The sequence below is a fragment of the Watersipora subatra genome, chromosome 11 (genome assembly GCF_963576615.1).
Source record: "Watersipora subatra chromosome 11, tzWatSuba1.1, whole genome shotgun sequence".
Taxonomy (NCBI): domain Eukaryota; kingdom Metazoa; phylum Bryozoa; class Gymnolaemata; order Cheilostomatida; family Watersiporidae; genus Watersipora; species Watersipora subatra.
The window spans coordinates 40,025,146-40,097,234 of NC_088718.1; the positions used below are offsets into that span (position 1 = coordinate 40,025,146).

At 35.8% G+C, this 72,089-nt stretch overlaps 4 protein-coding genes across 5 annotated transcripts in view; 3 read left to right on the forward strand and 1 right to left on the reverse strand.

Annotated features, from left to right (window-relative positions):
* Window positions 1–14,263, forward strand: part of LOC137408557 (retinol dehydrogenase 12-like) — a 16,694-nt gene extending 2,431 nt beyond the window's left edge. The window contains exons 3-8 of the mRNA XM_068095128.1: window positions 665–820; window positions 1,340–1,444; window positions 3,800–3,936; window positions 6,197–6,281; window positions 9,025–9,235; window positions 13,825–14,263. Coding sequence (XP_067951229.1) covers window positions 665–820; window positions 1,340–1,444; window positions 3,800–3,936; window positions 6,197–6,281; window positions 9,025–9,235; window positions 13,825–13,930 — 800 coding nt within the window. The 3' untranslated portion in view covers window positions 13,931–14,263. The remainder of the gene's footprint in view (window positions 1–664; window positions 821–1,339; window positions 1,445–3,799; window positions 3,937–6,196; window positions 6,282–9,024; window positions 9,236–13,824) is intronic.
* Window positions 14,264–33,726: 19,463 nt separating this feature from the next.
* Window positions 33,727–49,749, forward strand: LOC137408511 (uncharacterized). Of its 2 annotated transcripts, none has more exons than XM_068095065.1 (3): window positions 33,727–33,844; window positions 34,039–34,125; window positions 34,573–35,089. In XM_068095065.1, exons 1-3 carry the CDS (start codon window positions 33,823–33,825, stop codon window positions 34,689–34,691), a joined length of 228 nt encoding a protein of 75 aa, XP_067951166.1. In that variant the 5' UTR covers window positions 33,727–33,822; the 3' UTR covers window positions 34,692–35,089. The 2 variants fall into 2 exon arrangements, with proteins under 2 accessions (XP_067951166.1, XP_067951164.1); XM_068095063.1 differs by lacking the exons at window positions 34,039–34,125; window positions 34,573–35,089 and adding exons at window positions 48,437–48,523; window positions 48,962–49,749 and having other exon boundaries at window positions 33,796–33,844.
* Window positions 49,750–58,126: 8,377 nt separating this feature from the next.
* On the reverse strand, window positions 58,127–60,865 carry LOC137408606 (probable ATP-dependent RNA helicase ddx17). The gene is made up of 3 exons (XM_068095189.1): window positions 60,740–60,865; window positions 59,795–60,247; window positions 58,127–59,137 (listed from the first exon to the last, which is right to left on the reverse strand). Exons 1-3 carry the CDS (start codon window positions 60,777–60,779, stop codon window positions 58,962–58,964), a joined length of 669 nt encoding a protein of 222 aa, XP_067951290.1. The 5' UTR covers window positions 60,780–60,865; the 3' UTR covers window positions 58,127–58,961.
* A 4,362-nt stretch (window positions 60,866–65,227) lies between these two features.
* On the forward strand, window positions 65,228–66,292 carry LOC137408853 (intermediate filament protein ON3-like). The gene is made up of 3 exons (XM_068095437.1): window positions 65,228–65,273; window positions 65,468–65,554; window positions 66,006–66,292. The coding sequence occupies exons 1-3, from the start codon at window positions 65,252–65,254 to the stop codon at window positions 66,173–66,175; spliced, it is 279 nt and encodes a 92-aa protein (XP_067951538.1). The 5' UTR covers window positions 65,228–65,251; the 3' UTR covers window positions 66,176–66,292.
* The last annotated feature ends 5,797 nt before the right edge of the window (window positions 66,293–72,089 follow it).

The following is a 72,089-nucleotide window of genomic DNA, read 5'->3' on the forward strand; positions in this document are numbered from 1 at the left end:
AAGGCAAAATTACAGCTTGCATGATTTTTATACAGAACTAGTACCCTGGCATTCTAGTGTGCCGCGAGTGATTGTCAGGTGTAATAATGATACGGACAATTCAGACAATTATTCTGAAATGCTGAAAGGCGGTTGATTTGCGCAGGTGTTAGAGTGCCGATGTGTCAAGCAGAATTTTGCAAGTTTAAATACTGTACGGTGCAATCTTTTTTTTGTAGTGCTCTTAGCATGGCTTCAGACAGACACGACTATCATTACAAGAAAAGCTTTTGTTTACTAGGGTGTGTTTCACTGTTTAGTTTTAACATCTGAGTTGTCAGGTTATCAACTCTTTCATGAGAGAAACTCTTCAGCTTGCTATAGGCAGTTCAACCTTATAAATGTATTGTTTTATATCAACATACATACATAAAGTTTGGATTCATAATTTTCTAAGCATTACGGCTATTTGATGAAGCAGTCTTGAATTGTATACAGTATATCTACTGTCTGATTTTTGGATGTGCTGATTGAGACGGTTTCTTTTTGCCGACGGTTTTAAAATATGCTTTTGATATTGTAGTACTATGTTGTAGTACTAGTAGACTAGTACCACCAACAAGTTTAACTAATATTTAGTTGATTGTGATAAGACTACTATTTTTATTGAGACAAGTGGTTGCAGGTGCTTTGGTATACATGGCATGCAGAAATATGGACAAAGCATCTCAGGCACGTGAAGATATTTTGAAAGAAAACCCACGTGCCAATCTGAAGCTCGTCAGACTTGATTTAGCATCCCTCAAGTCTGTGAGAGAATGTGCAGATAGCTTTCTGAAAGGTTGGTGGCAGATCATCTTGGCATATTTGTGTATTGCTAATTCACAAGTTCTAGCTGATAGTTCAAGCTAGTTGGTTACTAAGGAATAGGTGTACACGTTTCTGAGTAGCAGTTATTTTTGTGTTAGGAAGTAGTAGTTGTTTACATGTTGCTAAGGTGTACGTCGCTTAGCAGTAGTTGTCTGTTGCTAAGGAATTGAGGTTGTTTGTTGCTAGATAATAATAGGTATACACGTTTTTGAGTAATAGTTGTTTTTGTGATAAGTAGTAGTGATATACGTGTTGCTAAGGAGTTTAAGCAGAAGTTGTCTGTTGCTAAGCAACTGCAGTTGTTGAGTGTTGCTAGGGTAATACATTGTTATAAGTTCTTAGCTGTAGTTCGACCTTTAGTTGCTTAGGCACATACTTTGAATTAGTTGATTACCACTTAAAACTGTATAAACTATAAATGTGAAAAGATAAACTTTTGACATGAAACAGCCTCCATGTTTGAGAACTTCATTTCCTGATGATGTTACAGAGGAGAGCAAACTTGATATTCTTATTGAGAACGCAGGCTTTGGATCACTTTCGCATCATTTATCTGAGGATGATGTTGAGTTACACATGGCGTGCAATCACTTAGGTGAGTTGGTTTGATTCTCTGTTTTTATACGGTGGTTGAATCTTTAATAAATGTTTTTTCTGCACTAGTAGTGGCTTTGTGTTGTCATGTCGGGTAGTTTTGCCTGATTCTGTACTAACAAATTATGCTATAAAACTTGTCTTTCACTACCAAATTAATTTTTTTTACGGTGACTATCAAATATTTGACAAAGGCGCATATAAGCTGTCGTAACTTTTAAACCACAAGGTCTATGAAAAAGATTTAGATACCAAATTGATCAGTATAAAATTTTCATCAGTTAATGCGACAAAATAGATGACAAATTTGTTGCAGAAGGAGCTTGGAATTTTTTTCGATGCCTTCCACTACTACCATGAGTAACAATTTGAGCTTGTTCCAAGCCAGAAGAGTTATCACTATTACTATAGCTTGTGGCATTATTATTATTACTGCTAAAAATAGATATTCACTGTCACTACTGCTACTGCCCAATAGATAATCATCAGAAGTTCATTGATGTACAATTTGTGGCACCCCCCCTTCCCGACCCCCCTTTCCCCTTCCCGACCCCCCTTTCCCCTTCCCGACCCCCCTTATAGTAATGCGTCTGACACGGCTCGTGATTGGGAAGAAGAAATTGCGATCAAAAATAAAGTTTTCACAAAGCAAAACTAAGCTCAGTGTGTAATGTAAACATGTTTTCTATTGGCTCAATGCTGATAGATTATAGTTTCCTTTTGTTCAAGTACAGATATGATACGCTAACTAATTAACTACTCACCAATATGAAACATTTTGTGTGAAGCCTACTAAAGCATCACCGCGGCCCACCATGGCTACTCAAACACCATGCCTAGCCGCTCTCCATGGCTTATGGTACGCAATGAGTTAAATATCTACATCGGTAATTATTTATGTAAGAAAATAAAACATTAGCACATTGTGGTGAAAAAATTTATTTCTATTTGTCAGAAAGGATATAAATAAATCTAGCGCTGGCTGCTGAAGCAAAGGCCATAAACAATTGGCTAAAACATGATTTACTGAAGCTAAAAACAGGATGAATGACATCGAATCCGTTTTCTTTTTTCGGTTCATCACTGTCCACAATATCAAACCTACCCCAGCTCCTAACTCACTTAGTAAAACTTTTATTTTCAAAATCTTGTTCCTAATAGTGTTCTACTGTCAATTGTATATCAAATACAACTGTTTACTTCTTTTATAACTGGTGATAATCTTTATTGTAAATATTAAGAACTATTATTCCATTTAACTTTTATGAGTGGAGTATTGTTATCTACAGATATAATGGAATATAATTAGATATTTTTAATTCTGCTACATGTCTTCTTGTATCTCCGGCATTACCTTATCATTTACTGATAATCTCTGAGGTGAGATTCTGAGCTTAATTGAATCACAAGCTATAATAAAATTGAGACTAATGAATAAATACTGACTGCCGGCATTCTTAGTTTTTATTTTATTCTTATTGATTTCTACAAGCATTATTTTATTATTTAGTTAGAATTATTTATTTTTAGTTCAAATAACAGTTTTTTATTGTTAGTATGGTTTATATTTAAGGTTAAATGTCTTATGTCATAATAACATGCAAATCTGTGGCCTATCAGTAACTTTTTATGGTAAAAACTTTGCTTTGATAGCGGCTTTCTCTAAGAAGCGCTCTTTATTTTAGTGGGTAACAAGATTTACAAAACATGTTGCTTCAACGCTGACTCCTTTTTTATTAAACTAAAAATTTTATCATAAAACAATTCAAGTTGCTCACAATCCAAAATGCATTCCTGTGATCTAATCATGAAAGACACATGCATGTGTTTACTCATCAGTTGACTTTGACTCAATTGAAAGATGAATGATTGTATGGGTTTGCCAATCCAGGTTTATGGAATTCTGACGCGCTTACAGATTAATTATTTGAAAGCATAAATATTTGGCTAATGCACCTTACACTTGAAAGGAAAAATGTACTCATTGCAAACGCTAAACTCTGTACTTCATCTTTCGACCATCCATTAGTGTGAGTTTCAAGAAGTCGCAAGTTCAGTAGAGCAAAATTAAACCTCAATTTATTAATCTTTGAGCACGCTTTGGGTGTCAAATCAATTTTAAATATTGTGTACGCAAACATATAGTTTTTATTTAGATTTGCTTGATAGATTTAAGCAAAAAACCAGGACAATAGAAATTGGACATGAATATAAAGATATATAATAGATGAGTAAAAACAAAGGTCGTCCTAGGTTGTCAAACTTATTATATTATATATTATATTATTATAACAAACATACTAGTAATGAGGCAAAAGGTTTCTTGTTGAGAGATAAACTAACTTGTTTTATGTAGGGCACTTTTATTTGACGAGACTGTTACTTCCTGCCCTGGAGACTTCTGGGACAAGCGACTGTAAGGCTAGAATCGTAGTTGTCTCCTCTCGAGCTCACCAGTTTTCTCCCCCTCTTATTGATTATGACAAGCTTCAGGTATTTATCTCATACAAACCAGCTGGATAATTATTGGTTTCATATATTTTTTATTTTTCCTAATTAATATTTAAATATTGATTAGGTTGGCACAGCGGAACTTCATACGGAACTCAACACAATACAGTGAGCAGTTTTGATGTGTGTCAATATAAGAAAGTGAATATATACAAGATTTGTTTTGGCGGTCCAAATAATGTTATTCAGTCTAATGAAATATTACAGTTTCTTTGCTTATTTCACGACGAATTACACCAAAGTTGCTTGTAATTTTGCTGACATCAGTATACAATTTTATGATCAAAACCTTGAGCAAATTACAAAGTTGAACAAAATGTGAAAGTATTTAGGAAGGAAAACAATAACAGTGATTGTAAATCGATGAGATACAACTGACAATTTATTTTTGGAATAGAAAATATAGCGAAGTGCTTACCACAAGGAGACAAATGTTACATACAGCTGAAACATTCGGGGTTAATTGAGTAAATGGTAGAACACAACACGCAAGAATACAGTCAAAAAGCATACCAAATCTTTAAAGACATCTCTACATGTCATGACATACTAATATCACTGTTTTACCAATTACTATGAGGTATGATAAATGCGTAATACATGAAAATTTGTCATGTCTGACTGGCAGCGGAGGCAGCCGAAGCCGGATAATGCTTATGAGCCAGCCTTTAGTGATGAAACTCTTAATCGTTTTTTGGATTTGTCTCCTCCTGGCTCCTGTGGATGTCATGAACTTATACTAACAGCTGAGGGTTCATCCTTTACAATGCTGTCATAGCATTTACTTTCCTAAAGGTCACATTGCACGGCCTAATGCAACACGACACAAGACAAAACAGATAGCGTTTTCCTAAGAGCACTTGTTTAACAGTTGGGCAGCAAGGAATACGTTTATCGATCTCGTGAAATGCTAGTTTTTGAATGTGGCTGTGAAACTTGAATGGATGTTGAATGAAAGGAATTTCGTAAACGCAGTATTCATATGAGAAAACAGTTGGTGTATATTGCTGAATTCTCAAACATGACAGGTGGGGGCGTTGAATTCCCATGCATGACAGGAGAAGGTGCGGAATTCCCATACACGACAGAGGAGTTTACTGAGTTCCCAAAAGCGGTCGAGGATGGTGCAGAATCTCTGCACCATCCTCGACCGCCATCCTCGACCACCACCATCTACAGTTAGGGCGGGGTGCTGAAAGGTTGGAGTGAGCTCAGTGTTCTGATGGTTACTTCAGCCCTCAGCCTCAATCGCTTTCTATTGTCGAAAGTTCCTGAGTTGTTTGCAAAATATGAGTAGGCTCCCGAATCATTTGATTAGGTTTTTGGTAGATTTCTGATTTAAGATTATGAAAATTTGTTTCTACAAAGTGAATGCAAAAACAGTAGAGCCGCTATAGGCGAAATTTTCAAGTTATGAAAAACCTTTTTAGAAATTATGCTTTGACGTACAAAAGATGTTTTTAGATACGAAATGCTAAATACCCTTTTGTATTTTGGCCCGTTTGCTTCCTTTGGGTACGACATGCAATACCCCTCACTCAGTGTTGTTTTCGTTAATTCATTGTATAATTTCGAGTTTTCATCTATGATATATAGAGTAGGAACAACTTTTTATCACCTCTTCAAGTTCTATGTTTTCTATATGGTTATGTATTTTTCAGTTCGTTCCAATGCAAATATATCTTTCTACTTCGTTCTTAAAAAAACAGTTATTCTGAGCACGACAAAACTGAGACAACAATACAACACTCACCTCTTCTGACCGCCCCGACATCCTACCCTTCGCTGTCATTGCTTAACATCGTCTAGTCAGCCAACGCCAAAAATAAACAAACAAACTACTCATAGTTTTTATTTCTTATTTCTCTGTTCTTTCTTCGTTCCATGTTTACTTTGTTATTTATTATCTAGTAATATAGTTCTAACATGCATTTTTACAGGTTTCATTCCATTTACAGGTTTCAACAATTACATGTATTTATAAAATATACAGAAGTTATTTCTGGGTTTTATGGGGGGATGGTACGGGTTAGTGCATCTATCTGCTGTAATAGGTTTCTACTTGTAAAAATCTCAAGCTATGAATTTTCTACTTATGATATGGCTTCAGGAACGAATTATTTTGTACTAAGACTTCACTACTAAGTCACAAATCAAGCTACGATAGATGAGTGCATGTATATCCTATTATTTTGATTTCAATACCATTCTAAATGATTAGCTGACAATCTTTATGTTTTAGACTGGCAAATACTGGTGCTATGGATATCAGCAAAGCAAGCTAGCCAACCTACTGTTTGTAGGGCATTTAAATACTCTACTAGGTGGTGAGTATTTCACAATGATTTGATAATACAGTGCACTGCTGGGTTATGGCGTTCCTGTTTTACGGTTTTTCCACCTTGGAGAACGCGATATTTTTCCAGTCCATTCATACGGCTTTTCTCCTATCTGACATCAACAAAGACGTCTTTCGAAAATCAAATTTGGTGGTCAGTGTGCTGAATAGGTCAGAATAAAAAAATGCCAATGTTCCATTCACCGAAATCCCTCCCACAACGCCTGAAAGTGATACGATGCTCGCTTTCTCTCAGTTCGGCTTTCTTCTTTATAAATTATAGTGAAAACGAAACCGGGAAAAAAGGTAATAACGATTAAGACGAAGACAAAGTTAAAGTTTTGTTTAGTAAAATATTTACTAAAACGTAGCTTCAAGCCTATGTTTAATAAGCTAAATTCATTTAAATTCCAAGTTTTTTATACGTCTGTTTCGAAGGTGAGAGCTCTCTATGGTGTGTACTGCACATAGTACATCGTAATGTTACATTTTATTACGGATCATAACCACTAAATATATGGAAGTTGCTGTAGGTAACTATAGTTACTAGGGTTGGCATACTATTCTGTTACTAATTTTTAATATGTACAGTATGTGTATGAAATTTTGATGTTTTTACCAGTGGGTGTATGCATTAGATAATTACTATGGGTTTCTACACCTCTCTATACGACATTTTCATCTTAAAGAAAACCAACGCCAGAATGAATTAATATCGTATGGCAGGGTCTACGTTAGCCATCTTATGCTCTTTCTTCTAAGCACCTGCCTTTCCTGTCAGATGATTTTATCAGACATGTTTGCTGTTATTCTCCATAGCCAGTTGCCTGAGGCACAGACACTTGCCTCAGCCAGTCAAGATTCTGTGAATCACAAGCTTGTTGGATATTTACTATAGCAACGGGCAGTGTGGTGGTTTCTTTTTGACCGACTGGTCCCATGATTCGACACGCTGATGAAATTCATAACTGTTGCATAGACGTCTGGTGTGGCTAAACCCACCAATGCCTCTGAAGAACGTGCTGTGTTAACAGGAAGGTTGAATAAAAATCGTGAAGGCCATTAACTCCTTGCTGGATTCTCCTTTGTCGTCAATGACGCATCGTCACCGTATTAATTCTATATATTTATTATGGATAAATACCTGTTTGTGGTAGCAATGTTAATTATTTGTGGTAGTTATGTTAAATATTTGTTATAGTTATGTTACCTATTTGTGGAGTTATGTTACCTATTGGTGGTAGCAATGTTTACTATTTGTGGTAGTTATGTTTCCTATTTATGATAGTTATGTTACCTATTTGTGGTAGTTATGTTACCTATTTGTGGTAGTTATGTTCCCTATTTGTGGTATTTATGTTCCCTATTTGTGGTAGTTATGTTACCTATTTGTGGTAGTTATGTTCCCTATTTGTGGTATTTATGTTACCAATTTGTGGTAGTTATGTTACCTATTGGTGGTAGTTATGTTACCTAATTGCAGTATTTATGTCAAGTATTTGTGGTAGTTATGTTAACTATTTGTAGTACTTATGTTACCTGCATGTGTTTGTGATGGTTATGTGTTTGTTATTTTTATTATACTTGCACTGTTTTTGCTATATAATGGCCTACTGATTATTGGAACCATGCCAACTGATGCCAATTTACATCCAACTGAAAAAGAATTTAGACGCCTGAAATGAATTCGGCAAAAGAAACAACTTCAGTTTTCAATAGATGTAATCAGCTAATGATTTGTCTTGTAGTATTTCATCGGCGGTTTTAATTGAAGCCAGTATTAGGCCAGAAGCCTTAGTCATCACTATTTGAATGTTTGTAAATGAATACGATTGAATCATGGTTGTGTGAGCAATCTCTCAAAGATTGAGTACAACGTCTGCTCAGCTCGCTTCTTACTATGATGCCTTCTTAGTTTACCGAAAGCAGAGGCCGTGGGTGTTTCAAGAGCATTATTATACAAACAATAGCTCTGTGATCTTGGCTGGATGACTGAGTTCAGTGGCAAGGGAACCTCAATGACTGGAGTCATGGCCAGTTGCGGAGAGCAATTTATGGTTGGATGTCATTCTTATCACCATCAGTGACCTTTTTTGGGAATCAAACCTCAACTTGTTGTACGTAGGTCATGTGTTCTAAACTACTAGCCCTCAGCTGCTCTCGTTTTAGAATGATAACATAAAGAATCAGGATTATGTTAATTGGAAATAAACATTTCAGCCAATCACAGATACGTCTGCTTCTTTTTTACCAATATATTTATGTTGTACAGACAGCATTGACGCATGGTTTATACAAATAGTTCATTCGGACAGCGCTGGCTATAAATAACACTAGCTGACGCTATAGAGAACTGATGATTAGAAAGGGTGTCATGTATATGCTTGCCGATGTTTCCAATCACTACGCTTTCTGCAGACTCACCAACTGTTAATACTACCTGTTGTTGTGTGTATGTATATTATCGATTAAGTTATGCCGTCAGGGGTATTTTCAAGGTCTTTTTTTTTGCTGGTTTGGAATTAAATGCACATTCACTGCTCTCTGAATTAGCCAAAAATATGCAGAGCTCGGTAGACACCAAAAAGTCGATCGTTGGAACTGCCGCTCTTGGAACGTACTAGAGCCTGCATTGCTGCCAAAATCTGAGATGCCTAGTTGTTTTTTAAAAGAATCCTTTTTTTGTCAGGTGTAGCAGGTATTCTATTTGCTATCTACTCTGCATCTTGTAGATAAGAATGTGACAGTCAATGCTCTACACCCAGGAACGATTCGTAGTGATTTTTGGCGAAACTACCTTCCGAACAAGCTTGCCTATCTGTTCATGTTCACCTTCACTTTTCCGTTTGCGGCCTTCACCAAGACTGTCTTAGAAGGAGCTCAGACTCAGATTATGGCTTCTGTTGACGAGAGTTTGGAAGGCGTTTCAGGAAAATACCTCCTGTAAGTCTAAAAACATACAGCAGACGCACCCATAACATAAACCTCCATTTACATAAATTCTACAAGGTAAAGGATTTATATAAAGTTTTTGCATTATATTATGTAAGAGCTTCTATATAACGTAAAATGTCAAGTCCGTGCACATTCTCAAATTCAATTTGAATAATGGGAGTTTTCTCCCTTGGCCGCATATGGGAGAAAAAACGACGTGTTGAGGTATCTCTACCATATATACCATAAAACCTTTATAAACATTTAAAACGTAAAACCGTGAATGCCATGGCGCTCTATTTTTCAACCCTTCTCCTAAGGCTCAGTCACACTGGGCGATTTTATCGCTACCATCATGAAGGGCGTGGAGATATCGCTGGCGTGTGCCTAAACACACTTGAGCGATTAATCAGCAAACAATAACGTAGGTACACTTCTAAACTGCCAATAAAATTCTGTATCATTAGTTTCTTCGGAGTTGGTAGTAAATTTAGGTAAGTCAATATAGTGCCGTCTAGGCAACGGCGTAAACAACTTCAGCTTTTGTTATTAGGCCTATCTCGCTTTCACGGATTGTAAACTACAGAAAGACATAAGAAAAAACGATTTCTGCATTTTTAACGGAAATATTTTACTAGAAATTCCACTGTCATACAGCCCACGACCAAAGTAGTAATGGAAAAAAGAAAGGGTACTGATGGTTGTCGAAAAAGTAGTTCTCAGCAGGAATTGACAGAGTATAATGTAAATGAGACTTGTTTGAGATGATATAAAATAAATTTGAGAGAGCACGACTCTAAAAAGGCGCAACAGAAATAACAGAAATGTAACAGAAATAAATATTAATAAAATAAATAATTAACTATCTCAAACTTATGTTTTACAATAATAAAATAAATATTAATTCAAACTGTAGACTCAAACTACTGTACGTAATTTAAATAACAGCAATAATGATATATGTTTATTATATCTCTTATTATAATAGGCACACTATTAATACAGATGCCATGAAGTTCTCATTTTTTAACCGAGTCATGAAGTTTTGATATATATATGGAACAAGCTCAATAGCAGATTTTATTTAACTCTCGATTTTACAGGAATATCTTATCTCTTTTATCGTTATAGTCGCATCTTATCTCTAAAGGCTTATCGGGCCACAAGAGATATTTTATCGAGATAGATAGATAGATAGAAATGCAATATTAAAAGTAAATGGCAAGCTGCCGTGTAATATACAATTTGAAAGTTGTTTGTTGGTTAAAATAAACATTAATTCAAGCTGTAGACCTAAATTACTGTAAGTAATTAAACTAACAACAGCAATAATCAAATATGTTTATTACATATCTGAAATGCAATGTTAAAAGTAAAATATATTGTAATATACAGTTTGAAAGTTGGTTGTGTTGAATGTAGAACGTTTTGACAGCGATATGTAACAGAAATAAATATTAATAAAATAAATATTTAACTATCTCAAACTTATGTTTTACAATAATAAAATAAACATTAATTCAAGCCGTAGACCTAACCTACTGTACGTAATTTAACTAACAACAACAATGCCAACAATAAAGAAATATGTTTATTATATCTCTGCAAATGTAAATCTAAATGCAATATTAAACGTTAAACGGCAAACTGATGTGTAATATACAGTTTGAAAGTTGGTTGTGTTGTGATGAATGTAGAATGGTTTTGACAGCGATATGTATATATATATATATATTTCTTTATTGAATTAAACAAAGAGCCTCTTTTTGCAGGCAGAGGAAAGACCTTAACAGTATTTAAAAATATAGATATAAATGTAATTAAGGGATAAATGATAATGACAGATTGTCTTCTTAAAATATCCTTGAATTTGCGCGTCAGTGTAGATTGCGGTGCCCGGCCCCAAGACCCACCCGAGACAAGCCTGCAGCGCAGCAAGTTCCAATACGGGAGGACACGAGACCAACAAACGACGAGGGTCGAACCATTGCACTGACTCCATGTGTGCCTGGATGTCTGGCACAAGTTATATCCCTGTTACACATCCATGCGAGCGCGAAAACTCGATACTTTACTTGAGTAAATGATCTTATATAGTATGATTTGAGAAATCATATTAACCTGTAATAATGATTGTGTAAAGAGTTACTCTACACTTGTCTCTACTGATAGGACATGTACATTATTTTATTTCATGTTGAGTACTCAAGATTTGGTTTTGCCCGGGAAGGCCATCCTTGTTAAAGGAGTATTTTGGGAGCACCAAGTAGCATTTTCACGCCCCCGTCATTCCTCGGTCACAGTCCAACCGCAAAGGACAGCGAGCAGCGCCCCAAACCCGCCACGAGTCGATCCTAGCACCAAGCCCCGCCCCAACTTCTGCACCCTATTGGATATATATGTGGATGAATCTAACTATATCTACGAATATAACTATATAACTACATATCTAGCGATATGTAACAAAGAGCAAGCGTTGGCATTTACACGTCTGGAAGTTTTATGCAAATTGGAGTGAAATAAAGAAATATTCTTGTCATAAAAGGGAGTTGTAGTAACGGCCCTACCTTTTAGATAAGATGTAAAGAAATCTGGCTGATGTTCTAGATAATTTGAAAAACCTTCGGTAATTGGACAAAACCGTAGGCTGATAAACTGTGTACCACATTTTCGTACCTGTAAATCGGTCTACGCCTCTAACAGTAGACAAACAGTACACAGTAAATAGTTCTACTATCTGTCGCACGGCTTTTTTGGCGTTTCGTAGGTCGGTCGAAACTGTTAATAAACCAAGCTGTTCAAGCGTTTTGTGGCGATTTGTGGCAAGACTTTATCGTTCTATTCTCTGTCGCTCGGCATTTCAATTTCCGGTCTTAACTTTTATTAAACGAAGCTTTTCAAGCGTTTTGTGACGATTTTCGTCCTAATAAATCTGTCTATTTATGTATAATCCGATCAGATGGGTTAGTTTTAGGTATTTGCGTCAACCTTTCAAAGGCTTGGTAACATATTTAAATAGGTTTATATGCGTTTTGTATCATTATTATACTTAAACGACTTTACTGAAAAATAGTTAAATTTGTTGATAGGATTTCGTTGCAAGGGTTTGGTGACGGCCGTTAACGGATAATTTTTCGGGAGTTGTGTGCACATGTGCATTTATCATAATTCTCCCAATCAATCGTTTCACTCTTGTTTGGTCGTGGGACAATTTTTATATATATAGTTTACTTAATAGTAGTTTTTTATGTTTATGTTTATATGTAAATATTTACCATTCTCAAGACGGTCAACCAGCGCAATGATCGACTCCAAATGTTGGTTTTCAACCGGGTTTTTTGTAATTTTTTGTGTTATGTCGTACAGGACTGAGAATGTTTCTATTAAATTTATGAACAATTCAGTGTTCGTTATGATGGTGTTTCAATCGTAACCAAGTAGCAAAATGTTGCTGTTATACGTTGGTGAACATCGATAAGAAATAATTACCCGCCATAAAATATGTTTGCTGCAGTTTGCAGCCAAAACTGGCTTGTTGTATGCAATTGAAGAAGAGTTACAAGCGCCCATCCATTGTAAGCCGAATTCAGACTACTGCAATGATACTATCGAATAACATGCTATAAGTCTGCAAATTTATAAGTTTTATAATAATGTATCAAATTCTACAAATATATATTTCAGAGTAAGTGACATAGACAAACCATATTTATAATTCATCAAGAACCAAAAATTAACATTTTTGAAACAAAATTATTAGCGTCGATTGCTTGACGCGTTGCGTTCTGATTGTTGCTTTCGTTTGGAACCATTTCATATTCTTCTAGCTGTTCGTTACCTTCCACAGTGTCTTCTGACCTCAACTCCTGTTCTGCCTGGGTGTTAACGTTATTAGCGTCCAAACAATGTATAGCAGAGTTTTACATGGTGCACTTTAGAATATACACTTCTTATGTAAATTAAGAGAAAAACCCTGTGTAATCAAAGTAGCCTTAAAATTTTAGCCTCAAAATAAGTGGTAACACTCATTCCATCACAAATGCAAAAATTTTTCCCCATACATCGAAGTATCACGACTATGTTGACCATGGAACTACATGTGACTAATATGTATTTCTTATATAGTACACATATGTAGGCCTATTACTTATATAGTACACATATGTATTACTTATATAGTACACATATGTAGGTCTATTACTTATATAGTTCACATATGTATTGCTTATATAGTACACATATGTAGGTCTATTACTTATATAGTACACATATGTAGGCCTATTACTTATATAGTACACATATGTATTACTTATATAGTACACATATGTAGGTCTATTACTTATATAGTACACATATGTATTGCTTATATGGTATGCATATGTATTTCTTATGTAGTACACATATGTATTACTTATATGGTGTCATTTTTTGGTTTGAACTGCTGGTAAAGTCTGTCTTGGTTTTAGGGAAAACCTTGGTCAGACTTCTCACCACAGCTTTACCAATTTTCCAATGATTTAAATGTGTATTTTTATGAGATATCTGAGCCTCTGTGATAGTTTTAACACGTAAAGCCACTTGTTTTGCTGAATTTGCAGAGGATGTAAAATCGTCAGCCCGGCCAAGTACGCTCTCGACCCTGTGGAGTCGGAGAAGCTGTGGAGATGGAGCTGTAGTAAGACACGTCTACCGCTTGCTATTTAGCCTTCAAGCAGAGGTCAGACTCAATCACAGTAGCCAATTATATCACCTGTTACACTCTTTTAACAAGCATTTGCTATCTATCGACCCCAGACGTTATACCAGAACACAAAGTTTTTTATTCATTGTACATTATTGACTTTTCATGTTTTTTAGTCAATCGATCTCGAGGAGTTAGGTGCTTTTCTCATGCCTAGTTAATATTGACTTTGGAGTTCGGCAGAAGTAGAGCTTGAAAGGCTAACAGGGTTGTAAGACTTTGTATAAAAATCCGCTACATCCCATATCTATGATTTTATTATTTTGTAATAAAATAATTGCTTTGGAAGCTGTTAAGAGCTACTCTGGTTTGTTAGCAAGCGGATGTCTTATGTAACGGGAAAGTTCTAAAGTTCAAATATGGATTTGGTTGTCTCGGTATAAGGTGGAAGGACAATGACTAACTCTCTAGCTTACCTCATCTGTTCAGACTTGCTGCCCGCTCAATAATTATACTGAGCAGCATGTCTAGATAATGTAATATTTATTAGTTTATTATTATTTATTATATTTATTTATTATATTTATTTATTATATTATTTATTTATTATTTTATTAGTATATTAGTTATGCAGATCAGCAGAATATTATAATACTATATAATTATAATTATATTATCTCACTATTCTTATTCTCTTAGAATGACTGCTCGTGTGCACTTGCTGCTCTTTCTACTGCTTGTGTACATTTGTACAAGTGCTGCTCTTTCTGCTGCTTGTCATCAATGTACCTTTTCATCATAGCTGTTACTTACAGACACCTACCGAGTATGACACGTGATCCGTTTTGGCACTAACTCGATTTCAACCAGGCATTATCAGTCTATATCTAGAATACATATTTAGCTGGGAGTTGTCTTATTTTTGTCAAGAAGAACATAACTATTGATAGAATGAACTTCACCCGTTAAACATTCGTGAGAGTAAATCAACATTAATACAATTGTTAAAAAACTTTTATAAGCTAGGGTATGGTAAGTTGTTAATAAGTACAATTAGTATAATATTAACATATTAATATTATCTTACAATATATACAATTTATAATTATAATTGTATATTACAATATACAATTATAATATTAGTAATAAGTATAATAATAATAAGCTAGCTGACTAGAAACTCAGCTCGGTAATAGATTTAATTCATGCATTCTCAAACAAGACCCTGATGCATGCCATACTCTGCTATTGTAATTTTTCAATGGTGATTTTAAACTAAATTAATCTTTTGTGATTTCAATAGTCTATTTTAAGAATTAAAGTGTTGATGATCATGTGTTGGATATTATTGTAATTCTTGAATATTGAGCTGTTGATAAGAATAAACATGCCAGTGTTTCTTTCAACATAATTGCTCAGGTTATAGAATACATATATAAATATTGCTGCATGTTATAATATTGAGGCAATCTTATAAATATTGCTGGTGCCAAAAGTGTCACCCGCTCCAAGTTGTCAATTTTAGTCCCTTAGCGCCCAAGTCTGCTCGCATTTGCGGAAAACTCTGTAGTCTAATATTATTCCTAAATGACTCTACTACAGGTCATACTTTGCAAAAACCCATTTATGTATGTAATTCCAGGGTTGTTGCACACACCTTGAGATTACACAGCCAAAGAAGTTTTAGCAAGGCATCATATATATTAAATCTTAATAAATAATTGTTTGGTTTAATGTTTCTGTAAACTTCAGTAGAACTGCCATCACTGTTATATGGCTCTCGGCTTCTAGTATGAGTACTCTTTAAATCAAGATGGAAGGTCAGTGATCTTACAAATAAAATGCATAATGCAACCTCTGAATAATATGCAAGTCATACTTCTGATTCACGTAAACCTGGCCAACACCGGATGCTGCTCTCATGCAGTTTTGATGAGCACATACGCGATGCATGTACTGTATATACTTGTCATATGATGCAAGTGGAGACGATTTTGGGGTCAAACCTCTTTTTACCTTTTTTGAACTGTGGCAGTGAGTGATGGTATCTGTGTGGGCCGAGCTACCTTTTTTAGAATTCTGAACATTTTGCAATATGCTTATAAACAGTTTCTGATACTTTAGCGAATAAGCATTTTATATTTGCCATTAACTTAAACCCCATAATAAGTCATATTAACAGTTCAAGGCAAGGAGGTCTCAGCAAAAGAATACGTCCGACAAATCAATTTAACATTTAGCCAGATTCATATACATACAGTTGACGCTTCTACAACATAAATAATCCGTTTTGAGAATGTTTATGTTATAGGGACTTAACTTGATTTGAACAGCAAAATACGGGTAAATAGTTTAATCCGTTCCAAGATCTTCCCAAACTCACTCCTTTGGCCCTCCTGAAAAAAATGAAAAGCTTAACTGTTTAATTTAATGGCTGTACAATAACCGTGGTATTATTGGTTTGTATCGACAACTTTTTCCTTTTATTCTTATCACTTACATTGGTTTCGGGTCTATGATTACAGAAACCTCGCGCTAAGTTAACTATACAATTTTGTAGACCGATATATAGTCAGTACCAACTTTATTAAACTATCTTGAGAGACGCTGGCAAGCTTAGCCTGTGTATCCTATAATGCATTGGCACGCTGCCTCTCCCCGAACATGGATAACCTAAAATGTTGAAGAGCGAAGTATACAAATATTAGCTTGTTATAGTGTTTGTTTTATGATGTCTTAACAGCTGACCTCTGATTTAAGTATAGTAGAACTCGCATACTACCTATTAGTTCACTATATTCATACCGCATTATACTTTTAGCCCATCATGAATTTTATTGTAATTACATCTCTCGCACAATATATCAAACTCCATTCTCAAATTTCCGTCTAAATCTCCCACAATCTTCTTCCCGTGCAGACCATCGCAGGGTGGATTACCAACAGGCCATTTTTTTGGAACCAACTTCCTAAGACTATAAAAAACATAAAGAAGGTGGCCAGTTTCAAGAAAAAACTTAAATTACTTCTTTTAACAAGTGAATAAAACGTAATTACTCATAAAAATTGATTTTGATTACATGATGATGACAAGCCTGACGCCACGACTAGCTATGCTATCGCGTATTATGGGCTTCATCACTCTTCCACTTTTTTTCTTTTGTTTAATTACTATTGTTGATGAAAATAAATCAAAAATCAAAATCACACACATTATGTTTTCATGGCGTGGTTAGTCCACATGATTCCATCATCCGCAAGATGGAATTGGCAAAAACCATAGATATAGTAAACCCATAGATATAGGGTTTACTATATCTATGGCATAGATATAGGGTTTACTATATCTATGGCATAAACCCACAAGTCAAGCAAGTTTTGTTACTCACTAAGTTCTATCCATTGTTTCATGCTTGTGAAAGATGGAAACAGCACTTACAAATGATGTGCAAGAAAGCAGACCGTAGTCTCTATGACCTCTGGCATAGATGCCTTATCTTTTTTAACAAAGCTAACTACTAAGTTTCCTTGCAGGGATAGTGGAGCGACACCTGGGCTGATAAGCAGATCATGTTTCCATCGGGCACTATCGTAGAGGTATGGCTGTGCGACGCCTTTTGTCAACGTTGTATTTTTAACTATGTGCTAAGGCCGTTTCCATGGCACAAGGATGGCGCATTGCATGAGTAATTCCAAACGATGGCACTGAGACTCGACGGAATGAAAGCGACACGGCTGTTTCCATGATGGCGTCTCAGCTCCATGCGAGGTTGTGTCGCTACGGTATCGCTCTATGGAAACATAGCAAATGTCTATTGAAACACTTATCACGAAGTAACTCAATGTGGGGACAATTCCAAATCCGCATAATCAACGTCATGGAAACACAATAACACTCGATTGCATACCTTTGCTCAGGTCATAATTGCTTCATTCTGAAATCGGTAGACATCTGCGTAGCATTCTACGGCTAGGAATGATGCCTTCACTACAGAGAGGTTATTCCTTACGCACTCATCTGGCTAATCCGCGTATAGGGTTGCCCTCATCAAGGATGCGCCTGACACCCACGAATATAATTGCCTTTCATCGGCTCAGTTCACGCATTATTCATTCTAAAGGAATGCGGCTCTTGAGAAGCTTCCTACGATCAAAAAGTCAGTGAGTGAAGATGCTGGTGCAGCAACTTGGTGGGGGAATAGAATTTGTGTACTTTGTAACAAGAATTCTTAGCGTGGCAAACAAGCTGAGATGTGGGATCTCGCTAAATGAGGAGTTATGCTGACTTGCAACTTGTGTGCTGTGTATTTAAGATTCCACTGGCCCATAGCATCCTTGATGAAATGGAATGCGCATAACCATAACCATCATTTAAAAGGTGATTACTACGTTTATTACTTTAGGAGTTGTTCGCACGTAAGGCCTTCAATAAATGGAAATACTGATCTTCGAAAGTTTTTGCTGTGGTTATCAATATTCAGTTATTACAGATCACATATTACATATTGAATATAAGTTTGTTATTCAATTAACAAACTTATAATTACAATTACAAATTATAAATATATTGAGAATTACAAATTGTAAATATATTTTCTTATTACAGTTCACATTGTAATTACAAAGTTCGCAACGTGAATTGTTAATTAAATAACAAAGTTTGTTTTTTAGTTAACAAACTTATAGAGCCTTAGTTTGTTTATTAAATAATTTATAATTAAAGATCAATCAGAATTATTTTAGTTTCAAAGATGAACAAAATTTTGTTAGATGTTATCAGAAATTATCGGTATTTTCTATCATTTGTGATTGTTTTTGATGTTTGATGTGATCTGATTGCCAGGATGTTTGAGGATTAAAATCGATAAAACTTGATCGCAATTCAAAGGCTCAGAAGAAAAATATTTTTGAAATGATGTCACTAGCTGCTATCATTGGGATGGTTAATATCGGCTATTTCATTCAAGTTGAAGTATTATGTGTCTCTATTCTGTCAGTAATGTTTCATTTATATACGTCATAATTGCATTTTGGTTTGATCTGACCGTTTTAATCACCATGAAGTTTTATCAATTTGAATATTGAAACATACTGGCCACCAGATCACCTAAAGCATCAAATAAAATCGCAAATCATAAAAAATATCGATACTTTTTGATAAAAATTGCTGAAAGATTTTGTGCGCAAGTTTATCATTGAGCAAAAGCCTTGAAATAAAAGCTAGTCAAAGAAAAATACTTGCTCAGACTTCCATAAGATGCTATAAAAATATATAGTATAAAACTAATTAAACTTTGGCACACACAGAAATAAAAAACATCTTCATTCACAAGTTACAATGGTGAATGCTGTATATGGTGATTGAAAGGGAATTTCCTGTGCAAAAATGTTATTACCCAAACAACGCCATGCTTTCTATAGTCTTTACTATGATAGGACCTGTGTCTGTATATCTGAAGACACGGTTGCAGGTTTGAGAAAAAAATTGTATTGTACTGGATTCAAACTCGCAACATTTCACTATGCAGCCAGATGCTCTAACAATTGCGCTAATCGACCACCTTACAGGGATATACTAAGTTAATGTTATTACTCCTGATGATGTCTTGCTGCACACTAGACTGTCAGGGTACTAGTGTGAATAATTTGTGTACATAATTCACCTCAAGCTTTCTGAACTACTAAATCTCTCTTTATAAAAAAAAATTTTTGTAATTGTTTTCCTGAAATGTGTAACCCGCTGCCTGCTGACACACATTCCAAACTGAATTAGTCATTTTTAGTTAAACAATGGGGTGGCAAGGGACGGTCTCATCCTGTTAGCTAGCTGATAGTCTAAGGTGTCAACTATAATAGCTTCTGCTGATACCACATGTTAGTCATTTTGGGCAGGCTGATCATAGACGCTGTGTTTATCAGGATGGTCATTGCACCCATTGAGTTTACCAAATCATAGAAATTAGCAATGTTAACATTATTATATGTTAACATGTTAACATTATTATATGTTAGCATGTTAACATTAACTGTTAGCATGATATACATTTAGAACATTAAGCTACAAAGTCCTTCACACAGAAGTAACATTGTGTAAAGTTTTCTGCATTAATAGCCGCAATAATCCAATACAGTTTATATACAACTAAAAAATTTTGGAAATGAAATCAGTGTGGTTATGGCGCATACATGTACTTGCCAAGTTTAACTGATGCTACGAAAGTCCTGGTAGACGGTTTTGTGCAAAAAAATTTTTTTTTATGCGATAACGTGATAAATCTATTAGTTATAAAATATTGCTTCAAAATTGTGTAGCGTGTAAAAACAAGTATGGAAAACACTGAGTTTATACAAATGCACTCAAATACTCAAGTTTTGATGAGCAAGCATTTTGAGGGTATTACATGCTCCTTTTCAAATGCTACAAAAATTGTTTTTTTTTTCAGAATATTTTACATGTATGTCTGTGATTGGTAGATTGGTTTGGAGGTTTCCTCTTATTATTTAAAGCTATGGTTAGCTCATTTAAAGAAAACATTGCTTACCATTTGGCTGCTGACCCTGGCAACATTTGTATATCTTGCTTATTACTAGTACCCTGGTAGTCTGGTGCGCTGTGAGAGATTATCAGGAGCGTCGATGAGGCACAGAGAATAACAATCCGAATGATAATTCTGAAGCACCAGAAGGCAGTCGTTTGGGGCAGCTGTGCGAGTGTTAGTCTACCATGCTGAATGTTGTGAGTTCTAATCCTGTACAATGCAATATTTTTCACAACCTCTAATCGTGACTTCAGACGGACAGACACGGCTCCTATTATAGCACAGACTAGAGGAAAGGAAATTTTGTTCAGCTTCTATTGATGTGAAAGTAATCAGTCTTTTACACGAATATTCTTTTTGTGAAGATTTCCAAATTATGTAGACTGTTACCCTGGCAGTCTAGTGTGCCGTGAGCAATCATCAGGTGTAATAACTATATGTACAATTATTATGGAATGCCAGTGGTCTGTCTATTAGTGTAGTCGTTTGAGTGTTAGTCTACCATTCTGGAAGTCATGAGTTGGAATCCCGTATGATGAAATCATTTTCCCAACCTTCATTGCTTTGGACAAACAAACGGATGGACACAGACCTTATTATATTGAAGATTAAACGAATCTGTGTGTCTTGCTGAAGGAGTTGTCTGTTCTTTTGGTGGAGCATAACTATTAAACTCTGTGGTGTGAGTGTATTACTTCCAAGCACTTTTGTTTTAAGTGACTGTTGTTGCACTACAGTGCATGAACAATATGATGTTGTTGTATTTGAGAACTTAAGGCTAGAAGATGCAAAACCATGCTAAATAATGGACGTATCTGAGTGTTTAGCGTGAAAGCAATATCAACACCTTTGATTATCCAACTCATTTCTGACAGTTTTATGACTTTTGTGATCGAAATGCTGCTCAGTTGAGAGAAGCTATGAGGATTGTGATATAAAATTTGTGATATTTTTGTTAAAGCCGATTTAGTAATGCTGACATAACTAGTTTAGACAAATGGAATATCCAAAAGGCATTGCACACAACAAATGAGCGTATGTAGGTTGATAACTGTGCAGGTGCAGTTGGTGCTGCACATGACTTGAAGCAGCTGATTATATTTATAGAGGAAAAACATTTACAGCTGTTTGTTTTGTTCTTGAGCATGTATTTGAGGCAGTAAAATACATTCTGTATAGCAATAACTACCTCTACACTTTATATTTGGTTTTACATTGAACAACCTGTTGCAAAATGTCATTCACTTGAAACAACCTGTTACAGAATGTCATAACATGCATCTCATTTAAGTAGCACAAAATATAGAAGGAAATTGAGTTTCAACAACATGAAGAGTACAACTACAAAAATACTTGCTCTTTTAAAAACTCAAAACAATAGATGTATCAAACAATAGACGTATCAAACAATATACATATCCAACAAGAGATATATCAAACAATAGACAATTTCGATATATCTTTAGTCCAGACAAAGTTGAGCCTACACTAAATAGCTATTTAGTCATCTCCGCCACATCCACCCCCTCCTCCGCAGCTGCTTCCACCCCCTCCATAACTACTGCTTCCCCCACCACAGTCATATGAGCTGCCTCCACCGCCATACGAACTGTAACCACCACCTCCATATGAGCTGTTTCCCCCACATCCGTATGAGCTTGAACCTCCACCTCCATATGAGCTGTAACCACTCGTGTCATGCGAGCTAGAACAACCCCCATACGAGCTAGTGCCTCCACAATGAGAGCTGGGCCCATCATCATGGCTGCTGTGACTCACAGCATGGTGACTGCTAAGCCCTCCGCCACTGTTGCAAGTTGCACTAGGTCCGCTGTCTTCTACTGTTGTTGAAACCGAATTGTTTCCGTGAGCCGCTGACGGAGTGTCATGATCATCGTCATCATCTACAATTATGATCGTATGCGATACCCACTGTTCATAACAAGTTAAACTAGCAAGCAGCTGGTTAGTTAGCATTCAGGTAAAAGGCGTGACTATCCTGGGATGCTAAGAATGACCAGTGCTTCTTCTATGTATTGACTCCACTGTGTGTAGTACATGTATCACAGTTTTTTTATACATTTCACCATTTGACTCATTCCAATTACATTGTAAACAATAGATACATTTTATTTGTGACAGATATTTTTAATCAATTTTCGTAAATTTTTGTTTACATTAATCAAGATAATTGCTTCAGTTTTGGAAAATTTTTCAGATTGAAAATAATTAAAAATGGAATAATTTCTTCAGTTTGTGTTGAAGAAGTTGCTTTTTCTGGTTTTAAAAGTAATTTTCCTAGATATTATTAAACATAAGAGGGTTAGGTGATAATGAACAACTAAATTCACAAAAGACTAGAATGCGCTAACGTTAATGAAAATGAATTTACATTAATGGAATGCATTAGTGTCATCTCTGCGTAACATGTTGCCATGTACATGTACATGTACTTACGACAGATCGAGAATCTGTTTCTACAATCCAGCAGCATGAAGCACCATTTGTTACCAACCAACATTGTTACCTAAATTGGCTAGTCTCTCTGCCTCAGAACCTATGTTTTAATCAAACTGGCGCTTGTTGTTCAAAGAGTTCAACACCATAAAACAAATTAGCACAAAATCCTTTTCAACATTTTAATTCATTGAGATCTTGCATCTAATAATATTTTGAACTCTCATTGCTATTGCAGACAGTCACGTTGATTGAAATCTAGAGGTCAATGAGCTATTAGATGTTGAGAATCAATAATAATTCTATTTCAATCTCGCTGGATTCCTTTCAAACTACACAGCTGTTAAGATTGATATACACACGAGCTAAAGCCTGGTTCCCATATGCGCTGCAAGCACCGGTGGCAGGATCGCAGGGCTATCGGCTGTGGAATGAAAACCTACGCGTCGAGTACTGCCAGTAGTTGCCAGCGGTCAACGCAAGAGTTCAGCGCTGTTCAACATTTGCAGGAAGCAACAAGCAAAACCTTCACGAAGTGGCATGGCGAACTGCGCTGTACATTCGAAATGACATGGCGAAGAGCCATTTTTAAAATGACCATCGACAACACAGTTTTATGTGAACATAAGCCGCCGAGTCTACCGCTGCAAGTGTTTTGTGGCGCGAGATTACCACCGAGGTCTCGCAGCCAATATGCGAACCAGGCTTGAGGCATTATCATTGAGGTTCGTAGATATACCAAAAGTCAACATACTTCATAGAGACAGAAAGGCATCATACTGGTTATGCGTGGTGGTGCTATCATGGAGACCACATATGTACAGGTGTTACCATAGAGATAATACATACTACTGTTACTACAGTAACTATACATATTGGCTTTACTCTAGCAATAAAATATACACACAGGTGTCGCTATGGTGACAATATGTATATGAAGGTGTTACCAAGGAGACAACACATTAATGCAGATGTCATCATGGAGACAATACATACATGCATTACCATGGAGACAATACATACACACACATATGTTACCATGGAAACAATACATATAAGCAGCTGTTACCATGGAGACAATACATACACACCTATATTACCATGGAGACAATACATATATGCAGCTGTTACTATGGAGTCAATACCTATATACATGTATTACCATGGAGACAATGCATACACACATGTGTTAATGGATAGACAATACTAACATGCAGATGTTGCCATGGAGACAAAACTTACTAGTGTTACTACAATGATACTTACAATGGTTTTTAGTCCTACTGTATCCGCCACTTTTACTTGCACTCGCGCTTTTGTATCCACCACTGCTAACCCCTCTGTTTCCTCCACCACCACCGACTCCGCCCGTCTTCTTTGTCTGCTTTGCCTTTTTTTCTGCACAATAACAAATAATTTTCAGAAGAGATGAGTTTTACAGGATAGGCTGTTATTTTCACACCTTTTTCACAGTTTGTTGTAAATTATGGGGAATGGAGACGAAGTTTGACACACTACATTGTAGACATAACAAGCTGCTAAAAAGTGCAGGTGCCTTCATTGAAGTGATCAATTACCTACTTATTTTGAATAGAGCTCTCGTTTCAGACTAACGCTGACTTTGCAGGACTAGCTGACTTTGCAGGACTAGCGATGCAATTTCCTAGTCAGCGTTATTCACAAGTATGATGTATGGAGATATATCTCATCATGGCTGGTGTAATACCCATAGACCTACTGCGGTAATTACAGATAGCGAAATGCCTTTCCCAAAAGCTAGGATGCATGGGTGGACACAAATGTTCCCATACTTCTGACAGCATCCACCATGATTTCAGCATGGTAGCGGATTGGTTAGAGTGCTTTTGCGCTGCTAAAGTATATGCTGCTAATCCTGTTTGCGAAAACTTCCAATTTTGCTAAGTTGCTGGAAATGGTATTTTTGCCATGAATAAAATTAATCAAAGGTCATTGTAAATAGCCTTGAAATACAGTAATACGTATCTAGGCGGACACGGCCAGTGTCGATAGGTGTCGACAGATGGATGCAAAGCAGTAGCACCCTAAAGTTCAACTTATTCACCAAATAGTCGGTATAACCACTAATGATGCCTGTCTTTTGCCAAGTATCAGAACACTAAAACATTTCTCTGTTTAGAAAAAGCAGCATAACTCACCCAAAAATGACCTCAAGCCTTTAAGAAACCTTTACATGTATTAAAGAATATTCAAGTTATTTACAAGTTCCAAATCAATTGAAGATATCAAATAGCAAGCCTTGCATTAAAATACTACCTTACATCAAATCTCTCTAAAATGGTTAGCACTCCAAGCATCTGTCAGAAGGCAATTTACTTACTTTTGGAAGAGGATGTGTTTCCCATGATGCAACAGCTCGTCGCTCGCCGGCTAAACTACGCACTACGGGAGCTGACTGTTTCCTCTACTATTTATATGCTGCCTAGCACATGAGCAGCGAGTTGGTGCTCTAGATCTGTTAGCAATTATTTTATGTTGATAATGGGGTTGATTATCCTTGGGATATGCGTAAGCATGAAAGAAGTTATAGGGGGATATATGACACACCCGAGCTCATTGTTCTATAGCGCTTTATAGATATCAGTCTAAGATCAATTGAATCGAGTATAAAGGGTACTACATTCAAAGAGTACTGTGTCAGCCGTACTGAAAGTGGTCAACACCCTTCTTGCTTTGCCGATGGCTTAAACGTAGCCTTATTTCCAAATTAATATCCCACTACCTTTGTTCAAGGTCGTCTAGCTCCTTGCATATGATAGTCAGTATGCATTGGACCCTGATCTCCAGTTTTATGAAGTCATAAAGATACACACAGCATTGTATGATGTAAAAGCAGCGTTAGTTATGTATATACATCAGCATCTCTATTGAGGTTGTCATTGAAGTTTATAAACCAAAGTCTGTACAACTATTAGACCTCAAAGAGCATCCGCAGAACAGAATAATCAATTTAAGGGATGAGTAATCAAAGGCTATAAAACAGTGCATCTATTTCAAACTTTTCTAATAATATCATGTCATCTAAATTTCTCTATGAGCAGAGGGACATCATGGAGACATGTAGCTCTATGACTAAAATCACATTATTTTGATAATTTCATAGTAAATGTGGTTAATCTTGTGTAATCTATGTGTGAGGATATAGTTTTCTGTTCCCAGTCCATTGAGATAGCTTATAGATGACCTGTATGTGGTTACTGCCAACTCTCTAGTATAAATAACTACTGATTGCAAAAATGTATTTAAGGGAAGAGTTATTATTATCCAGCTCTATGGCTTGCAATTGAGTAGATTTATGGCTAGTTTTGTGAAGGTAGCGGACAAACATCTATTACTGAACTTAGAACAAAAGGTGAGTAAAACTGCATTACTTTGTGAATTTTGCTTTGCATATTCTCACTCAGTTGTGATCATATCATCATAGCAAGCTTGCTAAAAGTGCAGCAAGCTTAAAGGTTGACTTGCAACAAAATTCATTACAGCTATTTGATATCAAAAGATTCAACATATCTTACTCTGTTGTGTTGTAGGTGCAAAATATATGGGAATGTGATTACAAGCTCTTAAAGGCTCAAAAACGAACAGTTAATTGCAGCCACACGAGGCCGCCGTAGTTTGGATTCTCTTTCCAAAGCGGCTCAAATGTGACGTAGTTGTGGAAGATGGTTTCTGTTTACAGAAACCAGGTTTCAGGTTACAGGTTTCTGTTTTCATGCAACCATATTCGTCAAAATATTTCCACAAATATACTTCACGCATTCAATAAAACCATGTCTATTGTTCGTACGGGTCTGTTTTATCGTCGTTGTAATGCTGTCACTTTTAGCAGTGATATCTTTTAACTTGCCGTAAAAATTCATTTAATTTTTTAACCTTACCTCGAAGGAGTACATATCATTGTCTGATAATCAAAACGAGCCTGTTGGTCACCTGCGATAACCGAAAAGTGCTGCAAAAATTATTTGCGAAGTATTGGGTCACATGATCAGATTACGACTTGACGATTAGATCAAGCCGAAACAAAACTGTAAAGTAGCGAGCATCTATATTTGATACGGGGTTTTCAGTAAAACCCGAAGTGTTTGTCATAAACTAGTGCTACAATAAGTTTTATATTGAGCCTTTTATTGGCCTTTCAATTCACGAGGGAAAATCACGTGACAAGACAACAACCAAACTGTCATGACTACGTCAGAGAAATAAAGAGATTCCAATCTACGGCGGCTTTTCGTTTTTGAGCTTTTAAGAGCTTGTAATCACATTTCCACATATTTGGCACCTATAACACAACAGAGTAAGACATGGTGAATCTTTTGATACCAAATAACTGTAATGTGAATTTTGTTGCAAGTCAACCTTTAATGAAAAAGTGCCAAAGTGAAACTGCCGGTTACTATGGAGACTAAAGTAAAACTGCCAATTAGAATCGAATTAAATTGAAAGCCTACAAAACTTACAGTTTGGCTATGCGCAATACATATGCAGCATGCTGTATAAATTCCTTAATACAATGTTTGCCCTATCGCCATTAGCGCTATATACAGCTTACTGGTTCGCACTAAGAAGATAGCAAGCTTGCTATTACGATAGCACATTTGTTAGAAGAATAGCAAGCTTGCTATAAGGGTTTGCTTGCTATAATTGCAACAAACATACTATGAGGGAAGAAAGTTTGCTATGAGTGCATTTCATCCTTATCTTATAAGTTAATGCAAATAGTTCGGGTAATCTACAATTGACAAACATTGAAGTATTTTTTACAGTTGCTACCCATTTTTTTTACCAATACCAAACCTGTGATAACAGCCTTATAACACCACATCAGAATCATTGAAATAAATTCCCTACATTTTCATAGACTAGTCAATTTAAACGAATGTTGGTCGGCTTGTATTCAATGAGATAATTACTTACTGGTCAAGTACACAGAAATTCCATAGCAGTTGTCTGGGTCATAGAGTTTAAGTGGGTCAAGTATTAAGACTTAGTTGTCAGAGTGTTGGAATAGCGAGCCCAGCTTAATGTGACTCGGCGCTAAACCATGCAGTTTACAGATTGATATTAGATCTTTTGGAGTTTTAAATAGAGGAAAAGGTGAGAGTGAGAAAGGAAGGCAGTGATGTGAACAAATGGAAGAAACTGAGTCTATTACAGTATGAATTATATATTGGAAATCTTTACTTTAATAAGTGTCATGTTTGTTCATCTGTCTATTCGAAACCACGGTTGAAACTTCTTGAGGGTTCAAACTCCTGGCTTTAAGCATAGTACACTTTAACACTTGAGCCAATCGACCGCCTTCTCGCTTTTTAGAATACTTATGGCGATAGTTATTTGCTGCACTTTCGATGCTCGTCTGACTATTTTCCGCAGCAAACTAGACTACCAGGGTATCAGGGTACTACTATATTTTTTTTATAGATTCCACTAAGTGTGTATCACAACTCAAAATCACTACATTCCATTGACTGTAAAAGCAAATAACATAATATGGGAGAATTTTATGAATGATGGTTGCATAGAAAATGAAATAATTACAAAAAAATCAGAAAAGTAAAATGAATCTTTGTTTGGTCTATTATGAGTTACACTGCATAAAGTTTGTCAATTCAGATAGCAAAAATATAGTTTGTTTTCATTTTACCTTTTGAGCTGAACTAGGGCATGAGTTGATGGTCTAGTTTTTGAGATAGTAAAGTCGACATAGACTGAGAATCGTAAATGTTTAATGCTTATGAGTGTGTATGTGACATGACATAGAAGCACCGGAGCTACTGCAAAAGTTGTGCGTGCAATACAATGTTGCAAAATATCTTACTCGCTGATTACTAATCTTCTTTTGCGATAAAAACTGATTATTCCTCCATTGTCTACCAAAGCTTCAGCTTTTTTATAGCTTGTTAATGAAATGTGTTCATATATTATGATGATATTATAATTTATTGAGGTTAAAAGTAAAAGTTGAGTATTTTAGATTTATCGGTAACTAACAAGCGAGGTGACAACTCCCGAATCTCAAATAATAAATTAATATAATTATGTTGAAACTAGATATGAGTGTCGCTAATAAAAGGTGACTTTTTAATCAAAATTAAATTGTCAGAAATTACAAAATGCAGTAAGCTTCAACTTAGCATCAAATCCTTCCAAACACTTATTTTACCTACTTTATGTATTGGTGCGGGACGTAGTACAAAACAGACAATATATGATTCTGAGACTGACAGTCCTTTTGACTTTCTACATTAATTATTTTTCTGAGCTGAACTAGGGCATGAGTTGATGGTTTAGTTTTTATTATTTTAAAAACTAGACCATCAATTCATGCCCTAGTTCAGCTCAGAATCGTATGTCTATTTTGTCATGCGCTGCTACAAGCTGGTATACTCGTATCAGAACTATCTGATACGGACAGCTATGATCAGCGTCTAGAAGCCATTAATGCTGATGAGCTAACTGTCTTATAAGACATTAGCTGTCTAAAATACTCAAATCGCGTCTCCGAATTGTCTGACCATAAATTACATTTCTAGTTCTCCAGAAAAACCATACAACTCATTCCATGCGCAATACTTTTTCATTTCATATTATAGAACAGCGCTATACAAAAAAATCTTATTTTTCCAATACATATAATTTTACTTCATTATTCTTTATTTTATGTCACATGGTTTAATTTGTTTTGAATTGCATTGAGCAATGAAAATAAAATTTATATATATATATCTCTCTGCCTATTTATATATTTATAGCTACCATGTTATCACAGAACTCTCTTTTATGCTGTTGCAAATATTTTATTCACAATTTTTCAAATAGACATCGATTCATGGAGCTGATTTTTCAAAGTTTATTATAAATACTGTTAAAACCAAACAGTAAAATTAATTATTGATAAAACTTGCTTTACTAATGTAATGAGAACAATTTCAAAGATGTTTCGAAAAGGAAAAATCTCTTTCCATTAATCGATAGCCAGTCAACTTACAAAGCATATTGAGAGAAAATGATTTGTATCAAGATAATACAAGCTCTCTTTACACACCGCTATAATTCTTTGAAGGAGGACAACCCCTTATCTACAAAGTGTTAATCTCCAAAATTAATTTACTTTATTTATAAAATTAATTTAGTTTTTTAAGCGTCCTAGCGACTTTACCTGCCTCTCTACACAATGACACAGAAATGAAAGTAACCTAAATATAGACAACAATCGATCTCAAAACAAATCTAAATATCGTCAACAATTGATCTCTAAATAAATCTGAATATCGACAACAATTGATCTCTAAATAAATCTAAATATTGACAGCAATTGATCTCTAAATAAATGTAAATATTGACAACAATTGATCTCTAAATACCTGCAAATAAATTGACTGCTCAAAATTAATGAAGTTAGTTGTTTATCAAAAAGTGCTACATTTAGATAGGATATTGATAGCTTGATGAAACATTCTGATTTCACTACATTTAAACAATTATTGTTGAGATATTGTATAGGTTATTTAATGAATTTGTAGCTGTCAAAGTCATAAGACTTGAATTACCTACATTACATGTATGTTAGTACTGACCCTAGAGTAATATATTGTTATGTTAGTTTATTTCAAGGAAGTTTTTATGGCTCAGCTGTCTAGAGCACAGAGTTATCTTCTCTTAGAGGGATAACAGTGCCTTCAACAACACGAGTATTTCCAGTGCCAACAAAGAACGTTTAGGCCACACCCCTTTTGTGCCGGTCAACCGTAGTGATCGACTAGATCAATAACATCCGCCATGAGAATGGTAAAACAATGATCATGAATTTCCACAGTTAAGATAGTAGTTATTGCTCATATTAAAGAAATGACGATTATAGTTTATTACTCTAATATATGCTTATTATTTAAAGCAATTCCATACCTACATGACTTGCAAAGGCACTGAATAGATAGCGTTAAGTGAGTTAATGCAATCAGTTACTCATAGATAAGATGGATAATCATACTGGAGTTGTATTATATTGGTGTGATGGGAAGCTAATCGACCACCATCAACTGAAAGTATTGACATTGTATGTTGATGGAGTGATTCATTGCCACCACAGTTCACAAACAGTCCTTGTATGTAATATTAGATTTTAATACATATCAATCAAATACATAGACTAGCTTGAAGCAAGGATGTCCACTAGTTAGTGGACATCCTTGCTTGATGTAAGCAAGCAAAAAGTTTGACAGTCAGAGTGGCAGATGTTGTTATATGTTAAATAAAAATAAATTATACTTAATTATACTAAATTATAATTATATAAAAATAAAATAGACTTTTTATTACCTCATTTATTAAATAGTTTTTTATTGTAACCATAGCTAAACAGATTATATTTAGCCATTACTTGCTAATTATTTTACATTTAAACACATTTACAGTTTTATTTTTCTTCCTAATCTATTTCAACAAAACACTTCTTTCATGATATGAAATTTAAAAGTTGTAGTTGTTTGAAAAACCTTGAAAACCTTTACAGTTGTTTTTTTCCTCTTAATTCATTTGAACTGCTTAAAAATATTTTCTCATGATGGAAGTTTAAAAATTAGTATGGTAAATGTTGTATGCGGTATGTTATATAAAAATAAATTTTCTGTCCAAAGACTTTTTTATTACTCGGGCGACACCGGGTAGTACAGCTCATAGTTGATGGCAGTCGATTAGCTTCCCATTACACTAATGTAATACAACCCCAGTGACTATTTATCTTATCTATAAGTAATTGATTGCATTAACTCACTTAACACTATCTATTCAGTGCCTTTGCAAGTCATGTAGGTATGGAATTGCTTTAAATAATAAGCATATATTAGAGTAATAAACTATAATCATCATTTCTTTAATATGAGCATTAATTACTATCTTAACTGTGAAAATTCATGATCCTTGTTTAACCATTCTCATGGCTGATGTTATTGATCTAGTCAATCTCTATACGATTGACTAGCACAAAAAAGGGGCATGGCCTAAACACTCCTTGTTGGCACCGGAAACGCTTGTGTTGTTATCACTCTAAGAGAAGATAACTCTATGGTCTAGAGTGCCTGACTTCTGAACAGCAGAATGGAGTTCCATTCTTGACAATAAACTGCTGTCACTGCCAAAGCATAGGTGCAGATTTTTTTACACCCTAACAGGAAACTGTACTAGTAAAGTTTGCTGAAGAAAATCGTTGTAATATACTTTGTTAAGACTGAAGCGTAGCGAATGGGAACAAGTGTACAGTAGACGCTTTTACAAATGTGAATAATTCGTTCCGAAAACATTTACATTATAAGGATTGTATGCTATAAGAACAGTAAAATACATGTAAATCGACTAACTGTTCCGAGGTTTTCTAAACTCATACTTTTGGCCCTTTATACAGGAAAAAACTCAACTTAACTTTTTAATTTGATGATTGTGCAGTAACTGTAGTATTAGTGGTTTGTATCGACAACTGTTCTCTCTTTTCTCATCATTTTTACATTGGTTCAGGGTTTATGATTATGGTATTTATACATTAGGTTAATAGAAGCACACATTTTCAATGTCAAACTAAGTCATTTTTCCCTTTTGTTTAGAGAGAAAGGTCCATGATGCAACAAAAACTTGTATGCTTAAAATAAGATGAAAACTAAAATATATATTTACTATAGTAAGAGCGGAGTCTGCCTGCCGTTCATTTTTCAGAAGATGGGGGTCAGAGGTTTGAATAAAAGAGCGTTTTCATGAGACCCAAATTCATGACATTAAACTTGGTATAGACAAATACTTTAACACCTGCACCAATCGACTGCCTTGAGGTATTTCTGAATAATTGTGCACATACTTATTCTCTCTGCTTTATCAGCACAACTGATGATCTCTAATGGCACACTAGACTCCCAGGTACTAAACAAATAATTCGTTGTTTTTTCTCTTATGCGTGGCAAGAGAGAAAACAGTATTTTAAAGACCAAACATGAGACTGTCATTATTCAAATTCAATTTGAGAACTTTCACCAACATCAGGCTTCATGTTATATAGAATTTTTACTTAGTACGAAGCAAAAACTTCACATAAATTCTTTATGTTAAGTGGAATTTACATAAAAAGAGGTTTACATTATATGAGTGTCAGCTGTAATATGTTTTAGATGTAGTTATGATATAAGGAGTACATCACTAAATAGTTTAATACTAATGTAGGGCTCATTAGCCAGTCAGAGTCATAGCTTAGATGCTGTTGATGTTGTTCTAATCAGAAGACTGATGATAGGCAGTTGCTAAAGATCATTAGTGTTATAATATTTACACTCTCTGTTGACTCTAACAAATGAAATAGAGAGGTCATACATGTAGCTAAAGCTTGTTACCATATAAACCTCTGCCACGACCGCCGGTGCACTTGTATAATCTTGTTTGGTGTCCAATACTTATTTCAAATATACATTAGGCTACATGCAGGTAAACACGGTTAACACATTCATTTACTGTATTCCACATGCTGTAAACAAAGTGCTAGCAAATCAACAGCATTGCGTTACATTGTGTCATCGGTCATGACGACGACTATCAGGTGCTTTGGCCATATGAATTGTTGTAGCGTGACCAGCGTTTAGAGCGTTTGAGCGAGACGTTTCAGGATTTAGAATGAGGGACCTGCTGAATAGTCCAGTGTATTTGGAAAGAGAAACTCAATATAAAGCATAGGTTAAGCCAAACAATAATGGATGAGCTGTCATTGAGGCACGCAAAAAGCTAACGTTTCAGGAAATCTTCCGGAGCCGGGGAAATGGAAATGTCCCAAAATTTGGTATATAAACTTGCCTCTCTCAGCCTGAGTAACATAAGCAAAATCATCAAAGAAGTTTGTAGAAGCAATTATGGGTAACTCATCGTCATCTCGTAAGTAGATCAACTTCTACCAACCTGTATTTGTAATCAGTGTGAGTTAAACAAGAGATGTTGTATTTCATGTTTTAGTGTCTTCTAGAAATGAAGAGCTATGGCTAATGATTTCCTATTTATTTTATCGTGAACTTACATGATTTTATGGTCCATCCGTGATAACAAAGTAAAAAGATTTTTATTATTGTTAGGTCATAAAGCAAAAACAAAGAAGACCACTAGCAGCGGTGGTAGATACAAGAGTCGCAGTACAGGTGGATACAAGAGTCGCAGTACAGGTAAATACATGACCTGCAGTACAGAGTATTTTAAACCCAATTTTCAAATGATACGCAAATATCGGTACATGTGAAGGGTGTTTTTAAAAAATATTTTTTCTGATTAGCGACAGAGAAAGTCTCTTATTTAAATACGTCTTACGATAAAAATGTGTAGATAAAATGATTCGCCCTGCAACTTTGACCTGGTCAAATCAAGCTACTCTGAACAAAGGCCTTTTCAGGGTTGATGTCTCTCACCGAATAAACTTGTTTATAATATATTAGCAAGTTTCCAAGATTTGTTGCTACTGTTAATCTATTGTATTAGACTGTGATTCATAGAGTTAGTGGTTAGTTAAGGTCAAGTTAATTGACAAGATCAAGGATTGCTTTGGAACATTCCGTAGTCTATAGGAGAAAATAGTTAATGGGCTTCAGTTGTCATAGTATTTCATTATATTTTAGGATATTCTGGTGGAGGGTTCTTCAGTGGAGGAGGCGGCTTTGGGGGAGGTGGAGGAGATGGTGGAGGCGGTGGTTGTGGAGGAGGCGGTGGCTGTGGAGGAGGCGGTGGAGGATGTTAGGTGAGATATATCACAGCACGAAAATAGATTATAGAATGGAGGTGTGTAGGAAATGGCTGGAACAATAAAACAATTTGAAGTTGTCTCCACTGACTCAACAACATCTTAGCCCTAGATTCAGGGCACTAGACCTTGAAATACAAGGCTACAAAGGCAAATGCATATTTATACATATATCTTAATGCTTAAAAATGTTGCTAGTGTTTATATAATTTCAAGTTTTATTTTCTGTTTCTAATTATATTTTATTTAAATATGTTTTTTTTTATATTTAATGTGACAACTTGTATTATTATGTTGAATGAATACTGGAAATGCTCAGTAAAAATAAAACAATCTTGGTAACAAATAAATGGATATATTTCTATTTGGGAAATTAATACAGCTATAGTAATGGCTTCTATTGTCTCCTCTTAAAAGTACACAACTCTCGAGTGACTCAATTACTCACTAATAGATAACAACTGATTTGAATAATTCGGAAATGGTCACATTTTATCAAGCAGTACACAAGGCATAAATACAAAACATTGCAATGTTTTCAATTCTTTGTCAAATCTTTTGAAAAAGTTCTGTCATGTAAATCTGTGCAATTCGTTTAATTGATGAATATTTATAGAGATAAATATTTGCTGACTAAAGAAGTATTAATTAGACAATATGCACTTGTAATGACATACATGTAATTTAAAAACCCATCAGAAAATCGCAGTGTCATAATCTAACACTAAAATATTATTCTCATTTTGTGATCATTGCTACTGGTTCACAAGTATTTCACTTCCATGCACTCGAAATTTGTTTAACCCGCTGATCCTCAACAAAATTAAAATTTGGATGCAAAGCGTATAACCACAAAGTTTCATTCAATAAGAAAAATAAACAAAATTGAACAGAACTTAGTAAATACATGAAATTAAAAAGACAACAACAAACACCTTGAAATAACCTGAAAAATAATAGCACACACCCAGCCCTACAACCGCAGAACAATACGTTGCAATTCATGTACTGTATGTAAGAGAAATAATACATAATAGTCAAACAAAAACTATCAATACTAAATAAAAGGAACGAACTAACATCAACATGCAGGCATGCCTAAAAATTGGAAATTCATAATCATTGTCCCTACACAGCACCATCTTATCAACCCATCAATCACAGCCTGATGAGCGCCAAGCATGAAACAACATTGTTGCTGCCACAATATTTATGCCAGTAGGTAATTAAGTATTTTTTATTACAGCACCAATCTGTTAGCTTTTACAACGACAGGTTCAAAGCAACATTCACATGAATAAACAGTCACAATGACTTTTTTTCTGAAAATCTTTGTTCATGCTCAGGACCATAGACCTATTAACTATACTATATAGTATAGTTAACAAGAATTAACTCACTTAACTATAAACTCTTTATATTAAGTGAAATTTACATAAAAAGAGGTTTACATTATATGAGTGTCAGCTGTAATATGTTTTAGATGTAGTTATGATATAAGGAGTAGATCATTAAAGGTTGACTTGCAACAAAATTCACATCACAGTTATTTGGTATCAAAAGATTCACTGTCTTACTCTGTTGTGTTGTAGGTGAAAAATATGTGGAAATGTGATTACAAGCGCTTGAAACCTAAAAATGAACAGGTAATCGCAGCCATCACGAAAAAGCCGTGGTGTAGAATTTCTTTTTTCTGATGACGTTCGCAAACATTTTGGTTATTGTTTGACACGTGATGTTATCACGCAAATTGAAAGGCCAATAAAAGGCTCAATATAAAATGTCTCATAGCACTAGTTTATGACAAACACTTCGGGTTTTACCGAAGAGCCCGTATCACCTATACATGTAGATGCTCGCTACTTTACAGTTTTGTTTCAGCTTGGTCTAATCGTCTAGTAATCTGATCATGTGACCCATACTTCCTGCCAAACAGCAGGAATAATTTCTGAAGCATTTTTCGACTATCAAGGGTTACCAACAGGCTTGTTATGTTTATCAGAGGATAATATGCAATCCTTCAAGCTATAAGGTTAAAAAATTAAATGAATTTTTATGGTAGGTTTTGAAATATCAACGCTCAAAATGACAGCATTACAATGATGATGAAATAGACGCCTAAAGACAATAGACATGGTTTTATTGAATGCGTGAAGTATATTTGTGAAAATATTTCTATGAATGAGATTGCATGCAAGTGTAAACAGAAGCCATCGTGTTCAGCTACGTCCCATTCAAGCCATTTTGGAAAGGGATTCCGAGCTACGGCGTTTCCGTGATGAACTGTTAGTTTTTGAGCTTTTAAGAGTTTGTAATCACATTTCCATATATGTGGCACCTACAACACAACAGAGTAAGACACGGTGAATCTTTTGATACTAAATAACTGTAATGTGAATTTTGTTGCAAGTCAACCTTCAAATAGTTTGATACTAAACTTCACATAAATTCTTTATGTTAAGTGGAATTTACATAAAAAGAGGATTACATTATATGAGTGTCAGCTGTAATATGTTTTAGATGTAGTTATGATATAAGGAGTACATAATTAAATAGTTTTATACTAATGTAGGTTTCATTAGCCAGTCTGAGTCATAGCTTAGATGCTGTTGATGAGGTTCTAATCAGAAGGTTGAGGACAGGCAATTACCAAAAATCATTAGTGTTATAATATTTACACTCTCTGTTGACTCTAACAAATGGAGAGGTCATAGCTAAAGCTTGTTGCCATATAAACCTCCAGCGAGGATTTAGAAGCGCTAGCGTGTGCTATTGACTGCTGGTGCACTTGTGTAATCTGTTTGCTTTTTGGTCATAATTAGAATGCTACGTTTTTCTAACTGACCAAACAATTCACATGCAGTGATCTATTGTATTTTCTTACTTATCTATTGTATCTTATTGTACTTTTATTAGCAAACAGCTAATCCTTATGTTTAAAATCTTGAATAATATATAAGTATATATTTATATATATATGAATATATACATGTAAATATATACATATACATAAATATATATATATATATATATAAATAAATTTATGTATATATATACTCATGCTACAGACAGTACTGTATGTATATATAAATATATAAGTATATATTTATATATATATATGAATATATATATAAATATATACATAAATATATATCATATATATATTAATACATATATATATGAATGTATATATATATATTTATATATAAATATATATATATAAATCTTGAAAGATATATAAGTTATGACAAATTTAATAGCAATCAGTCTATAATAGATTGAGCTACATGTACTATATACACATTAATAGAGCGCAGTCTGAAATAGCGATTAACTCGTTCAACCATTTGATATTTACATTGGGCAACATACAGTCATACAACTGAGATAGTCTACCAATGTATTCAGCCAATGCCTGAAAACATGTACATGTTCAACATTTTGTAAAATTGTGTAAAGTTTGAATTTGAAACTTAGCCTTTTGTTAAATGAATGTATGGGTTGCTATTGACAAATAATTTTTGATAAATTTAAATGTCGATAGAAATAGCGCTGCAGTGAAATGTTTAATTGTAGTTCTACAGTTAGCAAGAATAAATTTGTAAAACCACAACACTTTGCAGCTTGCAACAACTAGCTTTAGACTTCTAGAACAGCTAGGTAAACTAGGGATTTACACTCAGTGTAACTGGTATCTCCCTGTATCTGCGAAGAGCTATGGCGTCTGTCGGTGGATAGTGCAAAAGTTATCGCTGTTCAACTTTCATAAAGAGCAAAGAGTCGCGCTGTAGATGTCGCAACGCAGTCTGCAATCTGATGACTAAGATTTGACCTTTAGAAAGGTTATTAATGGTGTCAAAAAACACCTCACATTAAATGTTTCTGTATTTAATTTTCATATTTCATATTCCTTACTACAAAACATCACTCTGTAGTCTTTTTGGGAAGTACTTTAAAAAAATGCAAGGTAGTGCGTTATACATTACTAGCAATACTTGCACCAGTTCGTTGGGCAAATACGAAAGTAATCAAACTTTGAACTACTATTGAGACCAAAGTGAAACTTCTAACTACTGTTGAACCAAAATGTTATTGCTGTTGACATTGAAGTGAAACTTCTAACTACTGTTGAACCAAAGTGTTATTGCTGTTGACATTGAAGTGAAACTTCTAACTACTGTTGAACCAAAGTGTTATTGCTGTTGACATTGAAGTGAAACTTCTAACTACCGTTGAGACTAAAGTAAAACTCCTACTGTTGAGATCAAGGTGAAACTTTTAACTATTAGTTAGACCAAGGTAAAACTTATAATTACTATTAAAACCTAAGTGAAACTTTGACCTACCATTCAAACCCAAGTGAAACTTTTAATCCCAAGGCCAAACACGAGCGAAGCGAGTGTGCTTGGAAGATTTATGATAAATGCATATGTGCACACAACTCCCGAAAAGTATCCACTCCCAAACCCTTGTACTGTACCGAAATCCCAACAAAAAAATTTAACCATTTTTCTTTGGAGTCGTTTAAGTATAATAATGATACAAAACATCTATACACCTATTCAAATATGTTATCAAGTCTTTGAAAATTGTCGACAATATCCTAAAGCTTACCCATCTGATCGGATGATACATAACTAGAAAGATTCATTTGACCTAAAGTCGCCATTAAAACCTGACAAGCTTTTTTAATCAAAATTAAGACCGGCCAACAAAACGTTCATAAAGCCGTGTGACAGATAGTAAAAAAATGTGCATGTTTCACCAGTCTATGACCAAAATTACCGTTGGAATATCATTTGTTGCTCTCTCTCGAGTCCGAAACATTAATGACTTACTTGTTGACAACTTCGCTAGGGAGCGCATCACTCGATTAGCTATCAATGACCAAATCCTACATTGTAAAAGAGAGGAGGCTAGACTTGCGTGACTTTTAACAGAACACTGTATTTATCTAACAAAACTATTTCTATTATTTTTTATATGAACTTTTTCTAAACACTTCATATGTCTCCTTTTCTATATTTCTATTGTTATATATTTCCTTTGTTATTAGTTTGTATACAACATGCTTTACATATACTTATATAGGGCCTACATATAAATCTATTTACAACATTATTCTATATCATATACCATTATTCCATTTCTATTACTTTATATACAACTTTACATTCCCCATATACTTTCCATTCACAACATTCCTAACATTTTTCTATATTTACACTTATAAAATAGAACTTTTTCACCTTTATATATCTATTTCTATTACACTACCAAATAGAACTGTAATATCAACAATTAACCAATTACTCATATACCTGTTTTCAACCCAACTTTACCTTCAAAATGAATTGTTAGTTGCACCTTTTTGGAGTCGTGCTCTCTAAAATTTATTTTACATCATCTTGAACAACTCATTTACACTATACTCTCTCAATTCCTCTGACAAATACTTTTTCAACAACCAGCAGTACCCTTTCTTTTTTCTATTATCACTTGGGTCATGAGCTGTATGACAGGGGAATTTCTAGTCACTATAGAAATCACGATGAAACTCCGAATTACTATTGAGACTAAAGTGAAACTACCAATTAGAATTGAACCAAATTGAAAGCCTTCAAAACTTACAGTCTGGTTATATGCAATACATTGCAGCATGCTACATAAATTTTTAAATAGAATGCTTGCCCTATCACCAGTAGCGCGGTATCCCATTTACGGATGTATAAATTTCGTTCATTTGGCCCTAATCTGTGAGCTACATCCTCCGATGTTGTCACTGCCTCAAACAGCAGTACACATTCTAGTTAAGTGCTGCAAAGTAATGATTTTTAGCTATTGCCATATGACTTGCGATTGTTGCAAATAAAAGGAAAACAACAATAAACCAACAAACAGTAAGATTATTAATTCAAACAGTCTACGTTGTAAACAAAACAAATATTAAAGCTCAACAAACTTTGACAAATCATCCTGACAACAAAGATGGTTGTTCATTTTGAAGAAGATATTGAAAACGTACTACCTACATGAGCATTTTTATAAGAATTCGATACTGAGGTTTTCTAAAAATGAAATGTGTCTTTCTGTAAAGAATATAAACTTATACATGCACCTGGAATTTTTTGGGAAGGTATACCGACTTTCAACTGATGTACCCCAGAGGCGATTGTAGTTGGTTCCGAAGCCAATGAGAGTCCTTGTGTGACTTTAATCACAAACCGACTGATTTGTACTGACCGCCGAACCACGGCCGCTCCCAAAAGTTTTTATTTCAGACCATCAAAAATAATTTAAAAAATACTTACATGAGAGATGGCAATCTATATACATAGTTCTCAAAGTTGGTAGAATGTCTGTCGGTGCGTCGAGCTATAGCTATTATTTTAGCATTGCGTCCTGACGTTATGATGCCCCTGTTAAAAAATATTTTGGATATAAATATATGTAGCACGATGCTTCTTCGTTCCTTATGGCTAATTTATTCCGCTCCAAGATATCGACAATAATTTATTTCCAACTTAAAATTTGGGGATTTGTGTACTGATTATATACGTTATTAAAATATATACGTTGCTTGCCAGGGCGAGTTCAGCGTCATCCGTTATGGTAACTTTTCTTGAACTTCTATTTTTCGTTTTTTGTAAAGTTCAATTGTTATATCCTCGGTCAAGACCAGCTCTTTTCACACGGACAATTGTATTATCTACATAGGAAGAGTCTCGACATTCTCTCTCCGTTTGTTTCGACAAAAACAGTACGATATCTCATTTTTACGTTTGTACCAGTATTGAGAGGTACCATTATCGTTATATTCAAAAGATATGAATTCTATTACTTCTAAGAAACACGATGCTTTTTTGTGTTTTTTGAACTTCTATTTTCGATTTTTCCTAAGGTTCAATTATTATATCTGCGATCAAGAAAATTTTTTTTCCCGTGGACAATTGTAATATCTCCGTAGGAAGAGCCTCGACATTCTCTCACCGTTCGGTCAGACAAAGACAGTATGATAGCTCATTTATTTTTACATTTGTACCAGTACCGAGAGGTACCAGTGTTTTGGTATTCGAAGTTTTGGTGGATAGCTTCTGGTGGAACAGTAACTTTTTATTATAAACACACTTCTATGCAAGAACTGTTATTATTAATTCAACATATTCAAGAGTTTTATTCTGTTTTCTCAGTTCGTATTAATTGTATCATTACTGAATCATCTTTTATTTGTAGCAAAACATACTTAATTTAGCTATACTTGCTAATTATTTCACATTTACATCTATAAACCCTTTTATAGTTGTTTTGTTTTTTTTTAAACTTATTGGACCTGCACAAAATATTTTCCTCATGATATGAAGTTTGAAAGTTACAGTTGTTTGAAAAGTTGTTTGACAAAGTTTGAAAACCTTTACAGTTGTTTTTATTTTTTCTCTCAATTTATTTCAACTAAACAACACGCTTTTCTCATGAAATGCAGTTTGAAAGTTAGAATGGCAAATGTTGTTATATATGGTTAATACAAAAAAATTTTCTGTTCAAAGGCTTTTTTATTACCCGAGCAACACCGGGTAGCGCAGCTAGTAACTATACTATTACTAGAAAAAAGTCTATTTGTCATGTGAAGAAAGTCTTTGTGTTATGACCAAGAAAAATGCTCAAAATCAATAATTGCTCTTACATGCGACAGATTTGAAGTCCCTTTTGAGTGGGTCTGCAGACATTGGACTGATGTAGGGCAAGAGAACAAGAGAAATTACGATTGGATGCGTATATATAAATATACAAATAGACAAATATAGCGTATACTATATTTGAATAGCCTACATTTAGATGAAGCCCACATTTTCATGGATTTCTAATTCCTTTAAAGGGAAAGTAAACACATTTTACTGATGAAGGCCAACATTTACCCTATTTGTTTAGTGTAATTTACTACGTTTAGCCAAATATAAATTATTTCTTACAACAGATAAATATTCAGAATAATATTTTAAAAACAAAAAATGCCCGTGCATTCACATATAACTGAATACAGAGTCATTTTTCAATCGCATATTTTGCAAAGATCGGATAGATAACGCCATTGCGAAAGTGAGTGTGAAACGGACTCGCCACTGGAAACGCTGAATCCTAATCATTCATCCAATCACGAGACACGTAGCGTTTGACTTGAATCGTGATATAATGTGAGGAACATCGCACGTCTCTCGCAATTGTGACAATACGGAAACAAGTGCACATTTAGAACACGTCTTCGACCGTCGTTGCTAATACATTAGTATCGTAATACATCGTATCGCTAAAATATTTCAGCTTAAATTTATTTCTGTCGCTGTTCTATTACGTTCACAATACAATAGCTAAAAGACTCACAGCTAAAACAACCACTCCTTATAGAAGCTACCCAATTGATGACAAAGTTGAAGATGGGCAAAGATATAAATATATCAGTGGTGAACTATTCAATGAGCGCAAGCGAAACAGACAGTCAGATTCATCATCGACATGTTCAACAATGATTAGTATAGCAACGACCATGAGCACTACTATTACTACCACTGCTTCAACTACAATTTCTTCGCCTACAACTACCTCTACTGACGTCTTACCAACTCCAGATAAATTTTGTAGGTGTGGCAATTGTTCTGACTTGCCGACAGCTATTGAAAAAGTATGTTGCTACGCTGAAAATTTGGCTAATACAAACTTTTAGGATGATCAGTATATTCCCGGTATAAATAGCTCCATCTTGCAGTCTAATTTACTAATACATCAGATATTGGGAAAAGTTGCCATACAACTCTCATGGTTCAAGCATCAAAGGTGTCTTGGCTTCAGAGGGGATGCTCTTCTGTTTACTAACATGACTAATATAAACTACAGACACCATGTTTATAGAAACTATATAGATTTCGTCTACGGTTACCTCGGATACCTTGGAAGGAGAAACCGGAAAGTTATTCCTTCATGCGTTGTTCCCTACATTCGCACAATGTGGCCTGATCCAAATGGGAGCTATGTAGGCTTCAAAAATGTGGGATCGGAAGATGAAGATCAGAATGATGCAGATGAAGTGGAGCTTTTTATTATGGATGAAGGAAATTAATGTAAGTTCAGTTGAGTTGAGGAAAATATAGTTTTTATAAATCTTTTAACTGAATCTGACAGCAACGTTACTTAGCTGATCTTCATGACAGTGAATAAGTGAATGCGTGGTTTGAGAAATAATTATATTTCAATCATTTGACTTGCGCCATGACATAAAAACACCACATTTAACAGCTTACGTTACATAAATCTAAATCGTGTTATACAAAGAACTGCATAATATTTATAATTTGAATAGCCTGTTATATTAACTTTATCAAAAAATATTTCATATAAAACTAGGGATTGAGTTTAACTTTTACGTAAATCTTGACCTATGCATTTCTTTCGCAGTGTTACCATCTGGTTTTATAAGATTTTTTAAAAGTGGAGCTGCTCTGTCCTGCAATTCAAATATTTGTATATTACACCATCATAGTAATTTCAGAATGTTGCACAGGCTATGGAGGTTTTCTAATGAGGCTGTGGAGGTTTTCTAAAGCACCCGTATGTTGACCATGGTTCAACAGATGCAATGTGTTTAGCAGTCTTGTTTGTCCTAACGCATCACAAAGGACTTTGTGCCTTACACTTCCTGGAATTACCCATTTCACCTTTCTTTCCATTTCTCTGTAAACATCAAATTATTCGTTGTTATTTTTCAAGACATTATAAATCTGCAAAGTTTTTGTTTATTCAAATGTCAACCAGCTGCAGAATATTTAACCATTTGTACCATTTCTGTTTACTATAATGCAACAAATGACTACATATTCTTATATCACAAACCAAAGGCATTCTAAGCGATATATAAAATATTATATTACACATCTCCCTATGCTTTGATATTTCTGAATATATTATTAAATTCAGCATACAGTTTTCATGCCAACATTGGGAATAAATAATATATGTTTTCGTCACTCACAGATCAATTGGTTCATGAAAGCACTGGATGAACTTGTTGTGTCCTGAAAAGCTCCTGTGAATATTAGCGACATGGTTTGTATACTTGCATGGGATGATTGCTAAAAGTATAGAGGAAAAAATAAATGCCAACACAAACAATAACAAACTGAGGCCTAATTTAAATCTGCAATTTATTATTATATAATCAGATTGTAAAAATTAGGTTTTCTTTTGATGAAACAACGCAAATATTACAAATATAATCATGCGGGCAATCGCTTCAAGTGATCTGTAAAGCCTATATTAGTAATGGTAGCATGAATCATAAATAATAATGGAATCCAAATTTTGTGATTATATTAGTCATATATTTTATGAACAATTAGATCATTTCTGTCAATTCAGACCGAACAGAAAATTTAAATTCCCTTACTAACTTTTACTCGGTTAACAAAATTAATTTAAGTGAATCAGGTTAACATCAAACGTAGCCTATGCAATTCAGCCTGAGTCTCATTGTCACCCAGACATATCAAATCATTTCTTTGTACAAATGTACAGTACTACATATTTTGACTTATTATATTTATTATTTTATATTGTAAAATAATTATATTTGTTATTAATATTTATTTAAAATTCTTCATCAATTACTTACGGTTGAGGTTTTCCTGGTTGACGATGCTCTCTTGCTGTATGGTACAACACCATTAGAGAATGGAACCTCTCCCACTCTTAATCTTGTAGTTGTCCCAAACTACTCCGAATAAAGCTGGCTCTTATGGAAGTGCCTAATGCACACGACCGCACTAGCGAAAAGTTAAGTCGGCACGCTTTGCCTTAGACAACCATAGTTTTGCTAAATTTGGCGACTGAGAGACAGGAACTCTAAAAAAGGTTATGCTACGACTTCTACTGTCAGATTTACAACTAGCAAAGATACATCTACCAATCGTAATTAACTGACTGTGGTTAAAAGAAAATATAATGCGTTGAATTACTAACGAATAAGTAAAGAAATTTTAACCGGAAACGGCTTTATCAGGATTCAATGATGGTCCGACATAAATGCACCAAAATATATTTTCAACTTTGAACTTTCTAAACTAGTAGAAATATCTGCTAAAATTTTGTTTTTTCGCTCAATTAACATAGTATGATGCATTACCAATCATATAAAACACTGTTAAAATTATGTGTTTACTTTCACTTTAAATATAAAAACGCCGGTGTGTGGACCCGTATTGATCACAAATAATGGAATATATGTGAGGGGGTGCTGTCCTCACACTTATGTGTTCGGCATGAAACAAGACGTTCACTCTAAGCATTAAGCAAGATATTATATTTGAGTCAGATACAGTGTGTACATAGCAATCACATGTAAAATAACTGCCGATATAAAGCTAAAAACCGTTCTTATATACAAAAACTGTGACAGCATGATTGACATCAAAGTATAAACATTGCCAAACACAACTTGGTATATGTGGCGCACAACATTAGACAAAATATACATTGTATGTTTTAGACACCGATGGCACGACCAAAGTTCACCGCAGAATATATCATTAAGTATGATGAAATGTATCAAGAATAAATATTGAAGGCAGGGACAGGATGAGATATTTGGCTTTAGACATTGTTCATAGTAATTAGTGTCAGCAATGACTGTCAGTATAAATAAAACAGTAAACATTGCATAGTTTGTGTAAATGAGTGTAGTTCTTGGAATGTTACCGCGATGTTATTATAATAAGATAACGCATGTCGTATAAGGCTGACATATTCAGGTCAACTCTGGCGGTCTTCTTTGCTGAGATATAATATCTTACATATGACCACATACGCATACTGTATGTTGTTTGGTGTCCAATACTTATTTCAAATATATATTAGGCTACACGCATGTAGACACTTTTAACACATTCATTTCCTGTATTCCCCATTCTGTAAACAAAGTGCTAGCAAATCAACAGCATTGCGATATATTGTGAGCGAAAGATTTCCACTCCGTCATCAGTCATGACAATGACAAAGAGTGGCTTGACCAAATGACTTGTTGAAGCGTGACGAGATTTCAGCATCTAGAAATAGGGGCCTGTTGTATAGCCCGGTGTATTTGTAAAAAGAAACTCAATCTAAAGCATAAACATAGGCTAGGCCAGGCAATACATGATAAGCCGTCATTAAGGCACGTAGAAAGCTAAGGTTTCAGGAAATCTTCCGGAGCCGGGAAATGGAAACTTCCCTAAATTCGGTATATAAACTCGCCTCTCACAGCCTGAGTAACAGAAGCAAAATCATCAAAGAAGTTTGTAGAAGCAATTATGGGTAACTCATCGTCATCTCATAAGTAGATCAACTCCTACCAACCTGTATTTGTAATCAGTGTGAATTAAACAAGGGATGTTTTGTTTAACGTTTTATTGGCTTTTAAAAATGGAGAGAAATAAATAACGTTTTATTGGCTTTTAAAAATGGAGAGCTAATGATTTCACATTCATGTTAGCTTGAATTAGCATGATTTTATGGTCTTCCATGATAATCCCACGACCAAACACGAGCGAAGCGATTGTTTGAGTGCTTCATGATAAATGCATATGTGCACACAACTCACGAAAATTATTCATCAATGGCCGTCGCAAACCCTTGTACCGACATCTTATCAACAAATTTAACCATTTTTCAATGGAGTCGTTTAAGTGTAATAACGATACAAAACACATATAAACGTATTTAAATATCTTATCAAGTCTTTGAAATTTGTAGACAATATCCTAAAACTAACCCATCTGATAGGATTATACATAAATAAACAGATTAATTTAGCCTAAAATCGTCATTAAAACTTTGACAAGCCTTTTTTAATCAAAATTAAGACCGGCCAACGAAACGCCAATAAAGCCGTGCGAAAAAGAGTGGTAACTAATAAGTTGTGCGCATTTTATGAGAAAAATGTGTACATTTCACCAGTCCATGGCATTATCCCATTGCCAAAGGTTTCTGTAACTAACATAGAAGTACTGAAAAGTAATCATTTCTTTTTTGCCGATTTCAAAGTAACTGACATTTTAGACACTTATAATGAGTACTTTGATATTCTAATTGATGTCCAAAGCAGTGAAAGTAAAGAAAATGACGATGATATTTTTTTAACGATTCTTATAAGATTATTACAATAATTAGTTATAAGAATAATTATTCGATTTTATAAGATTTATTTATAACAATAATCCTTCGAATTTACAAGATCGAAGTATATATAGTGACCGATGTTGGGCAATATGCTACTGTTTTTATTTTTTCTAAATAATTTTGTTAAATAGATTTTCTAAAAATCTAGATAAATATTACAACTTCCTAATATTGGTTGCTATGACGTTTTGAAATTTAAACAAAATTGTGCATTGGTTTTTTATTATTACTGTATTACTATATTAATAATATTGGTTATTCTAATAATATCAGTGCATTTTACTTTTAATATTGCATTTCTCCTATTGCAGGAGAGAGATATGAACATATAATTTTTTCCTTTCATTGTTGCTGTTTGTTGTACATAATAACACCCAGTACAATACAGCTACCATTGCAGTTATTCTATTGAACTGCAATGCCATTTGACTGCTAATATTGCATTTCTCAACCATCAGTACCCTTTTTTTTCCAATATTATTTTGGTCGTGAGCTGTATGACAGGGGAATTTCTAGTAAATTAAAAGTAATTTTATTATTGTTAGGTCGTAAAGCGAAAACAAAGAAGACCACTAGCAGTGGTGGTGGATACAAGAGTCGCAGTACAGGTGGATACAAGAATCACAATACAGGTAAATACATGAGTAGCAGTACAGAGTGTTTTAAACTCAACTTTCGCAAATATCGGTACATGTGAAGGGTAGTTTTAAAATATATATTCTGTGATTAGGGACAGCGAAAGTCTCTTATTCAAATATTTTTTCCAATAAAAATGTGTAGATAAAATGATTCGCCTTGCAACTTTGACCTGGTCAAAACAGGCTACTCTGAACAATGGCCTTTTTAGGGTTGATTTCTCTCACCAAATAAATTTGTTTATAATAGAGTAGAAAGTTTCCAAGAATGGTTACTACTGTTAATCTATTGTTTTAGACTGTGTTTCATAGAGTGAGTTGTTAGTTAAGGTCAAGTTAATTGACAAGATCAAGCATCGCTTTGGAACATATCGCAATCTATATGAGAAAGTAGTTAATGGGCTTCAGTTGTCATAGTATTTCATTATATTTTAGGATATTCTGGTGGACATGGTGGAGGATACTCTAGCTCATACAGTCTAGGATGTGGCTCTTCAAGTTGGGGCTTTGGCGGTGGAGGAGGCAGCAGTGGTGACTGTGGGGGAGGCGGTGGAGGTGGAGACTGTGGAGGAGGCGGCGGAGGTGGTGACTGTGGAGGAGGCGGTGGAGGGGGTGACTGTGGAGGATGTTAGGTCAGACATATTGCTGCATGAGAATAGATAATAGAATGGAAGGATGTAGAAAATGGCTGGAACAAGAAGACTACTCGAAGTTGTACCCATCCACTCTACAACTTCTTAGCCCTAGATGCAGAATGCTAGACCTTGAAATACAAGGCTAAAAGGCAAATGCATGTATATATATTTATATACATATATATACATACATCTATCTATATACATACATCTACATGCATATATTTATATGTACATAAATATCTTAATGCCTATAACTGTTATTAATTTTTATATAATTTTAGATTTTATTTTGTTTCTAATTATATTTTATTTTTATATGTTTTTTCTATATTTAATCTGAAAACTTGTATAATTAAGTTGTATGAATACTTGAAATGCTCAATGAAAATGAAATAATCTTGGTAACACATAAATGGGTATATTTCTATTTGGGAAATTGATACAGCTATAGTAACAGATTTTATTGTCTCCTCTTAAAAGTACACAACTCTCAAGTGACTCAAATTCTCACTGACAGATAACAACTGATTTGAATGATTTGGAAATGGTCAAATGTTTTATCAAGTGATACACAAGGCATAAATACAAAACATCGGAATATCTTTAACTCTTTGTAAAATCTTTTGAAAAGAGTTCTGTCATGTAAATCTGTGCAATGGATTTAATAGACGATTAGAAATAGCGATAAACATTTGCTGACTACAGAAGTAATAATCAGACTAGAGCAACTTATAATGACATACGTGTAATTTAGGAACCTTTTAGAAGATTGTAATGTCATTATTTAACACTTAAATACTAGTCTCATTTTGTGATCATTGTTACTGATTCACAAATATTTCACTTCTATTCACTCAATATTTATTAAATGCGCTGTTTCTCAACAGTATTCAAATTCGGATAAAATAACCACAAAGCTTCATTCAATCAGAAAAATAAACAAAACCAAACAGAACTTAGCAAACACATGGAATATATGGAATTTAAAGAAAAGAACAAAAACCTTGCGATAACTTGGAAAATGAAACCACATGCCCTATTACAAAAATAATACATAATAGTCAAGCAAGAACTAGCAAAACTAAATAAAACCAAACAAAATAAAATAGTTCATATACATGTATACATATGTATGTGTATACATATACAAGTATATGTATATATACACATACTTGTATGTGTATATATATATATGTATATATATGTATATATATATATATATAAAAAAAAAAAAAAAATTGTTTCCTCACCCCGGATACCCCGTATGGGTGGTAAATTCTGCTCTAACTCGGGTCTCCTACCAGAGACCTGGGAGTTTGAGCACTCGCCTCAAGATCTTAGCTGTTCCCAATAGCGCACTTTTCTGCAACTCACCTGAGTTGATTGTTGTTGGTATTTGGGCAAGCCACATTTTATGCGCCGGTGTTATTGCGCCCAGTGCCCCAATGACTACTGGGATTACAGTTGTTCTTACATTCCAGCATTTTTCAATTTCTTCTTCTTCATATATATATATATATATATATATATATATATATATATATATATATATATATATATATATATATATATATATATGTATACATGTATATATATACACATATACAAATATATGTATACATATATATATACATACATATATATATATACACATATACATACATATATATGTATATATATATATATACATAGGTATCGGGAAAGTGATCACTAGGTCCGAGGTTCAAACCCCAACAGCTGCACCCTTCTGGCTGTCCTTAGACAACACCCTTGCTTGTATAACATCTATAACCTCTATGATGAGTGCAATAACCAAAGTCATGCCGGCTCGGATGTCGCCCGGTCAAACAAGGTCTGCGCTGCCTGAAAAATGGGCTACTGGCTACTGGGCTACATTACTGAAATGATGATGTTGGATGAAATGAAATCGAACTGATGACACAGGCCTCATGCAGTGCTACTTTATGAGTGAACCTCAAATGTGGGGCTACATAGAAAGGACGCGTAAACTGTGGATATCCATGCGCCCTGAATTGCCACTAACCGTTAAGCAACTTGTAGCTCAGAGAAGTAAAATAATCAAGTGGCACCTCATATCGGAACTTGAGGTAGATGAAATTAGGGAATAGTTCACCCAAGTAACCATGACCAACGAGAAGTGCATATCAACACAGTCACACATACACAATCTTGTGTTGACTCACGAGTGGAAGAAAACATGCACTTTGACCTTGACCCAAGAGTGAAAGAGCTTGCGGAAAATATCATCAACAAGATGTCAGCTGCTAATGATTATGGAAGCAGGGTACCACTACAGAGAGTTAGCAAGGTCATACCTAAGAAGCTGTTAGAAGACATTAACTTGGCACTGGAGTCAAGTTAATGTCTTCTAACATCTAGAATCGATCATCTTGAATTTAGATCTTCTAGAATCTTCTAGAATTGATCAGTGAGAATAATGCCCTATTCTACAGTACAGCAACCGACGTCTTGGAAGAGATGGATATTAAGCCACTGTCAACAAGACTTCAAGCCATTCCATCTTGGCAGCTGAGGCTACTAAATAAGATCAAGGACTTGCGCAAAAAAGTTAGTAGGCTCAGTGAGAGATCTAACCACAGTTTGGAGCGTCCAAAAAGGGAAGCCACAATAGAAGCTCTAGAATCTGCCAAACCGCAGCTAGTAGCACTCTCGGCACGACTAAAGCGGTACACGAAAGAGCGGGATAACAAGAGAATGAACAAACTGTTCATCAATAATCATTTAGAGTGTATCCTCAGTTCAAAGGTGAACTGCGGAGGCCAATGTCAGATCCTCCCCGATACAGCACCTCACAGTTCTGGAAGGATCTCTGGGAGAAAGAGACTACTCATAACACCACTGCAAATTGGCTGAAGAGGCTTAAAGAGAGCTACCAACACACTGTGGCTCAGCAAGGACTCACCATCAGTGCAGTGGACATCAAGTGCAGAGTGCAGCGTGTGAAGAACTGACAGCACCTGGCCATAACATGATTCAAGCCTTCTGGTTAAAGAAATTGACATCACTTTACACTAGAATGGCTAAGCAGATGGAATGCCTACAGAAGAAGGCGGCCATCCGGAATGACTGACCAAAGGACGAACTGAACTTCTGATGAAAGATCCAAAGCAGGGGCCGATTCCCAAAAACTATCGACCAATAACGTGCTTGCCCACCACCTAGAAACTGCTCTAAGGAATAGTTGCAGACAAACTGGAAGAGCCCATGAGTCACTATATGACCAGTGCTCAGAAAGGAATACTGGGCGCAACACCCGAGAAGCCAAACATCAGTTACTGGTGGATCTGACGGTCTGTCAAGACAGCAGGAAAAGGCATACCAATCTTGCCATGGCTTGGATTGACTACAAAAAGGCCTATGACTCAATTCCCCAAAGTTGGATACTTGAGTGCCTCAGTATGTACAATGTTCAACCTGCTCTTGTGGCATTCATCAAGATGTCAATGACCAAATGGAAGACGGAACTGGAGGCTAATGGCAAAAAGCTGGGGAGTGTAAAAACTAAGCGAGGCATCTATCAAGGTGACTTATCACCGCTGTTTTTCTGCATATGCCTAAACTCTCTAAGCAATATGCTGGAGAGGACTAAATATGGCTACCAGTTTAAGAGTGGCACCAAGATAAATTACCTCTTCTACATGGATGACATCAACCTGTACGCTAACAAAGAAAGGGACATTGACTCGCTAATACACCTCACTCAGGTATACAGCAAGGACATCGGAATGACCTTCGGTATTGAGAAATGTGGAAGGCTAATTCGTAAGAAAGACCATTCTATGCTCACAGATGGCCTAAAAATGCCAAATAGTACCATCAAAGATATAGAACAAGGGTACAGGTACTTGGGGATTATGCAAAGCAACATCAACCACGAAGCTGAAGTACGTCACAAAGCCATTACCGAATACAAGAAACGCCTTCGGCAGGTCTTACGGAGCCCGCTCAATGCCAAGAACCAAGTCATGGCAATAAATACGCACTGTCAGTAATAAGATATGCAGCAGGCATAAAAAAGTGGACTGAGGAAGCCATCAAAGAAACAGATATAGCAACTCGTAAACTGCTGACCATGCATGGAGCACTTCACCCAAAATCTGATACTACTAGATTGTATCTTGATAGGAAAGATGGCGGTAGGGGGCTCAAAAGTGTACATCAGACAGTGAAAGAGGAGGAGCAAAGCATCAAAGCATATGCAGCCTCCATGGCCATTTCAGATAAGTTGCTAGCTGAATTTCAATCGGCTGCTCTTACAACGGACCTACGCCCTGATGATGAGGAAATTGACTGGCACACGAAACCTCTTCATGGTGCTTACCACGAACAAATATCTAAGGTTGGCAATCTTCACCAGACATATATGTGGCTGAACAAAGGAAACCTAACGGCCAATACAGAGTCGCTAATCATGGCAGCCCAGGAGCAAGTGCTCCCAACAAGGCAACTCTAAACGAAAATCTATCACACTAGAGACGATCCTAGATGCAGACTGTGCAAGGATGCACCTGAGACCATCCAACACATCATCAGTGGATGCAAACAGCTAGCTGGAAACGCATACACTGAGCGGCATAATCATGTCGCAGGTGTTGTGTATAGAAGTCTATGTGATGAGTATGGCCTTAAAAAACCACAACACTGGTGGGAAGCTCCTGGTAAGGTCAATGAAAATGACCGCGCTGAGATCCTCTGGGACTTCTACATCCGAACTGACAAGCATGTCCTAGCAAACCAACCAGATATAGTGGTGGTGGACAAGGAGAACAAGAGAGCTACTATAATAGATATAGCAGTACCCAATGACTACAATATAGCCAGCAAAGAAAAAGAAAAGGTAGAGAAATATCTCCCTCTTGGAGAAGAGATTGAAAAATGCTGAAATGTAAGAACAACTGTAATCCCAGTAGTCATTGGGGCACTGGGTGCAATAACACCGGCGCATAAAATGTGGCTTGCCCAAATACCAACAGCAATCAACTCAGGTGAGTTGCAGAAAAGTGCCCTACTGGGAACAGCTAAGATCTTGAGGCGAGTGCTTAAACTCCCAGGTCTCTTGTAGGAGACCCAAGTTAGAGCAGAAACTACTACCACTCATACGGGTTAACCGGGGTGAGGAAGCAATTTTTTTTATACATACTGTGCCAATAATATATATATACTATTGGCATCCAGCTAGTATACCTTATATCCAGCTAGAAGTCCGGCGTTGCCTGGGTATTAAAAATCATCCTATAAACAATGAGGGGTAATGTAGTTGCCAGCCACTTGCTAATAGCCTGGCACATTGCCAATGGATAATTCTAATAAGCTTACTAATATAAGCTAATTACTTGCTTTCACGATTGAGCAAACATAAAATTATTCTGCCGCCTTCCATGACGTTGCACCATCACGTCACGTGGTAACAGAGAGCGGTAGCGTATTTGCACCCATATAATGACATATATTGCCTAACAAATCTATCAAGCTCGTGTGGACTAATTGGTAAGGCATTAGACTGGTGAATGGGAGGGTCTGAGATCAAATTTTATGCGGTAGAGATTGTTTTATCCAAGATTTTAATAGCTACAACTGGACATACACAGACACACACAGAAACTGAGAAATATATAGATATGATCGTTTGGTGATATATACATAAAACTAGATGGTTTTTAGAAATCAACACACAGAGAAAATTTTCAGCTTTCCGACAACATTTATTTAGGTCTCTATGACGAGTTATAGCCATGAGTGCCCTTTTACAAGTGTTAAAAGGAAAAAACCTTCTGCCCGGTTGATTACTAGACTAACTTTGGGGTTCTTCGTTAATTAAAGCAACTTTGAGAACTTTCGCCAATAGGACACGTTACGTTATAGAGAACTTTTTAGGAAATACAGAGCAACTTACATAAATTCTTTACATAAAACGGGATTTAGATTATAGGAGTGTCTACTGTAATATCTTTATCTGTAATGGCTTTATTGAAAAATTTACAACAACAATAGCGAATTGTGGACCTTTTTCAAATGACCCCTTTTAAGACTTGATAGTTATCAATTTTAACAATTTTTTGTTTTCTTGTAAAGGTTTTGTTAAGTTGAAATTTGCTGTGCTATGTAGTGAGTAATTAGATGGAGTAACTGACTGACTCTGTTTGAAGACCATACAGTACGGACTCTATCTACAGCCCCCTACCATCAGGTGGTTTAGAAGATGTGCTGCTATACATAAGCCTTAAGAGTATAAGTCTATACGGTTGAGATGCTGCCTTAAGTGTATATACGCTGCCTTAAAGGTATATATACGCTGCCTTGAGAGTATATATACGCTGCTTTAAGAGTATATATACGCTGCCTTAAGAGTATATATACGCTGCCTTAAGGGTACATATACTCTGCCTTAAGGGTATATATACGCTGCCTTAAAAGTATATATACTCTGCTTTAAGAGTATACATACGCTGCTTTAAGAGTATATGTATACACTGCTTTAGGAGTATATATACACTGCTTTAAGAGTATATATATACTGCCTTAAGAGTATACATACGCTGCTTTAAGAGTATATATACACTGCCTTAAGAGAATATATACGCTTTTTTAAGCGTATATATACGCTGTTTTAAAAGTATATATACACTGCCTTAAGAGTATATATACACTGCTTTAAGAATATATATACACTGCCTTTAGAGTATATACATATAAACACTGCTTTAAGAGTATATATACACTGCTTTAAGAGTATATGTCCGCTGCCTTAGGTGTATATATACGCTGCTTTAAGAGTATATATACACTGTCTTAAGAGTATATATATACGCTGCTTTAAGAGTATATAGACACTGCCTTAAGAGTATATATATATATATACACTGCCTTAAGAGTATATATACACTGATTTAAGAGTATATATACACTGCCTTAAGAGAATATATACGCTTTTTTAAGCGTATATATACGCTGTTTTAAAAGTATATATACACTGCCTTAAGAGTATATATACACTGCTTTAAGAATATATATACACTGCCTTTAGAGTATATACATATAAACACTGCTTTAAGAGTATATATACACTGCTTTAAGAGTATATATACACTGCCTTAAGAGTATATATACACTGCTTTAAGAGTATATATACACTGCTTTAAGAGTATATGTCCGCTGCCTTAGGAGTATATATACGCTGCTTTAAGAGTATATATACACTGTCTTAAGAGTATATATATACGCTGCTTTAAGAGTATATAGACACTGCCTTAAGAGTATATATATATATACACTGCCTTAAGAGTATATATACACTGATTTAAGAGTATATATACACTGCCTTAAGAGTTTGTATACTCTGCCTTAGGAGTATATATACGCTGCCTTAGGAGTATATATACGCTGCCTTAAAAGTATATATATGCTGCCTTAAGAGTATATATACACTGCTTTAAGGGTATATATATATACACTGCCTTAAGAGTATATATACACTGATTTAAGAATATATATACGCTGCCTTAAGAGTTTATATACGCTGCCTTAGGAGTATATATACGCTGCCTTAGGAGTATATATATGCTGCCTTAGGAGTATATATATGCTGCCTTAGGAGTATATATACGCTGCTTTAAGAGTATATATACACTGCCTTAGGAGTATATATATGCTGCCTTAGGAGTATATATATGCTGCCTTAAGAGTATATATACGCTGCCTTATTGGAATTAGATGACTCTCCAAATGACATTGGATTACCAAAGGTCGAAGGCTTTATTACAACCAAGTATTTTACAAGAAGTACCAAAAAATAACCTGGTCATTTGGAGCACTGAATCTGAACATGTCTCTAGTATCTGCTCTAGTTATTTTAGATCTTTAGCTATTTTGGCTATTATGAATTGGAACTTAGCATTTGCAAAAGATGGATTTGTTGTAACCTGTTCGCATTCTGCCAACAAGTATTTTTAGACCGATCCTACAGGCTTGGTGTTCTAGATATTGAACTACATATTTGGGGCTGGAAAATCCAATATGGCAAGTCTTAAAGGTTTAACTGTGAATCTTGGTTAAAAACTGATAATTCCAGCTAATTTTGGAGTTCCTTCAGCATTTACCCTAAGAAAACTTATTCAGTATTTTGAAAAGTTGTCTTTCATCAGCTGACTACTAAAATCATCACTTTTAATCATAGAAATGATAATTTTCATGGTTTCTTCCTCTCTCCGAAATTCACCATTTATTATTCATTTACCGATTGTTGTATTCGCATCAATAGGCTAAGTTTGTCAAACTGGATGGCTAGAAACACAAATCAGTAAATGCGTGTTATAAAAATAAAATTTTAAAAACTTTTATGATGATAGCAGTTTTATATCAAGCTGTTTGCATACTTACAATAGCATGCCTATTTGCGTTCCATTTCTTGGATGGTTTAATTCTATAGAATCCTGTGTGCTGTACTATGACTCAGTTGAATAGGTGCCTTGCACCGGCTATAAAATATATTCTTTGCTATATAAGGTGCAGTATATATATACACTATATATATATACCCCTTCCGCTTCTTCGTACTTCACATCCCCAGACAGTTAATTGTCTGGGCCTTATTCAGAAGATAGTCTGGTGTGACTGCGTCTGTTCGAAGAATAACAACTTTGACCGATAACTGGCTGTCCCGGCAGACAACGCAACTTGCGTGTGCGCATGAGTTTCTCACCAGAGTGATGTATTGTGATTATCATTTGTTATTATCACTGTTATTAATATTACACCGCACCCTGGTGTAGGTATAACTATATTTCACTCTCCCATATACACTGGATATGTATATTGTAATATATTGCAACCAAGGAGTATTGTTTGAGACAATATAGTCTGTCTATTGTCCAGTACTTCACAGGACTGCACAGTAGATATATTTTCAATGTCCAGACTGTTTCAATGACTGTTTGTGTAGAGGCTACAACCTAAATAGAGCGAAAAATAAATTAGTAAGATGAACAGGTTTGATCTCTCAAACTGAGAGCCTCACAACAAAGATGATGGTAGGCGTATAGAAAAAAGATATATTTTGTATTAATTGGGTTGATAATGATTTTCGTTTCTTCACAAGCCACTTAGAATTTAGCAGTTCTACTGCCAAGTAAGCTGAAGTTGAAGACTAACTAGAAAACTGCCAGCCTCTATGAATATGATTATGTATATACGATATGTATTTAATTTGTCTCCATTTTTCTTTGCTCAGAATGTATGATATCTCTTTGAAATGGTTAGATGTCTTTAGTTTGAGAATTCCTCTTACAGGATGTCACAAAATTTAGGTCTATTACTCAAAATCATGATTAATCGTAAAACTTGATTTAACCAGATAAGCTCAATCGCATTGAGTTCATTGTTTATCAGTAAACCTCTCCTCCTCTCGTTATGTGCTTTCTGGCCAGACTTATTCCCATCTGAACTGCAGCAGTATATACATTGCGGATCTCTCCAACTTGTACTCTTCATCCTTTTCCAAAGGCATCATAACCCCATTTCATGGATCATTTGGCTTCTCAGAACTTCAACGATGGTTGCATGTAATTCAGTTGATCTGTCCTAGCCTGGTTTCCAACACGCTATCAATAGCCCAAATCTACTTAATTGCATCTAGCTATAATATTTGCTGAACAAAACTCATGGAGGTTAAAACAGCTTAATGTAATAAAGCATTCATTTCCATTAGCTGATTGGCAGTTTTCGTTACTTTGTCCAGCTGCTTACGAATACCATATTGTTTAATCTCCACTGCAGCAACCACCGCTGTCTCCTCCGCTACTATCGCAACCTCCGCTACTATCGCAACCTCCGCTACTATCGCAACCTCCGCTACTACCACAACTTCTGTCACAATCTTTACTGTAAGAGCTCGAACAAACTCCACTGCTTGACACAGGATATCCATCGCTGTATTCTAAAATGATAATTATGAAAGTGTTAATGCTTCACTAATCTATATTTATATAAATATTAGTGTTTGTCGTCATCTCTTCCTCTCCAGTTATAACGATTGAAATCTAGGAATGAATTGCTATACCATGGAATAATTGTGGTCATACTCATTACACCGGTTAGAATAAGCACGCTTAAAGCAGAAATACTATTGGTTACTACTAACACACTTGAAGGCCGTGATTGCTAGTGTCAGAGACCAGATATCAAGCTGGCTTCATGGCTCCTATTCTAGGCTAGCTTAAGTTACTAGCTTAAGTTACTAGCTTAAGTTACTAGCTTAAGTTACTAGCTTAAATTACTAGCTTAAGTTACTAGCTTAAGTTACTAGCTCAAGTTACTGAACTACATTGGGTGATTACTTTATTACTCATGCAATGCCGATCATTCATCTAGTAAAATGTATTTTTGAGTGAAACTAGGGGAAAGTTATTTCTGTCTATTTTTTTCATGTTCAGAACTGCAGGAAACAAATTTTTTAATCAAAATATTAATTTCCTCCTATAATTTTAATATACATGGATATGCCCTCTATAACATATATCTATCTAGCACAATTATACTGTAAAAAACAATTAAAGTGCAGACTTAAGAAATATAATTATATAGGTTTACATACCATCAGTGAACGCTGGGGTGTATCCTCCAATACCGCTGACATATTCACCCCTTGAACTGTTGTACTCTCCACCACTACTCCTGTATCCACTACCGATACTTCTGTATCTACTGCTGGTACTCCTGTATCCCCCAATGGTACTCTTGTATCCGCTATAGATACTATTGTGTTCATAAATGGAATTCTTGTATCTACTTCCAAAACTCTCGTATCCAGTATTTGGATTTTTGTATCCACTACTAAAAGACTTGTATCCGGTTGTAAGACTTTTGTATTCGCTACTGTATTCCGTAGCCAGACTTTTGTATCCACTACTGGGACTTTTATATTCGTTACTATAATCACTACTGGAACTCTTCTCACCACCCACTCTGTATCCAGCTCCACTGTCTCTACTCTTATTATTTACATACCCACAATTATCAGGTTCACCTTTGCTTGTTACTTCACGATCTACAAGGTGTAAAGAAACCGTTAGACTTTTAACTTGTTACATTCAGCCTGGTAGGCTGACACTCTAACAGCAGCAACAATCGACCGCCTTTAGGTATTTCTGAATAATTATGCACACACTTATTCTCTGTGCTTTATAGGCACACTTGACAATCTCTCATGGCTAACTAGACTGCTGGAGTACTAATATATAATAGAGATATTATCCCGCCCAAACTCTTCTTTTCCCAAGGGTGGAAAGAGAGAAAATATTATTTTCAAAGCTAACTATGTTATTCTCGCGATTCAAAATCAATTTGAGAAATTGCACAAAGGTGACGCTTTATGTTATATGGAATTTCTTACGTAATACAAAGTAAAACCTGAAATGACACAAAAGGAGGTTTACATTAGTGGAGTGTCTACTGTATGATGTCTTTATTGAAGCTTTTAAAATAACAATAGCGTTACTCTTATATAACTAACATATATCTCACACGTAATAGTACTTACTAGGTGACAGATTGCCCATTACTCTTCTTGATTTTGACATCTGTATATTTGGTGTTATTTACGTGGCAGCAAGCTGACTCTTCAATTTCTTCTTGTACTAATATATTCTCTTTCCTTGCTGAATGCTTCCTTATTTGTAATTGAGACACTACCAGCATTCTTATCAGTAGTAGGTTTTATTAGTTTAATAGCCTTAGGCCCTAGTTTTATCTACTAGAAATACACAATGTGATCAAGATAGTGAGTAATGTTTCAGAATCAAAAGATGACAAGTCATTGCACCTTAAACATTCTTGTGCTGACCATTAGTAGGTGTTTTTAATAACAACTATTGCGCAGGTTCGGTGAATTTACAAAATAAAGAAAAAAACCTGTTTTTAGGTATAAAGTATGTAATTTTGGTCACCCTATTTGTGCATAAGTTCCATCTACCACAGATGTTGTCTTAGCATTATAATCCTCTAAAACACACTCTGAGTGAGTTTGCTGACCGTTGAATCACAAGAAAGACTTTTTCATGACGCTTCAGTACTCTTTTTAGTAGTGCTACTGATCGTGGCAGAGCAGTGGATGACATATTATAAATTTGGTTCTTCTCAATGTTTTCCTCCATCCCAAATATCAATATTAATATTGTTATTATAGTTATTATTAGTAGCACCCTGGTAGGTTAGTGTGCCGTGAGAGGTCGTCAGACGTAATAACTATGCATACAACTATTTTGAAATGTTGTTAGAGTGTTGTCTACCAAGCTGAAAGTAGCGAGTTCGAGTCCTGTACCATGCAATATTTTTTCCAACTTTCAGTCATGGCTTCATTCAGGTGGATGAACAAACACGGCTCTTGTTAGAGTAAAGATTAGATACACTGAACTTATAAGGGTTGCCTACAGTGATTTTGGTTCGGGTATATCGAGTATCATTTCACCTTCTCCCGTTGCCTAGCACAGTAATGCCTATCAGCTAAGCAGGTTCTTGTTCTCTATCTGTCACAACAATGCCAAGTATTCTTGCATAGATCACATGACCTGTTTGAATACTTATGGTTCACAATATTTTAGCTTTATAATTTTATATAATAGTCCATATTCTACAACCAAACCACCTTTTGGCCAGGTCGAATCTGTACTTTCTCAACCGGCTCAATGTAACAATCTAACCATGACCTTGTAGCCTTTTTTGTTCTTTCCATGTGCCAGTTGATTCCCTTCACTCAATGTACAAAATGTGGTTTTCTCCCTCTTGGTACAAAATTTTGGTAGTTTTGTTTCTAAATCATCTCTACACTGTATACCTGTCAATTGAAATCCCTAGATTAAATTTGATTTTAAAAGCGTCTGTTACTAAAAATGTTGAGATTATCTTAAGTAATAGCTTGGTCAAAAATATGCTAGCAGAGATTCCACCTCTCAGTACAACATAGACTTAGTTCTTATCAGAGATAGGTGAAAGTAAACAACACTAACCTTTAACTCTAGGCAAGCCATGTTGTGATAAAGTTGGTCACGTATGTCTTATTGCCACATGTACATGTAATACAAAACAAGTGAGTAAATATAAACACGTGCCCGCGGTATGTCAAACTTATTATGATGTCACATCTCTATTAATAAACCCGACTATGCCATTGTGTGTGTGTTGAGTGTGTGTTGTGCGTGCGTGTTGTGAGTGTATTGTGTGTTGTGTGTGTTGTGTTGAGTGTGTGTTGTGTTGGGTGTGTGTTAAATGTATGTTGTGTGTAATGTGCGCGCGTGTTATGTGTGCATTGTGTGTTTGTGTGTGTGTGCGTGTGTGTTCTGTGTGTGTTGTGTGCATTATGTGTGTGTGTTGTGTGCATTGTGTGTGTTGTGTGTGTTGTGCGTGTATTGTGTGTGTTGTGCGTGTATTGTGTGTGTTGTGTGTGTGAGTGTTGTGTGTGTTGTGTGTGTGAGCGCGTGCGAGCATGCGCGTGTGTGTGTGCGTCCGTGTGTGTGTGTTCTGTGTGTGTTGTGTGCATTATGTGTGTTGAGTGTGTGTTGTGTGCATTGTGTGTGTGTGTGTTGTGTGTGTGTTGCGTGTGTGTTGAGTGTGTGTTGTGTGTGTGTTGTGTGTGCCTGTTGTGCGTGTATTGTGTGTGTTGTGTGTGTGTGCGTGTTCTGTGTGTGTTGTGTGCATTATGTGTTGAGTGCATTGTGTGTTGAGTGTGTGTTGCGTGTGTGTTTAGTGTGTGTTGTGTGTGTGTTGTGCGTGCGTGTTGTGTGTGTATTATGTGTGTTGTGTGTGTGTGGGTGTTGAGTGTGTGTTGTGTTGGGTGTGTTGTATGTTGTGTGAGTGCGCACGAATATGTCTGCTTGTTAGTCTGTGTAAATGTTATGCCTTTCAACATTTTATCCAATTTTATCCAAACTTCACACATATGCTCCATGTCTGCCGCCAGGTTGCCAAAAGTATTTGGCTGTGACTGTATATACAGTCAAACATGGATAACTCAAACTTCACGGGACTGAGCGAAAGTGTTTGAGTTATCAGAGCGTTCAAGTTATCAGAGTATTGTCACAAGTCTATGTATTTATTTATGAATAGATATATGTACATATACAAACTATAATATAAATCAAAAGGGTAAATGGCTTGTTTCAAATTAAATGCTTCTAATGTAAAGTTTAAAAAATATTTATCAAAAAGTATAGAGATTTTTCTATCACTTGAGATTGGTTTGTTGGTTGAGGTGATGTTATTGCCGGGATAAATTTTATATTAAACTCGGCAAACCTTGATCGTTGTTGAAGTGCTCAGAAGAAAAAGCCTTTTTTTTTCTCTGAGCGTTTTAACCAAGATCAGTTTTGCTAATTTTTCTTGTTGTTTTTGCGAAGGTTACTTCACTCTTTCTTGTTTCCGAAGGGCTATCGCTAAGCGGATGTTTGGTAAAAATCAAATTTCACCAAACCTTTAGAAAAGTCGTTGACAAAAATATTTTGCCGATGTTGGTAATAACGAAGCCTATGAACTATGAAAAGTTGAGGTTAACCTCTATGGCTTGGAATAAAGTGATTTTCTAAAGCGATAGCAACCGTGTCGGTAGACGTTGGGCAAAAAACTGTTTGAGGTAACAGAGCTGAGGTCGAGTTATTTAAAGCAATTAATCATTACGTGGGAACGGACCAAAGAAACCGTTCGAGTTAACCATGTGTTCGAGCTATCCGTGGGCGAGTTATCCGTGTTTGACTGTATAAGCAAACATGTATAACTTCAGAAATTCCCCTGTCATACAGCCCACGACCAAAGTGATAATGGAAAAAGAAAGTGTACTGTCGGTTGAGAAATGCCATATTAGCAGTCAAATGGCACTGCAGTGCAATAAGAGAACTGCAATGGTAGACGTAATGCGTGTATAAGCTGACACTCGCTGTGCTAGATGGAGTAACTGACTGACTCTGTTTGAAGATTATACAGTACAAACTGTATCTACAGCCCCCTACCATCAGGTGGTTTAGAAGATATGCCGTAGGTTATTAACTCTAATTTCTTAGCTCTCGACTCTATTGGATGTTTTTATTAATCTTTTGCCATCATGTTAGTAAGTAGCAAGTGAATAGCTGATTACTATAACTCCTTGGTGTTGGGAGTATATATATACGCTGCCTTAAGAGTATACATACGCTGCTTTAAGAGTATATACACACTGCTTTAAGAGTATATATACTCTGCTTTAAGAGTATATATACGCTGCTCTAAGAGTATATATACTCTACTTTGAGAGTATATATATATGCTGCTTTAAGAGTATATACACACTGCTATAAAAGTATGTATACACTGCTTTAAGAGTATATATATGCTGCTTTAAGAGTATATATACACTGCTTTAGGAGTATATATACACTGCTTTAAGAGTATACATACGCTGCTTTAAGAGTATATATACGCTGCTTTAAGAGTATATATACACTGCTTTAAGAGTATTTACACACTGCTTTAAGAGTATATACACACTGCTTTAAGAGTATATACATACTGCTTTATGAGTATATTTACTCTGCTTTAAGAGTATATATACGCTTCCTTAGGATATACACACTGCTTTAACCTTGCCTGTCACAAGCATTCAAGTGTTTTAACCTCGCCTGTCACAAGCATTCAAGTGTTTTAACCTCGCCTGTCACAAGCATTCAAGTGTTTTAACCTCGCCTGTCATAAGCATTCAAGTGTTTTAACCTCGCCTGTCATAAGCATTCAAGTGTTTTAACCTCGCCTGTCATAAGCATTCAAGTGTTTTAACCTCGCCTGTCACAAGCATTCAAGTTTTTTAACCTCGCCTGTCATAAGCATCCATAAGCAACTCAATCTAAAGCATAAACATAGGCTAGGCCAGGCAATACATGATAAGCCGTCATTGAGGCATGTAGAAAGCTAACTTTTCAGGAAATTTTCCAGAGCCGGGAAATGGAAACTTCCCTAAATTTGGTATATAAACTCGCCTCTCTCAACCTGAGTAACAGAAACGAAATCATCAAAGAAGTTTGTGGAAGCAATCATGGGTAATTCATTTTTATCTCGTAAGTAGATCAACTTCTACCAACCTGTATTTGTAATCAGTGTGAGTTAAACAAGAGATGTTGTATTTCATGTTCTAGTGTCTTCTAGAAATGAAGAACTACGGCTAAGGATTTCACATTTATTTTATTGTGAACTAACATGATTCTATGGTCCCTCCATGATAATAAAGTAGAAAGACTTTTATTATTGTTAGGTCGTAAAGCAAAAAAGAAGGAGACCACTAGCAGCGGTGATGGATCCTCGAGTCGCAGTACAGGTGGATACAAGAGTCGCAGTACAGGTAAATACATGACTTGCAGTACAAAGTATTTTAAACCCAATTTTCAATTGATACGCAAATATCAGTGCGCGTGAAGGGTAGTTTTAAAATATATATTTTCTGTGATTAGCGACAGCGAAAGCCACTTATTCAAATACTTTTTCCAATAAAAATGTGTAGATAAAATGATTTGCCCTGCGCAACTTTGACCTGGTCAAAACAGGCTACTCTGAACAATGGCCTTTTCAGGGTTGATTTCTCTCACCAAATAAACTTGTTTATAATATAGTGGAAAGTTTCCAAGATTTGTTGCTACTGTTAATCTATTGTTTTAGACTGTGTTCCCTAGAGTTAGGTGTTAGTTAAGGTCAAGTTAATTGACAAGATCAAGCATTGCTTTGGAACATACCAGAGCCTATATTAGAAAATAGTTAATGGGCTTCAGTTGTCATAGTATTTCATTATATTTTAGGATATTCTGGTGGACATGGTAGAGGATATTCTATCTCATACAGTTTAGGATGTTGGGGTATTGGTGGTGGAATAGACATCAGTAGTTACTGTGGAGGAGTCAGCAGTGGTGCTGTGGAGGAAGCGGTGGAGGTGGTGCCTGTGGAGGAGGTGATGGACATGCAGACTTGATTAGGTCAGATATATTGCTGTATGAAAATAGATAATATATAGAATGGACGGATGTAGAAAATGGCTAGAACAGGAAGACAACTCGAAGTTGTCTCCATCCACTCTACAACGTCTTAGCCCTAGATGCAGAATGCTAGACCTTGAAATACAAAGCTAAAAAAGCAAGTGTGAGTATATATATTTATCTATATACATAAATATCTTAATGCTTAAAATTGTTGTTAGTTTTTATATAGTTTTATGTTTTATTTTTTATAATTATATTCTATTTAAATGTGTTTTTTCTATATTTAATCTGACTACTTGTATGATTAAGTTGTATGAATACTTGAAATGCTCAATGAAAATAAAACAATTTTGCTAACAAATAAATGGATATATTTCTATTTGGGAAATTGTTACAGTTATAGTAGAAGATTTATTGTCTCCTCTTAGAAGTACATAACTCTCGAGTGACTCAATTACTCACTGACAGATAACAACTGGCTTGAATGATTCGGAATTGGTCAAATGTTTTATCAAGTGGTACACAAGGCATAAATACAAAACATTGGAATATCTTTAACCCTTTGTAAAATCTTTTATAAAGAGTTCTGTCACGTAAGTCTGTGCAATGAGTTGAATAGACGAATATGAATAGCAGTAAACATTTGCTGACTACAGAAGTATTAATCAGACTAGAGCAACTTATAATGACATACGTGTAATTTAGGAACCCGTTAGAAGATTGTAATGTCATAATCTAACACTCAAATACTACTCTCATTTTGTGATCATTGCTACTGATTCACAAATATTTCCCTTACATTCACTCAAAATTATTTAAATATGCTGTTTCTCTACCGAATTCAAATTCGCATACAATAACCACAAAGCTTCATTCAATCAGAAAAATAAACAAAACTAAACATAACTTAGCAAACACAGAGAATACATGGAATTTCAAGAAAACAACAAAAACCCTGAAATAACTTGGAAAATGAAGCCACACGCCCAGCTCTATTAAAAAAATAATACATAATAGTCAAACAAGAACTAGCTAAACTAAACAAAACTGAATAAAATAATATATATGTATAGCAGTACTGTATTGTCCTATTAGGAGACTCCGGAACCATCCGGAGTACTTTTCTTCTGTCAAAATCTCGGAAATTGTGAACACGGCATAGTGTAAACGATGGAAGTCATTACGTGACACTAAAATTCTCAGGTCCGTATTCCCTGAGGCGGCTGGGCAGCTAAGTCGCCCCAACCTTTTAGTGATCTTTGGCGGCTTATTAGTTAGGAATTTCAGTCTAAGCTCATTCGCTTGGAATTTCCAACAACTAATTACCTAGCGCTCTAGCGCTACTAGCGATGAAGTAGAGAGGCTGACTAATCTAGTATTGGCTTTGCCTGCCACCAATGCGGTAGGCGAGAGATACTTTTCTGCATTGAAGCGAATCCAAACATCGATGAGGAACACCATAGGGCAGACTGTCTAAATAATCTTCTAATATTACACATATATAAAGATGTTGATATAGATACAGAATCAGTTGTGAAAGATTTCTGCCATGGAACTCATTGACGGAAGAAGAGCTTTTTAAAAGACAAGTGTCAAGCTATAACAATCAATATTTTATATACAAATGTACATGTATGTATATTTATGAACATAAATGTAAATATACATATATGGTTACAACTCAAAACCATGTAATTCTGTAGCTAGCTCTCTTTGCAAGACTTGAAATGACTCACCTTGGCAGGACCTAGATATCCATCTTAAATAATATGAGATACGCTTTAAAATGCTCTAATTTTGCTCTTAATTCTCAAAATTCTCTCGGGGGAGGGCCCCCGAACCCCCCTTCTTTGGGAGGGCGCTTCAGCCCCACTCCCTGACCCTATCCGCATGACCGATTCGGGCCTCTGGTAACTACTAATTGACAGTCTCCTGACCACTTTTTCTTTGGACAATACAGCCCTGATGTATAGTATATACATATGTGTATACGTGTATTAATATGTATACACGTATACAGTATATATATATAAATTAGAAAATTAAATAGTTCACTTATCTTTTTTTCAGCTACTGATAGTTTCTTGCTAGTGCATTCCTCAGGCTGTAGACTTATACATATATATATATATATATATATATATATATATATATATATATATATATATATATATACGTATATACGTATATATACGTATATATACGTATATATATACGTATATATATACATATATGTATATATGTATATATATATATACATATATGTATATATATACAGGACAGATAGCGCAGTTGGTAAGGTATCGGGACCATGATCATTAGGTCCTCGGTTCAAACCCCAACAACTGCACCTTTCTGGTGGTCCTTAGACAAAACCCTTGCTTGTATAATGTCTACAACCTCTATGATGAGTGCAATAACCAAAGCCAGGCCGGCTCGGACGTCGCCCGATCAAACAAGGTCCGCGCTGCCTGTAGCTGAACCAGGACAAGGCAGTGAAAAATGGGCTACTGGTTCAAAACGGATGAAATGGTCTCGGACTGATAACATGGATCTCATGCAGTGCTACTTTATGAGTGAACCTCAAAAGTGGGGCTACATGGGAAGGATGTGTCAACTGTGGATAAACATGCGCCCTGAATTACCACTAACAGCTAAGCAACTTGTAGCTCAGAGGAGTAACATAATCAAGCGGCACCTCAGAACAGAACTTGAGGTAGATGAAATTAGGGAACAGTTCACCCAAGTAATCTCAACTAACGAGGAGTGCATATCAACACACACTGTCACGCATACACGATCATGTGCTGACTCACGGGTTGAAGAAGATATGCACTTGGCCCTTGTCCCAAGGATGAGAGAGCTTGCGGAAAATATCATCAACAAGATGTCAGCTGCTAATGATTATGGAAGCAGGGTACCACTACGAAGAGTTAGCAAGGCCATACCTAAGAAGCTGTTGGAAGACATTAACTTGGCACTGGAGTCGATCTCAACTGAATCAATCAGTGAGACTAATGCCTTAATCTACAGTACAGCAACTGTCATTTTGGAGGAGATGGATATTAAGCCCCTGCCAACAAGGCTTCAAGCCATTCCATCCTGGCAGCTGAGGCTACAAAATAAGATCAAAGACTTGCGCAAGAAAGTTAGTAGGCTCAGTGAGAGATCTAACCACGGTTTGGAGCGTCCAAAAAGGGAAGCCACAATAGAAGCTCTAGAATCTGCCAAACAGCAGCTAGTAGCACTCTCGGCATGGCTGAAGTGGTACACCAAAGAGCAGGATAACAACAGAATGAACAAATTGTTCATCAATAATCCATCTAGAGTGTATTCCCAGTTCAAAGGTGAACTACAGAGGCCAATGTCTGAGCCCCCCGATCTAGCACTTCAAAGTTCTGGAAGGACATCTGGGAGAAAGAGACTACTCATAACACCACTGCAAATTGGCTGAAGAGGCTTAAAGAGAGCCATCAACACACTGTGGCTCAGCAAGGACTCACCATCAGCAAAGAGGACATCAAGTGCAGAGTGCAGCATATGACGAACTGGGCAGCACCTGGCCATGACATGATTCAAGCCTTCTGGTTAAAGAAATTGACATCACTTCACACTAGAATGGCTAAGCAGATGGAATGCCTAATAAAACAAGGTGACTATCCAGAATGGCTGACCAAAGGACGAACTGTACTTCTGATAAAAGTTCCAAAGCAGGGGCCGATTCCCAAGAACTATCGACCAATAACGTGCTTGCCCACCACTTGGAAACTGCTCTCAGGAATAGTTGCAGACAAACTGGAAGAGCACACGAGTCACTATATGACCAGTGCTCAGAAAGGAATTGGGCGCAACACCCGAGGAGTCAAACATCAGTTACAGGTGGATCGGACGGTCTGTCAAGACAGCAAGAGGAGGCAAACCAATCTTGCCATGGCTTGGATTGACTACAAAAAGGCCTACGACTCAATTCCCCATAGTTGGATACTTGAGTGCTTCAGTTTGTACAATTTTTACCTTGCTCTTGTGGCATTCATCAAGATTTCAATGACTAAATGGAGGACGGAACTGGAGGCTAATGGGAAAAAGCTGGCAAGTGTAAAAATTAAGCGAGGCATCTATCAAGGTGACTCCTTATCACCGCTGCCCTTCTGCATATGCCTAAACCCTCTAAGCAATATTCTGGAGGAGACTCAATATGGGTACCAGTTTAAGATTGGCACCAAGATAAACCACCTCTTCTACATAGATGAAATCAAGCTGTACGCTAACAAAGAAAGGGACATTGATTCGCTAATACACCTCACTCAGGTATACAGCAAGGACATCGCAATGACCTTCGGTATTGAGAAATGTGGAAGGCTAATTCTTAAGAAAGACCTTTCTATGCTCACAGATAGCCTAAGAATGCCAAACGGTACCATCAAAGATATAGAAGAAGGGTACAAGTACTTGGGGATTATGCAAAGCAACATCAACCACGAAGTCGAGGTACGTCACAAAGCCATTACCGAATACAAAAAACGCCTTCGGCAGGTCTTATGGAACCAGCTCAATGCCAAGAACCAAGTCATGGCAATAAATACCTAGGCACTGCCAGTAATAAGATATCCAGCAGGCATAATAAATTGGACTGAGGAAGCCATCAAAGAAACAGATATAACAACTCGTAAACTGCTGACCATGCATGGAGCACTCCACCCAAAATCTGATACTACTAGATTGTATCTTGATAGAAAAGATGGCGGTAGGGCACTCAAAAGTGTACAGCAGACAGTGAAAGAGGAGGAGTAAAACATCAAAGCATATGCAGCCTTCATGGCCATTTCAGATAAGTTGCTAGCTGAATTTCCATCGGCTGCTCTTACAACGAACCTACGCCCTGATGATGAGGAAATTGACTGGCACACGAAATCTTTTCATGGTGCTTACCACCAACAAATATCTAAGGTTGGCGATCTTCACCAGACATATATGTGGATGAACAAAGGAACCCTAACGCCCAATACAGAGTCGCTAATCATGGCAGCCCAGTAGCAAGTGCTCCCAACAAGACAACTCCAAACGAAAATCTATCACACTAGAGACGATCCTAGATGCAGACTGTGCAAAGATGCACCTGAGACCATCCAGCACATCATCAGTGGATGCAAGCAGCTAGCAGGAAATGCATACACTGAGCGGCATAATCATGTCGCAGGTGTTGTGTATAGCGGTCTATGTGATGAGTATGGCCTTAATAAACCACAACACTGGTGAGAAGCTCCTGATAAGGTCAATGAAAATGATCGCGCTAAGATCCTCTGGGACTTCTACATCCGAACTGACAAGCATGTCCTAGCAAACCAACCAGATATAGTGGTGGTAGACAAGGAGAACAAGAGGGCTACTATAATAGATATAGCAGTACCCAATGACTACAATATAGCCAGCAAAAAAAAGAAACGATAGAGAAATATCTCCCTCTTGGAGAAGAAATTAAAAAATGCTGGAATGTAAGAACAACTGTAATCCCAGTAGTCATTGGGGCACTGGGCCCAATAACACCGGCGCATAAAAAGTGGCTTGCCCAAATACCAACAACAATCAAGTCAGGTGAGTTGCAGAAAAGTGCGCTATTGGAAACAGCTAAGATCTTGAGGCGAGTGCTCAAACTCCCAGGTCTTTGGTAGGAGACCCGAGTTAGAGCAGAATTAACCACCCATACGGGGTATCCGGGCTAAGGAAACAATTTTTTTATATATAAATTGTTTGCTCACCCCGGTTAACCCATATGGGTGGTAGTTTCTGCTATAACTCGAGTCGCCTACCAGAGACCTGGAAGTTTGAGCACTCGCCTCAAGATCTTAGCTGTTCCCAATAGCGCACCTTTCTGCAACTCACCTGGGTTGATTGCTTACGGTATCTGGG

Bases quoted from the DNA above. Each gene is read 5' to 3' on its own strand.
- LOC137408853 (XM_068095437.1), top strand. From the start codon at position 65,252: ATGGGTAATTCATTTTTATCTC. The intron at 65,274-65,467 runs GTAAGTAGATCA...TATTATTGTTAG, and splicing joins GGGTAATTCATTTTTATCTC to GTCGTAAAGCAAAAAAGAAG. The intron at 65,555-66,005 runs GTAAATACATGA...ATTATATTTTAG, and splicing joins ATACAAGAGTCGCAGTACAG to GATATTCTGGTGGACATGGT.
- LOC137408606 (XM_068095189.1), bottom strand. From the start codon at position 60,779: ATGTCAAAATCAAGAAGAGTAATGGGCAATCTGTCACCTA. The intron at 60,248-60,739 runs GTAAGTACTATT...TACACCTTGTAG, and splicing joins AATGGGCAATCTGTCACCTA to ATCGTGAAGTAACAAGCAAA. The intron at 59,138-59,794 runs GTATGTAAACCT...TTATCATTTTAG, and splicing joins CACCCCAGCGTTCACTGATG to AATACAGCGATGGATATCCT.
- LOC137408511 (XM_068095063.1), top strand. From the start codon at position 33,823: ATGGGTAACTCATCGTCATCTC. The intron at 33,845-48,436 runs GTAAGTAGATCA...TATTATTGTTAG, and splicing joins GGGTAACTCATCGTCATCTC to GTCGTAAAGCGAAAACAAAG. The intron at 48,524-48,961 runs GTAAATACATGA...ATTATATTTTAG, and splicing joins ATACAAGAATCACAATACAG to GATATTCTGGTGGACATGGT.